At 31.8% G+C, this 72,089-nt stretch overlaps 3 protein-coding genes and 1 pseudogene across 4 annotated transcripts; 1 reads left to right on the top strand and 3 right to left on the bottom strand.

The window, feature by feature from the left end:
• Window positions 1–7,699: 7,699 nt before the first annotated feature.
• AUG7 (nuclear matrix protein) lies at window positions 7,700–17,315 on the bottom strand. The gene is made up of 10 exons (XM_047322105.2): window positions 16,904–17,315; window positions 16,414–16,628; window positions 15,839–15,924; window positions 15,207–15,268; window positions 12,966–13,057; window positions 12,734–12,859; window positions 11,338–11,428; window positions 9,954–10,061; window positions 9,338–9,436; window positions 7,700–8,135 (listed from the first exon to the last, which is right to left on the bottom strand). Exons 2-10 carry the CDS (start codon window positions 16,545–16,547, stop codon window positions 7,938–7,940), a joined length of 996 nt encoding a protein of 331 aa, XP_047178061.1. The 5' UTR covers window positions 16,548–16,628; window positions 16,904–17,315; the 3' UTR covers window positions 7,700–7,937.
• Window positions 17,316–18,942: 1,627 nt separating this feature from the next.
• Window positions 18,943–21,218, bottom strand: LOC148190834 (uncharacterized). Of its 2 annotated transcripts, XM_088102670.1 has the most exons (4): window positions 20,214–20,254; window positions 19,911–20,134; window positions 19,584–19,841; window positions 18,943–19,513 (listed from the first exon to the last, which is right to left on the bottom strand). In XM_088102670.1, the coding sequence occupies exons 1-4, from the start codon at window positions 20,229–20,231 to the stop codon at window positions 18,943–18,945; spliced, it is 1,071 nt and encodes a 356-aa protein (XP_087958796.1). In that variant the 5' UTR covers window positions 20,232–20,254. The 2 variants fall into 2 exon arrangements, with proteins under 2 accessions (XP_087958796.1, XP_087958795.1); XM_088102669.1 differs by having other exon boundaries at window positions 19,376–20,134; window positions 20,214–21,218.
• Window positions 21,219–37,450: 16,232 nt separating this feature from the next.
• On the bottom strand, window positions 37,451–40,294 carry LOC124831236 (ran-binding protein 1 homolog b-like). Its single transcript, XM_047305158.2, has 4 exons — window positions 40,031–40,294; window positions 39,809–39,960; window positions 38,651–38,776; window positions 37,451–38,001 (listed from the first exon to the last, which is right to left on the bottom strand). The coding sequence occupies exons 1-4, from the start codon at window positions 40,183–40,185 to the stop codon at window positions 37,745–37,747; spliced, it is 690 nt and encodes a 229-aa protein (XP_047161114.1). The 5' UTR covers window positions 40,186–40,294; the 3' UTR covers window positions 37,451–37,744.
• An 18,995-nt stretch (window positions 40,295–59,289) lies between these two features.
• Window positions 59,290–60,445, top strand: LOC124831238 (uncharacterized; annotated as a pseudogene).
• The last annotated feature ends 11,644 nt before the right edge of the window (window positions 60,446–72,089 follow it).

Genomic DNA, 72,089 nt, shown 5'->3' with positions numbered 1-72,089 from the left:
TAGAGCGAGACGCTCTGCTAAGGTTTCTCCCCTTCACCACCGGACACAACTAGAGCCACTGCACCAAAGCAAAGCAGAGACTGAAAAGAGAAAGCAACAGAAGACACTCAAGGTACTGAATAAACTTCTCTAATTTTTCATTAACAACAAACGTATGATTTGTAGTATTTTATATACAAAAACTGAACTAGTGTAACTGAAAATATACAATGTTTTGTTTATTCTAACATGCATGGTTTTCCTTTATCATTTAATTTCTTTTCTCTTGATAGTATAAAATTGATCCCTTTAGTAGGTGTAACTTTATTTATATAGGTTTGCTTCGATCTCTATTTTTTGTATTTTTTCTTTTATTTATTAATAAAATTTTGCATGTGATGAGATAATACTTGTACTTTAAAATAATCGAAAATGAAATGGTAAGTAGTTAAAATATCATCATAGTTAAGACGACAAAATACATAATAATATATAACATTAATTTATAAAATAAAAATTTAACATTATTTTTTATGATCAAGATATAAAATGACAAAATACATAATAATATATATAACGAATTTATAAAAAAAAAACTTAACATTATTTTTTATGATCAAGATATAAGGATTATTTTATTTGATAATAATTAACCATTACCTACCTATATCAATCAATCCATCCAAAATATTATAAATTGTTCAATTATAAACAATATCTTATTATGTTACTCATTACACAAGTGGATAAATAAAAAAATATTTTATAAAATTTAGAACACTTAAAAATCATACATAATAAAAAAAATATAAAGGACTACATCTCTGAGATTATATATATATATATATATATATATATATATATATTAAATATTATTTATTTAAGACATTTTAAATAATAAATGTTGATACTAATGTTATCAGTAGAAAAAAAATTCCAGCAATCCTCCCTATCATCATAATTAGAAAAGAAAAATATAATTAACCTATAAATAATAAGATAAAATAAAATAATTATAACCTTGATATTATCACTAATTATTTAACCTTTTAGAATGGTGGAAGAAACTTTTTCTAACTTATTTATATATTTTGTTCCAAGATAATAAATGAAAGTAACAATTCTCTAAAACGATAAATAAAAGATGACATACAATTTTAATCAACAAATAAATAATACATTTGTTCTTAAAATTTTATTATTTACTAAACATAATAAGACAAAAATTTCTTATGAAAAACATATATATTTTTCTAAAAAAACATTTATATTTTAAATAATACCGTTTTGTAAAGTGTCATCACGAGCCTACATAAATGTAACAGACAGCTTTAGCCAGTAGCCTGGATTGTGTTGCCCACCTGATACACAAAATCGGTGGAAAATGAGACAAAAGTTGGTGCTTACAAGATTTTGTGGACCCACGCGGTGGCTGCAAAAGAAAGCTGCGCAATAGGTCAACCAAAGAACCATTTGGCTTGGACTGGTCGGCACTGGCGACCAGCAACAACGTCTGAGTTCAAACCAGGGGCGAATAAAACAAAACAACATGAACTTTTTGTTACTTAGGTAGGTTGTCCACAGACATGAAAGAAAACCAGAAACAAAGTTGGTGGTAATGGAATTGAATTAATCGATTAATTAATGCTTGTTGCAGGTTTTTGATGAATGAGAGCGATAGTCAGAGAAGAATGCATGTAACGTGAGTGGAGCGTGCATCATGTTGTTGTTTGAAGATTAAGGTTCATCGCATTGTGTTGTCTGGTATGCGTGTGTTCCGCTCAAGAAGATTTGAAATTCCAACAGTTGTTCATGTGATTCATGCATATAGTTATGTTGAAAATAAAAATGTAATAAATTAAAATATAAATTTAAAACTAAATATAACTAAATCAACAATGCTAGTATCATGGAGAGATTCTTATTATGATGAATCTAACACAATCTAATTTTATAAATTTGATTATTTATCTATTTGGGTGATTCTTGGTGTATTTAATCTCATCTTCCACTGCCTACAATAGTTTCTGTTATTCAGCATATACAGTCTTCACTCCTCTAATAAAATTAAATAACCTTTAAAAAACAATTTAAACTTTAAACATATGGCAATCGAGTTTCTCTTAAGTTTTTTTCTTTTTACCTTTAAAATATACTACTTTAAAAAAATTGATATATTTTAAAATATCAAAATCAATATATTTTAAAGGTACAACAGATGATATTACATAAAAATTTAGTAGAAAAACTGAATTAGAAAGTAGTTCTTATAAATAACTTGTAAAATTACAGGGTTCACCGTCATGACTCATAACAATCTTTATGCAGTGTGTCTAATCGTATCAAATATCAATCCATTTGATTAGTGATTTACTTGGTGTTGAATTTATGATAGTTATAAAATCAAAATATAAATAAGAAGAAAAGGAAATTTCACTCACACAAAAAGTGATTAATTTCTCAACCTAGCATTTACCAAGGAATGACCTTTTAATGCTAAAAGAAAAAGGAAAAAGAAGGAATCAATTGTGTCATCTATGTAAATCATTATGCTTAGAAATAGAGTAGAAAATAAGTAATTGATTGTGTCATCCAACTAAATCATGATGATTGCAAATAGAGTATTGTATACCAATAAAAAAATAACACATAGACCTTGATTAATTAGAAGTTAGAATTTTTTTCAAGGAATAATACATATTTAAAAAAAAAAATCCACCAGAATCTGTGTGCACTTTATTTTCCAAGATAGACTCATCATGGTATGAGATGGGAATTTGGTCCGTTTAACTGGACCTGTGACACAAATAGGCTGAATTTCACGCCGTTTTGTAATTCTTTTTAGGGCTTTCTTTCTGCACCTCCAAAGTTTTCTAAACCCTGACCATATCTTTTTACGGTAAAAATCCAAAATCCTATTTTCTCTCTTATATTTACTTCCTCACCCCACTCTAAAAGAAGTGCCACACAGTACAAAATACACTCTTAATTTATTAGATAAAGATACTTACGACAACATTTTAACACTACTTACGTGTCATTTTGTGATGGTCCAGGTTGGTGTTTATAATTATTATTGATTGTGGAGTAATTTTAGATGATATTAAAATATTATAAAAAAAATATTATCAAAGTGTTATTATCCTAATTTCTTTCTTACTTTTCACTCTCTCTCCTCCTTCCGTCATCCCCACAACACATAGACACTCTTTTCCTCTTTCACTTTACTCATTTCTTTCATTCTCCCCTCTGTCTCACCAGCTCCAACCTCCTCTTGCCTTTTCCTTTTCACGCCAAACTCAATAATCAAATATGTATTTTTTATATATTATTTATTGTTTATTTAGGATAATATTATGAGAAATTTATGTGATATTTAAACTAAAAATCTATAACTGATTTAGGAAAAAAACCATATTTGAGCTTTAGGTACCGAATTTAGAAAAACATGTTAGATAAAGAATCGAATTTAAAAATTCGGTTAAGTAAAATACTAAATTTTGAAACGTGGTGTAGGGAATGTTTCGAATTTAAGGAAGGTAATAAATTTTGAAATTCAATTAAAAAATTATCAGATTTTGAAATTTAATTAAGAAATTTACCAGATTTCAAAATTAGATTTAGAAATTTGATTTAGAAAGTTATCGACGACGATTAAGTAGTATCAAATTTTAAAATTATATATATATATATATATATATATATATATATATATATATATATATTTCTTTAATTTATTTTTAATGACTTATGGTTTTGTTAGTTTTTTTTTAATTTTATTTATTTTGTATGTTATTGTTTTGTTTATTTATTTTCGTTCAATTTAGTTATTTCTTAGTTGTATTGGTTTTAGTGTTTGTTTGAATTTATTTGTTATAAAAATCACAAGAACATAAGGTGCTTCTACATACCAAGCTGAGAGTTTTGCATAAAGTAAAGCTAGGAGACCAACGACATCTGCTTGCAAAAGGGGTCGCAATGATGAAGATGGAGAAATTGCAACATTATTGTGTGACACGATAATGTTGTTTAATAAAAAGATTAAATGGTTGGATATCTTGGAGGACTACATGACATCTCTTTATTGATGAGTTATATTGATTATGTTGCAATTGCATTGTGGGGAGGTTGAGTTACTAATTATTTTTATGATGATAGATGACTTGTTTAAATTTTATATGCAATTGTTATGTGTAAGACCGAAGGGAGATAAAGTTTGTCTCCCATGTAAAAGATTAAACAATTTTTTAGAATGTCATCTCACTGTTCAGAATTATATATTGATCAATTATAGTTTAATGTCTCTATGTGACATTTCGTACGATTACACTGATAAGGTGTTGATCATGGATTTTGTTGAGATATGAGATACAAAGACAAGTGAAATAATCCTCTTAAACTTTTCATAGTGCAAGTCAAATTATTTTGTCATTCACTTAATAAGAATACTAAGACAATTGAGAAAGTCAACTCTATTGATGTGACTCCAACTATCTCAAGTAATAACAACCGATGTTTGTTTGTTTTGTAAGTTATATTCATCAATTAAATAATATTAAATGCATTCAACAACTTCACAGGATCAAGATGTGTATAAAAGAGATCACTTACCATCTCAGATTCGTCTACACATCTACTCCAATTCATGTATTTATCACATTCTAACATCATCATTAGTTGTTGTAATTCAGTTCTCAAACCTTTCAATGATCGTTTGTAAGTGTATCTTACATTACATACTTGCTTGATTGTTATTATATTACACTAATTATTTTCATTGAAAGTAAGGAAAATGTTTGTAGGCTTCACCTGGCTCTTAGTTATATCAACAAGCAATGATTGTTTAGTGAATTTTAACTATGATATCCATATATTACCCTTAATACCCACCCATCTTCATTATAAATTGGTTTGCCTCTTAATTTAAAAAGGCAACTATAGTTTTTTGTGTTGGATATACTAGGTTGAACATCATATTTTTATTTTATGTATTTTTCACCTTTTTTTCACATCCTAATAATACATACATCTTTTTCCCAAGTTGACCACTAGTTTTAACAAATCTTATAATAACAACAACCAAAAAAAGATAAGGACAAATCTGGTGAGTTCCTAAACCAGATTTCTAAATCTAGTAGTTCCATAACCAAATTTCAAAATGTGGTGACTTTCTAAACCAAATTTCAAAATCGGTTAAGTTTCTTAACTAAATTTTGAAATTCAATAAATTCCTTAAGTGAATTTCGAATCCGGTAAATTCCTGAATCGAATTTTAAAATTTGGTGCTATCCTAAATATGAGTTACTTAACCGAATTTCGAAATTAAGTTATTTTCAGAACCAAATTTTAAAAATCAGTGTTTTTCTCCACCAAATTTCGAATCCAGTAATTACTAAAACATTTTACTTTATTTTCAAAATCTAGTGAATACTTTTACAAATCGAATTTTGAAATCTAATACATTAAAGATATAATAAAAATAAATACTGAATCTGACATTCAAAAAACAATTGTATAAGCGAGAAGAATGAAATGAATACATATTCTTTATTTCAAACGAAGATGAAGAAAATTAAAGAAGTTTCAAACAAGAATGAAAACGAAGTAAAAAAAAAACTCACGAAAACGCCGTTGAAAGAAAAAGAAAATTGAAGTTGAAGAAGAGAGAAAATTAAAGTTGAAAGTAACTTGGGTTGCAAGATCAGTAAATGGGTGTTACTCCCTCCACCTCCACAGCCTTCTCCCTCCACCTCCCCAATTATCTTTAATTCCAATTATATCCTTAAAGTTAAAATTTTTTATTTTTATTATTTTATTATTTTAATATTTTAATATTTAAATATAAACTAATATAAATATACATTATTAAAATACATTAAAAAGATATTCAAAAATAATAAATCAAAATATTAAAATATCTAATAAAACAATAACAGAAACATAAAATTAAAACAAAGCTTAAACGGATGACATCCTTCAACGGATGTCAACATCCGTTTAAGGCGAAACGGATGTCAACATCCGTTTAAGGCGAAACGGATGTCGACATCCGTTTTGCCTTAAACGGATGTTGACATCCGTTGAAGGATGTCATCCGTTTAGGCTTCGTTTTCATTTTACGTTTTAGGGTTAAAGAATTATTGGAAAGATTATTGGAAGGATTATTGGAAGGGTTTAGGGTTTAGGGTTTAAGATTATTGGAAGGATTATGACTACGTACCTGGAGAGGAACCACGACAAACACATTACACCACAAACGCACTGCACCACGTACTGCACCGAAAGCAAGAGGAAGATTGCTTGATAATTCTTTTCACGATCACTGAGCTTTGCAGAAAAATATTTTACTCATACAAGGAACTACGTAGGTTATCAGTGAAATATGTTATAAATGAGTAAAATTAAAAAACAATAATTCTAAAAATAAAATTTTACTGAGGGGCAAAATAGTAAAGAGGAGGTGGAGGAAGAAGGCTGTGGTGATGGAGGGAGCAACACCCTCAGTAAATATATCACCTTCCTCAATTTGTTAAACAGTAATTACTACACCTACCTAATTAATTTAACAATTTATATATATTTAAAAGGGACATATTTGACATCAAGTAAAATGTGAGGGTGCAAGCAGGAGAACTAGAGGTGCAAGAAGAAAGCGCCCCGTTTTGCAGTTCTTGATCCCCTCTTTCTCTGTGTGGACGACTTCAAGGGCCACAAGGTTCCTTAAACCTCACCATGAAGCCTATTTTCCAAAAAACAAAAATGGAACCTTAGGAAAAGGATAATTGTAAAAAAAAAATAACCAAAAAACACTTTATTTTCTTTCTTCCTCTTATTTATTCTTTTGCTAATATCAGAACCAATAAAAGAAGAGAGCCTCCCAAATCTCCATGAAGACCTGGACAATGATCTTATGATAATGATGATACAAATTCAGAGATAGAAAACACTACAAGGGATTTTCTAAATTCGTTTGCAAAAACATTTGCTTCTCCATAATCATCTCTAGTATTAGAGTCCTGAAATCATTATAAGGGTTGCTCGAGTCATTCACCACCGCCAACATGTCCTTCACCTTCCCATGCAGCAACAAGACACCCATGTTGAAACTCCAACCACGACACCAAGAGTTGGAGTGAAATGGAATGAGGATGAGAGGGTGATTTATGAGAAGGTTAACTCTGCCATATGTCTACATTACTCTGCCACATGTTCTTGTCATTCCACTAAGTTATTATCCTCTAATGACATCAACATTAATTTAACAAACCATATTAATTTATTTTTTTAAACATTAAAATTACATTGAGTAAAAAAAAACTGAACTATTACTATAAATATTAAGACAAAAAATATTAAATCTGTTAAAAAACAAACTTCTTTAAACACAGAGATGTTTTCTTAAACAAGCTTTCTGAAACCTTACATAAACACCTATCTTTCCTTGTCAGATTGAACATTTCAGAAATATTACGAATTCAGCAATTCAAAAGAGAACACTGTTTCGTTATATAATCTCCACAAAAATTCAACATCAATAGCTTTTGCGGCAGCAACAAACAAGGGTATTTTAATCTTATTAGTACGACGATGTAGGAAGTAATCATTGGAGTGCAGAAAGCAAAATCCTACCAATCGCTGAGATATCTAATGAAGGATGGTGATCAATATTGTATTTAGTTTATTCGTATTTTACATTATTTAATATATATTACCTGAACACTGACTAAGTTTTTTTAATGATTTGTGTATTAAGTATTCTCTTCTTTGATTACAAGTCAAGTCTACGAGTCACACTTAAGACTTTCAACGTGTTTACACTAACCCTGTCTGAGAGCCTTGCTTACATGCAATTTCTAAATATGTCTGGAAAATGAAACAATTTCATGTTAACAATATGAACATTATGCACAAGTTCAGAAAATCAAAAGAATAAGGATTAGTAACTAGTTTTTCATGTTTCATCCAATGTTCATCTTCTCTCCCTGTTCACGAGCAATGGAAGCAGAGAGAATTCCGAGATCACGATTTAAGACTGTCAATGCAGATTCACATTCAGATATTATTCGTGTGACAGAGGAAGGCCCGTCAGATGTCTCAGAAGAACCAAAGGCAAGAGCTGCATGTGAATCTCTAAGATTCCGTAGGTTGCCCAAAAACTGTTTCAAATAATCACAAATATATTGTCGGTGAAGGCAATAATATTTTCAGAACATAGGTTCCTTTAACAGCTCAATTCTCTCACTTTACAAAAACATACCAACATTAAATTTTATGCAATGTTCAGTGTAAACCAATAGCACAACTCTAAATCAGATCTACTATAGTTTACAGAGCTTGTGTTTTGCCTATTCATGTACAGGTAGAAAAAGGAGTTGACCCGCCACCAAATTACAAACTCAGAACTTTAAGACTATTTTGAATCACGCCATTATACCACAAGAATCACTGTTCAATATACATATCGTTTAGTCATCAGATCAGCCAAAAAACCACGTTTCTTTTTATTATAACTATGAATTAGATCAACTTTTAAGCAACCAAAACTTCAACATGGGATTGTCATATACTGTCTCCCACTTGTTTATCCCTTTCACATCTGCAAGCACCTAAAGGCATGATACAGACATGCACACATTTTATATTGCGGACAGCATGCTTTGATGCCAAGTTTGGTCAATCACGAAATTAGTGGGAAATTCATGACGAAATAGGGCTAATAGCTTAAGACCAAACCCAAATAAAAAAGTGGATGAGAAAAAAGTTTAGCAAATGAGCAAAATTCAATCTAATTAGAAAATTTGGAGGGATTAAGAGAGGTAGACAATAAGAACTACATGTCTTAAAAAATGGGTTTTAAATCAAACTCAGCCTACAAAAATGATTTACAAGATAATGTTTGCATCAATTTATAAACTTTAATTTGGTCATATTTGAGTTGATATGGAATCTCCAACTCACCATCTCATCACATGGATTAGACATCTCAAACGTAAGAATATACATAAGAGTGCTTTGATAACAATCTGATATAGTGAATGGTCCAACAAATCTTGTTAGAATAGACTTTAATATCATTTTAAAAAGTAAATCTAATTATATAATGAAGTTTTTACCAACTTATATACAATAATTAAGTCATATCTCTAATCAATATATGATCTCCAATAATAAAACAAGGATGATCTACCAGAACACAAAAAGGAGTTCTGTATTTTATGAATAGGTATCTCTGTAACTAGCCACTAATAGATTAATTTAGAATCACGTTCAGCCTCACTTGATTTTAAATTTTTAATAACATAAACAGTAGTACCAAATGTTTTTGAAAAAACATTTATGCCAAGCATAAGAAGGTTACCTTCAAAAGCATTTTATAGGCCTCCAATAAACGATTGGCTGCTGGTCCAAAGCCATGAAGTTGTGGAACCTCCATCATGTGTGTCCATGGACGAATTTCCTACACAAGCAATTTTTTATAAGTTTTCCCCAGATGTAATTACTGTTTTAGAGAGCATTGTCATATCATGAAAATACGTAATAGTAATACCAAAAAATTAATACAAAATTTATACATTAAAGTACCTTCTAGTGATTGGAACTGTAAGTATACAGCACTATTTAATAATCAGTAAAATGTATCAAAATCACCTTTTAGCTATGGTTTTATTTCTGAGCTATACCTAGTCAATTACAGGTTTTCATAAATGTCAATTAAAATTACAAGTTTCAGAGGTAGCAGTACCGTGATCAGATCACCATAGATATCAGCTATTCTGGTCTAGATGCTCAAATTATGGGATATTTAGAAGTAAATAAACAAAAACCTGACTAGTTGCATATAAAAGCAAGGATAGTTCCGTCATTCATTATCATGCTCTCTTTTTTCACTTGTAGTACTACTAAATATTTATTTGACTGGATTCAAATAAATAGGACAGGGAATGCAAACATCTTAGAGAAACGCATGATTAAACCTTGGTGTAAATCAAATTGAATGTTCTAGCTGTTTCTAGGAAAGACTCCAAATGTGCTCTCAGCTGGGCTTCCACCTCTGTATACTCCTCATCTGGATGGTATGCATGCTACAAACAGGATAAGATAGCACCAATATCAAAATATATATGATAGTATTACACAGAAATGCTTTGAAATTAAAGTCTCATCCTGAAAAACAATAATAATAATTAGAAAATAAGATATTAAAAGACGAGGAAAAATAGCACACAATGTCAACAAAAATGGCAAGAGACAAAAAGTTGAGACTCACTAAAAGAAAAACTGACATTTACAGGCCAGTTTTGTTTGGGAGAACTTTCTGTTTTAATCTCCTATTTTCACAACTAATTACCAAAATGTCATCCTGTCTCCATTTTGTTTCCAATTTTAAAGATTTGTATGGGAAACAATGAAAACAAGACCCTTTAAAACATGAAACAGCGAAACAAGATAACATTGTCGTAATTATTTTTTGCAACAATATTATGAAAATATTACCTTATTTTCATTTTACTTCCATTCTTCAAAGATATTTGTACAGGAAATAGTGAGAACAAGAACATAGTGTTGTTATTATTTCCTATACAAGTCTTCGAGAATAAGTAAAAGCATGGCAGCATTTATGCAATTATTTGTGGAAATAGGAAATGAAAACAAAACCTTTTCTAAATCCAAAAACTATTTTGTTATTTTTCTTCATTACCAACCGATATCTTCACCAGTAATTATAAAAGTGTAATCTCGTGTTTTTTTATTCCCCATTTTCATAAATTTGCAAGGCAACTATCTTTGGACTCAACTAATTCAATTGCAAGGAAACTATTTTTAAAATCATGAGAAAATTAAATTATAGTAAACAAATGAAGTAAAGTTTTAGTAGCTCTTGGTGTAGATTAGTCTATAAGAACATCTGCCTAAATCTATAGCAAAATAATATTTAAAGAAATAGCAGCAGTCAACAAGAAATGCGTCACAATTAAAGGGAAGCTCAACTTGCAGAGGATTACCAGAGGAAAACCAAAACATAACGCAGTATCAATAACAAACTTGGTTCATGTCCTCTTTCAGTAAATCCTTGTAAAGAATTAAAAAAAAAACAAGAAGAAAAGCAGAGAAAGAGGATGAAGGAAGAAAATAAGTATCTGGAAACTATTTAGTAAGAAACATAAAACTCAGTGCTATCATAGGTTTAATTTGGTAAAAACAGAAATCATCAAACATGCAGTACACTAAATAGGTGAAACCATATGGCTTGAAAGAAAAAGACGGACAAAAAGTAATTCAATTTACTGATTAATTTCCAGCTACAGATATCATATCATATGACTATTAAAGACAAGTGGGTTGAGGAGTTCAATAAACCTTGGATGCCAAGTCATCAACTTTTTGTTGAAGATTCAACAATATTTTTGATTGTTCAGAAAACTTTGACTCCAGCTCAGAGACATCTGGCCTGAAAATATTTTGATTAAAAAACCAGAATGTTACAATCTCTCGTGGGAGACAATTTCTTTTACTAGCAAAAGATAAACCATTTCCATCAACTGAACTTCCAATTGAACATATATTATTTATATGAATTGAATCCAAAAGCTGAATCCAAAGTGTCAGCAGCATTTGAGTGCCCAACTTTAAAGAAACACAATAATCTTAAAAGCATACAAAAATCTTTAAAATGATGGATCCATTTTAAATATGTTTAATGGGTAAGTTTGTGAGTGTGCATACGAACCTTCACTACGTGTTACTTTTCAAAGCAATATTATTTTTACTTCATTTTAAAGAAAAGTAAGTTCAAATGGCAGAAGTGCAAATGTACAATTAAGGAGAGTTTAAAGTATCCTCCAAGACACAACAAGGTTCAAAACAGAGAAAACGAAAATATCAATAAAGCATGAAAAATGTGCAGTCCCTGCATGATAAAAATAGAAAGTCCCCAGAAAAAGACACTGGCAGAGTCTAGTGTGCATTATATAACATCGTTTATGGTTACTAAATTTTGGTTAGAGAATCATTTATACAGTGGTTATTATTGCCTATTTTTCAAATATTTATGACCTTATATTATTTATGAAGTGTGTACTTGTACTGTAAAGGCTCTGGTTCTGTACTGTTTTCTGTTAGTTTCTGTGAAGAAAGAGACTTTAAATCTAACTCAACCTTACAAAATCGGTTTGTAAGGTGAGAGATCTATAGTCGATGTGAAATCTCCAACACCCCCTCACGCCAAGATATATACATCTCGAGCGTGAGACTAAACATTAATGGGTGATCTTTTACAATTTAATGCAACAACTTTGCCACAATTAAAGCTCTAAAGAACAAATTAATGCAAAAACTTTGATGATATTCTAGCCTTCCTCCATCTTCCATTGAACAAAAGGTTGCCTCTATGGACACCAGACTGAAATTTTCACTGGCATTCGTCAGTTTATATTTTCACAATGTTAATATTTACAGAGGACAAACTGTTAAATACTGCTTTTCCTGTGCATAATCATGGAATATTTCAAATTTTTCACTCGGAATATTTCTCCCCTGACTTCTAAGTAACATTTGATGTTGCATCATAAACCAAGCCAATGCAATTCAAATATATGCCCTAATGTCTTACATATGTTAACCCTATATCAAATGTTAAATAATTTGGTGAGTTAATTTTACAAATGGGGGATCGTCGTTATGAAATAAAGATATTTACTCAAATAATCACAGAATGGGAAGGTAAATATCCATAAGAAAATGAAGAAACTTTTACAATGGATATATGGACTGAATCTGAACATCTGCAGGAAACAATTTGCATTCTTCAGAAAATATTTGAGCTTGTTTTTCTGCAATGGAATCTATCAATTGAATGTCCTTGGCTACCTGCTCGTCAACACTACAGAAATCAGAATAAAAAACAAATTTATGTCAATGCTTCTCTACAAACAAAAAATTTACAGGAAAAAAAAATTATCACTTAGAAATATTTGAGAGTGGACAACCTCCATTCCGGATTATCTGCACATATTGTTGCCTCCACAAGATCTACAATAAGACGAAGCATTTCAGTGCGGTCTTCATAGCTTCCATGCCCCTATCACATTTGAATAATACTTACCAGCCTTCTAGGTAAATCATTACAAGTACATATATGAATATTACTGTAATGCATTAAAGATTAGGACATAAAACATTAAATATTCACTCTTCTCCATATATTCAAAATATAATAGACCAATGGATACAACTTATAGGAGAAAAATAGACCACTGGCAAGCCTATCTGTAACCTCCTTTCTTTATTAATACACAAGAATTTTCTTAAACCATTAGTATTAGATAATATTTAGTGAAGTTTCAATGGATTAGCTATTAATGATTAATAGTACATGTTAGTTACAAAGAGAATTAGACAAAACCAGACCAATCAATTGCTATGCTTTAGCACATTAACAGGTAGTTCCCAGTTCAGCTAATTTCCTATAACCGTTTCTGCTTTAAGCCTTGACTCAAAATATATAGATATGGTCCCCAAAGATAACTAAAATCTGTTCATGAATGCATCAATGTAGTCACAAGAATTAAAATTATCATATACTACATCTGCTAATCTAGGCAACTCTTTTAAACAGTAGTGAACAGGCATCACTATCAGTACATATACATATAATTCAAAAACACTATCACCCTGACATTTGAGAATCTAGTCAGTTAAGTCTAATTTAGGTTTCCAATATTTTGTTACTTTTATTAATGATTATCCTAAATGTACTTGGTTTAAACAATTGCTTAAAGAGTTATAATTTTGAGATGTCACTCAAATGACATTTATACGTGACAATCAAGTTGCTCGTCATATCAGTTCTAGTCCTATCTTTCACAAGAGAACCAAACACATTGAGATTGACTGTCATTTTATTTGAGAGAAGATTGTATATGGAGACATTAAGACTGAGTTCGTAAACTCAAATAATCAGTTAGCAACATTTTCTAAAGTCTTTACGGGGACTGAGAATTAATTATATTTGTAACAAACTTTATACATACGATGTGTACGCACTAGCTTGAGGGGAAATGTTAGATATATTGCATTTTATGTTAATTGCGAAAACATGTCTCTATATTAATTATGTTATATTTACATATTCATTTGTATTTGGGCTTAGCCCAAATTCTCTTTATTATAAATACATTACCCTATGTGTATTTTGTACACAATGGAGATTAACCCTATACCTAGTTTTTTACTATATTCAATACAGACAAAGAACTAAAAGCAATAACCCAAAAATGGGACATCACCAAAACAATTCATAAGGTATGCACAAATGAAACAGAAGAATATAGCTTGAGAGATCAGAGAACAGCAAAGAAAAGATCAATAAGTACAATATTATGAGCAATAAGAGAAAGACCATATTACAAATTGTGTATATATGTGAAGGAATAAAACGTAAAAAGAGATATAGAAAAATTCTTATAATTTGAATTTGGATCTAACTTAACCCAAAAAAGTTTGCTTGTGAGGTAAGCATTGCCTCTTATTTAAATTATTTTAGCTGAATACCTAATTAGTATGGGATATCCATACACAATCCTCACACTGAGGGCTACACATTTCAACCATGAAGTTTATAGACTTAAAATGTTTATTAGTAGTTGGTAACATCCTGATAATGAGCGGCCATATGCCCAACAACAACTACTAGAATAAGATCCAATACCATCTTCGAATTTAAGTTTGAGCTTGACTCAATCCCGAAGGCTACCACACAAGATGAAGGTTTCTCCTTACTTAGATACATTATTTGATCATATCATATCACTAATCAATACTAGATCTCTAACAAAAATAGAATACCAAAACTATTCAAAAACTACAAAGGTTCATAAAACAGAAATATGGAATTTAAAATGTCCATAAACATACACCGAGCTGTCTGTCTTTTTATAAACTCGCTTAAAATTGCAGTCACCTTTAAACTATCTTAATTACATCCTCTTGTTAAAGTTATATGCCAGTCTCAAGAATGTCTACATTATGTAGTGTACAACCATCAGAAATTATTGATATCCCACATCAACTAAAAATATGGTCAATGTAGTCCTACCATATAAAACTTGAGCGATCTTCAACTTACAAGTTAATTTTGAGACTAAGTAAAGCCCAAATTTGAAGAGTCTTTTACACTTCTTATAGCTATAAACTCAGTAATAGTTAGCCAAGAAATCAAAATGACTAACCTGAATGGCTTCCGTATCTACAGTTGTTGTAATGCCCAAAAACTTAGCAATCTCTGCTAAATCTGCAAATTGCAATTCATGAGAAACAAAGTTACTACAAGAAAGAAAACACAATCAAAAAGTGCAAACAAATTCATTTCAAAAATAATCACCAACTAAAAAGAGATACATTCTGCATGATGAAGATGGACGACAAAATGGAAATTTACAGAGCAACTTGCACAAATAAATTGACACTCAAATGGTACTACCTCTAGATGTGAAAAAAAAAACTGATTATTTCCCCATAGTTTTATACAGAAACATAAAAGAACAAATTAAAAATATTTTACAAAATGTGGAACAACAAAGCTCCTATCAGCATAAAAAGGATGTGAAATTGTTCTTTTTTGCAGGACATACACAGAATAGAACTAGAAAACTAAACCATTAAGAGATGGATGACTTAGAGTGGCATGCTATAACAAACCAAACAGCACAACCTTGATAACACAACACAAACATCTTTTTTCTTCTATACATACAAATGCAGAAGTCTGCACAAATCACAAACTTAGTCACAAAGAAAGCTTGGATGCTAGGTTGTGAACTAGCCATTGGAAATTTAAAAACACGAAAATAAGAAGACTTACACTGAATTCGACCTGTCTCCTCATCACGATCAAGACTATCCCCTTGTAAGTTTTGTTGAGAAAAGGGTGACTTATCACCTAAAAGCCTGTTGTAAGCATAAGTACCAAATAATTTCTTCTTAACATTGACAAGAATACTTAAAACTGTAACTAGTAGTGCTGCACGTAGGCAAAAACCAGACAATGTTGGAATCGCTAGGGCTAAGTATTGCACGAAGAGGGTAGAAAATAGAAATAGTAGTATTGGACATACAGAAAGGTAAAGGTTTTGTTTTTTCACTTGGTTTGTGCAAGGCAGATGGTGTGAATGCATAGCTAATCAGAACACTTTCAAGCAATACATGTAGAGCCTGGAAAAAAAAACAAAGAGGGGAGTGGGAAAAGTACGCCTAGCTTTTGCGTCAATATGCAACAGGACGGGGTTCCAATATAGCATAAGTAAACCCATGTAAAGTCATAATAATGGTTGTATAACCCAGCAACTCCATTTTCTATCAACTTGTTTTCGAGAAGAAAAACTTCCTCAAATACAAAACAGAAAAATGAACTTTCAGAAGCAAAGAAAAATAAGATACCGAAAGAAGAGCCACTCCAGAAGGGCATAGCGCTCCATGCCAGCAAATAGGAGCGACTGTGCAGGCGCATTTGCTCTAGGATAATTAAGGTCCGCCAATTTCTTCCGAATCTCTTCCATTTGCCTCGACGCCATCTTCTGCAGTAACTTATTTCATCTTACTGTCACACTTCCTCTTTAGTACGGAGCAGGTCCTTGTGCTCCTCTCAGAATACACTAACATAAAGCGAGACAAAATTACGTCAATTAATATGACAAACTCAATCAGTTCATAGATCTGAAAATTAATAGAACCACAAAGCGAATTGCAGTTTAAAAACATTTCAAATGCCACCCTAGAAAAATAAAAAGCTCCACAACGATCCGAAAAAAAAATCAAATTCTATGACCGATTCAGACGCGAAAATTTGAAAATCGACTTCAGTCAATGCAAAAAACGGATCCAACGCGCACTCTAGATTACAAAGGCCGGCAACGGCATTGCTTCAAACCTGACGGCAACACGTGAAGTGGCGCAAGTTACGTGCGAATCAGCGAAGGATCTAGCCGTTTCCTGAGAATTGTCGGAGTTTTTCGTCTCCGGTTTCGCGCCGGCGCTGTGGACGACGGCGTGGGGAACAACGTAGAATCAGACGAAGAACAGCGTCAATGTTTGACAGAGAAAAACGAGTAGAGTTTGTATGCGGAGGACAAAGACATGGAGAATGATGAATAACGAACCACACCCTGTTTTCTGGTGGAAGGTGCTCTGGCTTCTGTTACTCCCCTCCTGTGCTGAAGATTTCAATTCAAGTTTTATTTGTATCCGATCCCCATTCTGCCCTCACACTTTCAACTTTTAATTTTGTTTCCCTCTTAGAACTTTTTGGAAAATCTAGGGTAGCTTCTAAGAAATTTTTCCATAAATAGTATTTTCTTTATTAGTTTCCCAACCAAATTTGAAGAACCGAATTCTCATCTCTATTTAAATGAATATTGGTGTAAATCACATTAGAATTTGGTGCTTGAAGTCTCGATTTTTGGAAAGTTTTGTATGTTTTTTTCTAAGCAGTTCGGTGGAAGAAAATGGAAAAAATTTAAAAGAAATCAAAATAAAATAAAATTATTTTAGTGATTGGAAAAGAAGGTTGGAAAAGAAAGAAAGAAACTTACGACATGTACATACTATTAAAATTCCTTTCTGAATTTTGTCTATCCTGAAAAATATTCATCAAACTTTGGTATTGTATGGATTGTCAAGTTAGGTGGAGTTCCATTTTATTTGATTCAAAGGGAGTTACCTCAGGTGTTCATTTTTATTAGGTTTAATACCTCTTTTAGTCCCTAGAAAGGGGGCCAAAGTTCAATGTGGTCCCACCTTTTTTTAGAAGTTCAATGTGATCCCATCTTTTGTAAAAAGTGTGCAATCAAGTCCTTTTTGCAAACGGCGTGAAGTTTTTAACGGAGCAGCTGACAGGGTGGACTGAGTATCATTACGTGGCTTTGTGTGGGTAAGACGTGGCAAAGAGAGGGTGATACGTGGCTGTGAGAGGGTAAATTTGGTAATATTAGTGAGGTTAGGAAATCAGAAGTTAGGGTTTCAGGACTTTTAGAGAAATTGGTAATTTGGGATACGAATGGCTTCTTCTGAAGGGTGTTCATCGTGTTCGAGAAGTTGGGGCAAAGGATCTTCTGGGTGGTCCCATGGTTGTGGTGTGAGAGGAGGTGGGATAATCCCTACTTGTTACTGTGGTGATGTTGCTGTAACCAAAGTGGCGAGAACTACGAAGAATGCTGGGAGAAATTTCTGGGGTTGTCCACGTTACAAGGTTTGAATTATACCCGTTTGAGTTAAAGTTTTTTTGAATTGATGATGCATTTGTTGATAGAATCCATAACTTGGTGAATAACAGGGTGGATCTGCAACTGGCAGCTCGTGTAACTTTTTCAAGTGGTGTGTTGAAGAGAAAGTTGATGAAAAAGATTGCACAATGGTGAGGAGGATAAGTCAGCTGGAAAAATCAGTGCAGGACTTGCAGAAAATGATGAAGATCTTAGTTGTAGCTTTGTGTGTGTATTGTGGTGTGCCTTGTTCAGGTTCTGTCTAGGTTCATTTAGTTAGATTGTAAGGTGTAAGATGAATTATGCAATTCAATGTATTACGTATTGACTATTTTAATGAGTAAATTTTAGTGATTAATGTTGAAATCAGTCCCCCTGATGTTTTAACAATGTTGAAATCAGTCCCCTGATGTTTTAAAAATGTTGAAATGAGTCCCCCATTTGCTTTAAAATTGTTCACCAAGGTCACCAAATAATGCATATGATGCTGAATATTGGCACATAAAACAAATACATAAAACAAATACATAAAACAAGTACATAAAACAAATACATAAAAGTAGTTTCATTCATTACGACACATAAAAGAAATACAGAAAATCAGTTCAGTAAGTACGTTAAGTATGTATTACACCACCATGTAAGAAATAGTACATATTACACCACCACAAAATTTAAATATCTAATAACAATTCTTCTGACTTTGCATCTAAGTACGTTTTCTTCTGACTTTGCATTTTGTTGGCCGGGATGATTGGGGACTTAATGGCTGTGATGGTTCAGGGGTTGGTGAACTTGGAGGTGGCTGTGATGGTTGTGTTGTTTCTGCTGGCTGGGGCTTTAAAGGGCAGTTACTCTTGTTGTGCCCCATGTTACGACAAAGACTACATTTTTTCTTATGGCCACCAACACGCATTTGAGTCTGATCTTTAGTTAGCTCCCATGCTTCCAACCTCCTTTTTTTCTTTGGCCTCCCAGGCATCTTCCTGATCAGTGGTGGTAGTACATCATTGAAATTTGTCTTTTCCCATAGTAGGTGGCCATTGAGTGGAAAAATGATGGACGCATAGACCTCTTCATAGGTGGATCTTGTGAACACATTGGGGACAAAAGTCTGTGGATCAACGTTGGAGAAGTTCATTGCTGCAATTGCATGACAGCATGGAATGGCACTAATCATCCACTTTCTGCAGCTACACTCCTTTGTGTCCAGGTCCAGTGTGAACTTGTTCCCAACTGAAGAAGTATGCCTAACCTCAAAAATCTTTCGTGCAGACCAGCTGAAACAAATGAAGCACATCAACAATGTAGATAAATAACTTGTATATAAAATAAATGGAGTTATATTACCTTGGCACCCAATATCTTGACAGATTACATTCCTTCTCAAGTCTCTTCTTTATCTTTGGGCATATTGTGAACTCCATAGATGCCACCTTGGTTCTATTGGTGGCCCACCTTTTCATGAGATAAACTCTGATATCCTCCATCATGGTTATAATAGGTTTTCCTCTTGAATGAATAAGAACACTGTTGAAAGCTTCACTGATGTTGTTATCTAGTGTATCAGTCATTGCTTGACCTGTGAAGCGAGATCTTGACCAAAACCTGTTGCACACTCAAATGGGTTACAATGCATCAGGGACAGTAAATTGTATGTAATGGCTAATGGGTTACCTCGGGGGAATGGCTATGAGGTATTTATATGCTTCAATATTGACTTCTTTAATTTTCAGCATCTCTCTCTCCCAAGCCTGTGGATATGTGCTTGTGGCAGCTGTCCACATCAGGTTTTTTAAAATTTGACCACCAAACCTTTTTCTAAAGTTTGCATACAGGTGCCTCATACAGAATCTTTGTTCTGCCCCAGGAAGAAGCTCTTGGATAGCTGGGACCAACCCCTGCACAAATAATTTTAGTCATAAAACAAGATCCTTTAACAAAGCATTAACTAAAATTGAATATAAGGTGTATATTTACCTTCTGCTGGTCTGACATCCACGTGCACCCCCCACATACTTCACTACCCCCGAGGTCTTCAATTAATAATTGCAAGAACCATGTCCAGCTGTCTTTGTTCTCCACTTCTACTACTGCATAGGCAAGTGGTAGCATTTGATCGTTTGGGTCCCTACCAACAGCAGTGAGAAGCTCTCCCTTGTAATAACCTTTCAAAAAACATCCGTCTAAACATATTATGGGCCTACAACTTTTGAAGCTGTCTTTACAAGCTTTCAGACAAACATACATTCTTTGGAAGATTGTATCACCATTATGCGAGTCAACTTTAATCTGCACTGTTGAACCTGGGTTACACCTCAACAACTCATGTCCATAGTCGTATATCCTTTTATACTGTTCTTTGAAATCTCCTTCAAGCTGTCTTGTGGCAATTAACTTTGCCCTTCGTGCCTTGGATATTGACACATTTGTATTCCATTTTCTTAATGCTTTAGTACGAATATCATTCACCTTTAAGTTAGGATTGTCAACTAAAGACCTATCTATTTCTTCACTCAACCACTGAGCATTCATTAGTTTGATGTTAAGTTGCCTACTACAACCGTGAGTATCAATTATCTTCCTTAATTGCCAAATTTTGCGTGATGGCAAGTACCCACAGTAAGCTACCCATGGGCACTTCCCTTGGCCACCCATGCAGCGCACCCTCACCCTACGCTTATCATTCTTCACAAATTTTAGATCCCTCCCAGCATGAACAGCATACCTTCTAATAGCATCCTTAAACTCTTCCTTCCCACTGAAAATGGTGCCCACTTCCCACTTGTAATCTGCCATGGACTTCTGTTTTGTATATTTTGAGAAACCACCCATACATAGTCTATCCTCGTTGTAATCCTCCTCACTTGAACTGTTTTCAGGAGTTACAAGCATATCAGACTCCCAATCATCATCTGACAAACCCCTGCATTGTTGTTGGGTTTCTTCATCATTGTCTGCATCCACATACTCATCACCACTGAGATCATCCATTCAAGGTTCATCATCACTGTCCCCTCCATCCTCAATGTTTTCTTCCAATTCTTGTTCACTATGAACCTCCCCTCCATCCTCAATGTCTGCTTCCAATTCTTGTGCAGTATGAACCTCCCCTCCATCCTCAATGTCAACTTCCACTTCTTGTTCAGTAGGAACCTCCCCTCCATCCTCAATGTCAACTTCCACCTCTTGTTCAGTACGAACCTCCCCTCCCTCCTCAATGTCCACTTCCAATTCTTCTTCACTTTCAACCTCCCTTCCATCCTCCCTTCCATCCTCAATGTCCACTTCCAATTCTTCTTCACTTTCAACCTCCCTTCCATCCTCCCTTCCATCCTCAATGTGCACTTCCACTAATCCCTCATTCTCAACCTCAACATCTTCTGCATCCTCCTTGTCTTCCTCCCAAACATTTTCATTCTCACCATCCTCCTTGTCACCCTCAAGATGTGCTTCTCCTCCAACGTCACTACCCTCACCACTGTCTGCTGGACCTTCACATAGGTACAATATCTCATTGTCATCATTTTCTACAATAGCTGGTTCGTCCACCCCATGCACAACATACAGGTTCACTTTCCCCAAATAATTAGCCACCTTCATCATGTTCATGGCTCCTTTATCATCATCAAGCTTATGTAAAACATGTTGGATATTGTAATATAATTCTTTTACTTCCATGTAACCCAGATCTTTAAGTGAACCTAATACTCCAAAATAACACCATTTATCGGGATCTACGTCCCAATAAACTATCTCCCCACCCATACACTTAAAGGGGACTTCTTTGATCAAGGTCCCACCGTGATGGACCACAACCTGAAACATGTCATCACCCATCCCTACCCCAACCCTGCAAATGCAAACGGGGACCACTAATTTAAGTTAAACTAATATCTATGGGACCACTATGAACCATCAAAACAAGACAACTTTTCACCCCTACTTAATCCCCCTATAAAGCGACAACAGTGATAACATATACAACAAATTCATATCATAAACCCTAACCTGATTTGCGGTTTCCAATTTCAGCTTCAGATTTGTGGTCTCCAATTCGCGCTTGAGATCCTCAATGTGCACTTCGTCCACGATGATCAATCCCAAATTAGCAATTTCTCTAAAACTCCTGAACCCTAATTTCTGATTTCCTAACCTCACTAATATTACCAAATTTACCCTCTCACAGCCACGTATCACCCTCTCTTTGCCACGTCTTACCCACACAAAGCCACGTAATGATACTCAGTCCACCCTGTCAGCTGCTCCGTTAAAAACTTCACGCCGTTTGCAAAAAGGACTTGATTGCACACTTTTTACAAAAGATGGGATCACATTGAACTTCTAAAAAAAGGTGGGACCACATTGAACTTTGGCCCCCTTTCTAGGGACCAAAAGAGGTATTAAACCTTTTTATTATGATAAAAAAAAGAAAATATATTTATATTAATATTTTAGGATAACTTGTACCTCTTGGAAAGATATATGATTATGTTGATATTTTGTACTACTACTTTAGTAAGGGAAGAGAAAAGTTATTTATCTCTATTACAGATTAACTATTATTTTCTTTTAAGTTGTTTACAAGTCTTCAACAACTTTTTATCATCATAAAAATTGGGGAGATCGTTAACAAAAGAAAAGGTGACATCTTATTTCAATAAAGATTTTTTATGATTATGACTCTTGAAGAACTATCAAAGACTTAAAAGAATATTTGGATTCAAGACTTAAGAATTAAGAATTAAGTTTGTTGATATGTGTATTTTATTTGAATTAGTAGGTTAAGAGTCAAAATTCTAAGCACCAAAGCATTCCACAAAGTTTTAAATGTTTAAAAAATGCTTTGGGATAATCAATTAAATATAGTGGTAATTGATTATCCAAATTAGTGTTGTCAAAACGGATCATCCAATCCGGTCCACCATGAGTTGGTCACTTAGTGAGCCAACTTAACCCGGCTCATCTATTAGCAAGCCGAAAAAATTCAAACTCAGCCCGACCCGCTACGGGTTGGTGGGTTAAATGGATTGACTCACTAACTCACTTAATTACAAGTTTTTGTTTTAAATAAAAAAAACATTACAATTTTTTTGTAATTTAAATTTAAATAATTTCACTCTAGAATGATATTAAATTCCAAAGACAATTCGAAATAAAAAAATTAACATACAACTCAAATGTAATAAAAAAGTAAACCCAAAAAAGTGAATAAATAAGTTTATAATGTTGATAATTTTGGTGTCACTTATCCATTTATAAGATTAAATTCTTGAATGGATAAATTTATAATATTTTGCTTTTGAAACATCTTTTTCTTTATTCTCATTTACAATATAATAAAAAAAATGTTAACTAATAATATTGAAACATAAAATAATAAATAGTTAAATTAAACTAGGTTGGTTGGTGAGCCAACCTGGCTTACCACATGTTCAACCCGAGTGAGCCGGGTTGAAAATTGTGTCGTATAAAAAAATTTCATTTTTTTTCAAATCCAACTCAGCTTGAACTCGTGATGAATCGGGTTGGCTCGCGAGTTTTAACACATTTTGACAGCACTAATCCATATTATTTCAGAAGTTTTAGAAAATTTCTATATGATAATTAATTATCACTTTTGGTAATCGACTATCACATAGAGAAAACAACATTTACAAAAGTCTTTGTGATAATCGATTATCACCTTCTAGTAATCGATTATCATATTAAGAAAAAGTTTTTTGAAAGTTTATATGATAATCGGTTATTACTTGAGATAATTGATTATCAGCGACAATTGCAACTTGACTCTTTAGTTTCTTGACTTAATTTTTAAAAGAGGAAGTCTATATATTTTAGCTAAACCTAGTTCCTAAAATAACTTTTCACTCAAAGGTTTATAATTATGATTGCTAAATAAACCCTCTCTGTTTGTGAAAATAGACTTTGAAAAACCTAGTGTGAGTAAAGCAATAACTTTCACCAAGTGAGTTCTTAGGTGATTAAGTGTTGTTGTTGTTTCTAGGAGAAGTTGTTGATCCTTTTTGTGATTAAAAGGAGGTGTTCATTATTAAGACTTTAGCAAGTGTACCTAATCATTCAAGTAATATAAAATGGTAAAATCAAGTATCATTTCCCAAGAGACTCGTGTGACACTAGTTAATGCATTATTAACAACTCATTTAGACTCTAGAACAACATATCAATTGACAAACAAGTGCAAAGAGATAAATTCACAAATAATTACCAGGTTGGACTTTGGTATTGAAGACACTTAGAAATTGAAAAGACTAGACATGGTATGAAATGACAATGTTAAGGTTAGTTTTCACTAATTCATTCTTGTGTATACCCAATTTCATCTCCTCTCCATCAATTTACTAAAGTCAATCCACAAAAACACTTTAGCCCTAATCCCTTAGGTGAAAGAGCTTAGATTTTCTTATTAAACTCCAATCTCTTAGAAAACCTAACAAGTAAAATTCTCATTAATGAGTTAAGATCTTAAGACAACATGTGAATCATCTTCCATTCCTAGAATCAATGGCCATAAGGACTCTTGTTTCAGTTCTAGGTTCCATCTTACGTCTCCATAATCCATGAAACCCCAAAATCAAGTCATGAACGTATCCATTACATGCAAGTTTTACGATTAGAAACAAGAATACTAACAATTGATAGCAAAGACACACACACACACACACACACACACACACACACACACACACACACACATATATATATATATATATATATATATATATTCAAATCATTCAACAATTACACAAGAATTCAAAGGCTACAACTAACCCCAACAATATGGGTATGGCTCTCCATTTCCATGGAGAGAATTTAAGCTTACAAAATGGTCATGGAAGAAGAAGAAGAACCCAAAGAGGAAGAAGGGAGTGTTCCCACAAATCCTAGTGTTAAGATCTCGGCAAGTGTACCGAATCGTATCAAGTAATAATAAATGGTAAGACCAAGTATCGTTTCACAAGAGACTCACGACACTAAACAATTGTGTAATTACTTAACTAATTAAGACTGAAAAGATATTTTATTGGTTTTTAAATGCAAATGCAACAAAAATAAACATGAATGCAATTTGATCAATTGAGACTTTAACACAAATGTGAATGGATGATGTTGATAATATGAGATCAATATGTTATTGGGGTTTAGATTTCACCTAATCACTCTCATGCATATAAGAATTCTTCTTCTTTATTAATTGTTAATGTCACTTTCTAAAGTACTTAGAACCCGATGTCTCGGTGGAAAAAGCCTATCCTTAATTACTAGTTTACAATGTCTTGTCTCCCTAATAGTTAATTTTGCATTACGAACGGAAGCTTAAGACAACCAAGCGTTTTATCCCTATGTCTAGGCAATAGTTTCCATGGGAGAAATTCCCCAGTTCTAGGTTTCTCCATATGTGTTCATATCAAAGAAAATCAATAATCATGGCATGAATGAGTTAAACATAACAAGCATAGAGCAAAGGAGAATAACCCTAACAATTAATGAAAGAAGCATAAATAAATTGGAATCAATTCAAATACATGAGAGTTTAGAGATTACATTTTCCCCAACAACAAATAAGGTTCAGTTCTCCATTATCATGGAGAAACTTGATGAACAATGGAATGAAAGAGATAGAAAAACCCTAGAAACTGAACATGAGAGCTCCCACATCCCCAAATCTGCCTCCAAGGAGCAAAAAGTGTATTTTTGTGCTCAAGCCATCAAGAGATATCAACCCTAGGTCGTGCAAGTCCTTAGATAGGTCTAAATTGGATCATGGGCCAACGTTGCTAGCGTTTAGCGCCCTAAGTGGGGGCAAGCAGGCGAAACTGCGAGAAAACTGGTACTCAACGCCCCTAAAAAGGCGCTCAAGCTTTGAGCGATACATGAAACTGGCGCTCAGCACCCCTTTTTGGCTCTCAGGGCCCCTTTCTGGCGCTCAGCTTCAGCTTGACTTTTCTACACTGCGTCTTTTTCTCTTTTTCTGCATTCCAACTCCTTGGTACTAACTCCTCTTTTAAATCATTCCAATAACCTACAAAATCAAGGGAATTTAGTGATAAAATCATCAAGTATACCTTCTACTCACTTATTCACAAAAATATACTAAAAACATGAGTTCAAGCAAGCTTCTAAGTCAAAAAGGGTTGATTTAATATCAAAATTAAATCACAAATAATGGTATTTTCAACCGCTATCACCTAGCAGCCCTCCAAGCTCTCCTCTAAGTGAAATTGCATCTCCAATCCACCAAAGACCCAAACCTCTTTGCATTTTAAGTTTAAATAATCTCAAACTGCCACATCAGCAAAACCGACGCTCAACGCCCCTAAAGGAGCGCCCAACGCGAGCTCTGTAGAACTAGATGGTGCTTAGCACCCTGGATGGGGCGCCCAGGCGAGTTTGCGTAGCAAATGGTGTTTAGCGCCCCTGAAGGGGCGCCTGGGCACGAAATATCCGCAGCAAATGACACTCAAGAGCGCTCGGGCGCACAATTTTGGCAATTTTAGTGGCAGCATTCCAGAACTCTCTTTTTGCTGTTTTTTTGCTTCTGTGGCTGGTTCGATTCTCTACATTGGTGGAGGTTCTTCCAAGCATAGTATTAGCTACAAAATAAGGGGATTAGTGATGAATTTGTATCAATGTAGCCCAAAATATAAATAACATTAAAACAAGATAAAAAAGGATTTAAGCAAGTAATAAGTTAAAGAGGAGCTGATTTTGTCTCTAAAATGAACCTCGGATAATGGTAAGAATTACCGTTATCATTCATCCCTTTTGGATTTCAAGGGAGGTGTCTTTCATCTCTCGTAGCTTTAGAAGAGGTGTTTTCTAAACCTAAACTTTATTCTCTGTGATTGTAAGTTATGGTTATTTTAGTGATTGGTTGGTCCCTTTTTAAAGAGGTTAACAACTAGACATAAGATCTTCTAATCCGAACTAGTATAAAATTACTTTTGCAAATCTTTCTTTCCCTATGCTCTTTATTTTTTGTTGCTATTATTTAAAAAGAATTAATTTTATTTGTAAATTCAGTTTATAAAAATGAAACATTTTTAAAAGGCACAATTTTATTAAAGAAACCAATTTAACCTGTCTTGGTTTATGTCTAAACATAATTATTTTGCTGATTCTAGGACAAATTAGCCAAACGGTTGAGAGGTAATAAAAAGAGTTATTCAAATAAAACAAAAATTAAGAATAAGAAAATAAATAAGATGAGTTTTTTTTATAATACCTAGTAAATGAAGGGTTTACGCTATTAAACACTTAAATTGAGAGATAAACATTCTCATGTGAAAAAATAAATAATAAATAAAAATATTACAATAGAGTAGAATTATTCAAATATGTCATAAAAAATATTTAATTTAGATACATTTTTTGAACATAATTCTACAAAAGTTACGATAAGAGAGAAAATATCTTTAAAACATGAATTTGTTTCATGATAAACCAAACCGTTATAAAAACAATGTGTAGCTAAACGAGAAAGAAATCTTATAAAACTAAATATTACAAATAATATATATATATATATATATATATATATATATATATATATATATATATATATATATATAAGGTTTAATAGCCAATTTAGTCCCCACTTTGGTTGAAAAATCTCAATTTAGTCCCTCGTTATAAAAGTGTTTTACATTAGTCCTAACTTTTAAAATAGTGGGTCAGATTGGTCCCTTTCGTTAAATATAAGTTAACGAAATTAATGGATGATGATGTGACACAGCTTAAAGCTGATGTGTTAGATTGGTCCCTCGTTAGCTTTAAGTTGTGTCACATCATCATCCATTAATTTTGTTAACTTATATTTAACAGAAAGGACCAATCTGACCCACTATTTTAAAAGTTAGGACTAATTCAAAACACTTTTATAACGAGGGACTAAATTGAGATTTTTCAACAAAAGTGAGGACTAAATTGGCTATTAAACCTATATATAATTACCTAATAAATTATGAGTATTTTAGTAATGTAAATAGGGACAAGGATGAGTATGGGACGAGACAAATATGTTCATATTCATCCTCAATTCCAATTGATAAAGTTGGGTATTACCCATATCCATACTCATACCTAGTCAATGCAAGGTTTCTCGCCAAATCGAGGACGAATTCATATAATATTAACGACGATGAGTTTATTTGTCATTTGTACTTCAATCATACCACCCATAAATATATATTTTCATGCTTAAGATGTTATATATTGACTTAAGATGGTTTATTGGAAATCATCATGTCAATTATAAATAAGATCAAATTTCAATATAAAAGTGAGAGTGCAATAGTCACTTTACAAATCAATTTTGTTAAATTAAATAATATATAAACTCGTTTACTAAGACAAAGAAAAACACAATTATTTTACTTCAACCTTTATTGTTTTTAGGTTTAATGTCTAAATAGGTCCCTATTTTCGTCCAAAATCTCAAATAGGACCCTTTCTTTTCTGGCTCTCAATTGGGTCCTTATTTTGTAAAATTGAATCAAATAGGGTCTTTCCGTCAAATTGATTATACGGCGTTAAGGAAGGTGATATGTGGCACGCTGACGGTATAGTTTTAATTGACGTGGCATTAAAAAGGTGTGTGAAGTGTATTTTTTTAATTTTTAAATTAAAAAATAAAGTGCACATTGGGAAAATAAAATTTAAGTAAGGGCATCAAAAACTCCAGCAATGGGAGTCTGGCGACGCACGCAGGAAAATTCTTCCTCTTCCTCTTCTCGATTCTTCGTACCATGGTTGCAGCCTTATGGGGAGAAGATCTGATTGTCGTTTTCGACAGTGGCGCGTTTCGCTTTAGAGCTTGTTCCTCCTTTCGACCTTGTTCGAACTCGCGGAGTAGGAAGAGTAGACGTCTTCCTTCCTTCTCTTCTTCTTGGTTCTGCTAGGGGTTTTGTAGGTACGGGATAAGCTTAATATGAGCAACTCAACCCGTTTACCCACCAACCCGTAGTGGGTCGGGCCGGGTTTGAATTTTTCTTACTCGCTAATAAATGAGTCGGGTTGAGTTGGTTCACTAAGTGACCAACCTGTGGTGGGCCGAATCGGGTGGCCCGTTTTGACAACTCTATCTCATATGATGCATTTGATTATTTCAATATATTAATTCATATTTTACTTTAAGTTTTTATAACACATTATCTTTTACATATTAAAAGAAGCTGACAAACATAAATGATCAAAGCATTTCTAGAAAATGAATAATTTGATTAACAAATATTTCGTATAGAATTAATATTGGTATTAAATGACAATGGTTATTTTATATCTTTATATCATAGTAATCTATGTACTCTATTCATGACCTAGATTACTAATCATCAACTGATTTTACTTTTAACTTACTAAATTTTGTTAAATTTTGTCAGTGATTCGTTGAGTGCTACGAGGGAGATGGAGGAAATGTTTGCACTATAGAAAGAATATGCAAGCTCGCGTTTCACATATCTTTTAAGAGAGTAATCGTTGTGGAGATAAATTAGTTGTGATGACATTAGTTAGTAAAAAACATTATACTTGCTTCCTTGTTTATGTTGAATATAGTGAAAAACTATATTTGGATTAATCTTCCTTGTGTTAAATACACACATAAGGTTCTCTATTTATAATAGAAGAAATATGGGCTAAGCCCATAATACAAATGAGAAATAATAACAAACTAACTAAAAGATAAAAGATATAATATATCTAACAACCACCACTTAGAAGTCTTGGCTTTTATCACAATAGGTATTGTCTACTTATGTTCATAATATTTTAGGTTCTATTTATGAGACAACTTCCTTCGTTTATTAACTTGGGCTCAATTTGGTCTATGGTTCTTGATTATGTAATTTTTCTTTTTCTTTCTCTCTTTTTCATGTCTTGAATAATGATAGATATGTTTTGGGATATTAACCTAACTAAAATTTCAAAGCATATAGTGATGTCGACCATAAAACCTTCAATTTTTTCATCAAAACATCTACACACAACGCATGCTTTATACTCATCAAACATCTAACACACCACCAAATGTTTCTCAATCCCAATGTTAGCACACACTTTCAGACCTTTCACATACCTAATATCAATTAGACTCTTTACACTGCAAATCCATTAAACGACTCCCTTTCATCAAACGATACATGCACAACCAAACATATCACATGCATTACAAGGTACTCTTTTTATGACCATTAGGCGTTTCACATCCATTAAATGCATCATAAGACGAAACACACACCCTAGCATCTCACTGGAAGTTTAGACAATTCACACTCTAACTCCCTCGGATGTTTCCTTTTCATTATAAAACATCACATGACCAACACACCACTAGACGTTTCTATTCACAATATCTTCAAACATAATCTCACCATTCACATCCTAATGTCAATTCCTACATGATGAAACAAAAACCATTAGGCGACTCCAATCAATCAAACACATTAGATGAGTCCTTTTTATTAAAGTGTAATGTTAATTCTAGAAGAGTATAGAAAATTCTAAGATAGAAGTATTAAAATAGAATAAAAATTCTAGAATTTTGTAAACGACAAAAGAAGAAAAAAAATCAAGAACATTGTACATAGCCAAAAATCTAGAACATCCCACATAAGTTATAACTAACATTTTCTAGAATAATCTATGGGTCTATACTCATGTGCTTTACCATTTGATGTAAGACAATCTAACACAACACACATAACTACAAAAAAAATATTACTTCCAACTACTACTTCCACATTCTACTATCTCCACAATTTTCTTTATCCTATTAATTTTCCTTTCACAACCTCAAAATACTAATAATGGTATCTGTTTGGTCATTTACTAGGTGTAGATAAATTTTTTCAACTACTTAAAAAAAATATAACTTCACTTTAGACTACTTCCAAAGTATTTTCTTAACCCATGGCTACTACTAATTAAACATCATTAATTCTAGTGCCTATTTTCACAGGAAAAAATTTATGATTTTTAGAGTGTCAAAATGGAGACATTCTTTCGCTCTCATGATTTATGGGACGTTATAGAAGAGAAATTCATTATTCTAGAAGACACCTGAACTCTTACAACAACTTAGAAGAAGAAGATAAAGGAAAACAAGTAGAAGGATTCAAGGGCTTTACTCTTCAACAAACAGTTGATGACACAAATTTTCCAAGAATAATAGGTGCCACAAGTGCAAAGCAAACTTGAAACACAATACAAGAGGAGTTTCAAGGAAGTGATGAGGTACACAATGTTAAACATTCTCTAAGATGAGAGTTTGAATTAATAAGAATGAAAGAATCTGAGACCATTAAAGACTACTATTCTAGAATAAAAGAAATAGTTAGCCTGATTAGAGCCTATGGGGAAAATATTCTTGATAAAAGAATCGTTGAGAAAATTTTAATTTCTATTTTCTAAAAATATGATGCAATCGCAACCGCGATTAAACAAACAAAAGATTTGGTTACATCGTCAATAACACAACCAATGGGCTCTCTTGAAGCTCATGAACAAAGATTGAAAAGGTATGAAAAAGACTTAGTAAAATAATGTCTTTTAATCAAAACTAAAATTACGGTCTCAAAATAAGGAATATGAAGGAAATAAAAGTAGAGGAGAACTTTCTAGAAATAAACAAAAGATTTGGCTACATCGTCAATAACACAACCAATGGGCTCTCTTGAAGCTTAGGAACAAAGATTGAAAAGGTATGAAAAAGACTTAGTAAAATAATGTCTTTTAATCAAAACTAAAATTACGGTCTCAAAATAAGGAATATGAAGGAAATAAAAGTAGAGGAGAACTTTCTAGAAATAAACAAAAATCTAGAAGGTTCTCTGTGACTCATCAAGGAAAATATTCTTCATGTAACATCTGTAAAAAGACAAGTCACTTGAAAAAAGATTGTTAGCATCATGGAAAACCTCCATGTCAGTACTGCAAGAAATTTGGTCATGTAGAGAAGTATTGTCATAATAAAAATAAGCATCAAGCAAACTTTGTGGAAGAACATAATCAGGAGCAACTCTTATTTTATGCCAATCAAGAATCTCCTAGCGGAGAAGGAAGTTAGTACTTGGATAGTGGATGCAATAATCACATGGCAAAAGATCAAAACATCTTCAAAGACATTGGTAAATATGTCAATGTCAAAGTTCAACTGGAAAAAAACATAACATTGGAGTCTCGAGGCAAACCAATTGTCATAGTGGAGATAAAGAAAGGTACGAAATTCATAAAGGATGTTTTACTAGTTCTCAATCTTAAAGAGAATCTTTTAAGTATTGGCCAAATGATGGATAATGGATATTCACTTCATTTTGAAAAAGATACATGTAAAATTTATGACAATAGAAGGATAAAAATTGGCCGAGTAAAAATGGAGAAGAGAAATAGAAGTTTTCCTATAAGCTTCAAACCTAGAACTAATGTTGCCATGAAGGAAGAAATTGATGACTCATGACTTTGGCATAGAAGATTTGGCTATTTAAAACACATGTCTTAAAGCTTTTATATCAGAAAAACATGATGAGAGATCTTCCATGCTTGAATGCAAATAATGAATCATGCAAAGGATGTCTCCTTAGAAAACAACATTGATTACCATTCTCGATAGACAAGGCATGAAGAGCAAAAGACTTCCTAGAGTTGATTCATACTGATGTTTATGGACTAATGAGGATGCCTTCATATCACAACAACATGTATTTCATCCTCTTCATTAATGACTTCTCTAAAATGATGAGTCTATTTCTTAAAGGCAAGGTCATATAAGTCTTTGGAATGTTTAAGAAATTCAAGGCCTTTGTCGAGAAACAAAGAAGAAAATAGATGAAGTATGCTCAACACTTTTTGGGCTGAAGTAGTTTACACTATAGTTTACATTCTAAATAGATGTCCAAGTAAGGCAGTCCAAGACAAGACTCCTATTGAAGCTTGGAGTGAAAGAAAGCCATCAACTAAACACCTATGAGTATTTAGATCTATTAGCTACATACATGTTCCTGATCCGAGGAGGCACAAGCTTGAAGATAAAACTATACGAAGAATATTTTGAATATAACACATTCAAAAGGTTATCGAGTCTACAACCTACAAACAGAAAAACTCATCATTAGTCGAGATGTAGAGGTTGATGAAAATGCTTGTTGGAATTAGGAAGAAGAAAAAGTTGTTAAAAGCAACATTTTAATTCCAGTGCAACAATCTCAAGAAGAAACTCAAGAAGAGATCAAAAAATTCAGGTACGCTTTCTCCATCTCCACAACAAAAACAACAAGATTCTTCACCTGAATCCACTCCAAGACGAGTAAGATCTTTGATAAACCTATACGAAACTTGCAATATGGCCATAATTGAGCCTAACTATTATGAAAAAGCATCAAATAAGGAAGTATGGGTCAAGGTTATGAAAAAAGAGATTAAAATGATTGAAAAGAATAACACTTGGGAGCTTGTAAATTGTTCTCTTAGAAAAGATATCATTGGAGTGAAATGAGTATATGAAACAAATCTCAATCCTAATTTTACTATATAAACGCACAAGGAAATATTGGTCACTAAAGGCTACTCACAACAACCAGGAATCAACTATAATGAGAAATTTGCTCTAGTTGTTTGCTTAGATATAATTAAAGTTTTAATAGCTCTTGCAACACAAAAAGGATGGAACATCTATCAGCTGGATGTCAAATCATCCTTTCTAAATGGAGTGCTTGAAGAAGAGATTTATGTTGAACAACCATAAGCCTTTGTAAAAAAAGGTAATACTAAGACTAAAAAAAGCCTTATACGACCTGAAGCAAGCTCATCGAGCAAAGTATAACAAGATTCAGAAGGAGCAAGAGTAAGCCCAAACTATATATTAAGACACAAGGTCAATATCATCTCATTGTGTCCTTATATATGCATGATCTTATCTATATAGGAAACAATATGGAGATGATGAAAGAATTTAAAGAAGACATGATAAAGAAATTTGAGATGACCAATCTTGGCTTGATGAACTATTTCCTTGCTATAGAGGTGAAACAACAAAAAGAAGGTATATTTATCTCTCAAAAGAAATATATTGAAGGTCTATTAAAAAAGTTCAAGATGAATGATTGTAAACTCGTCGTTACTCCATTGGTGGTAAACGTGAAGCTACAAAAAGATGTTGGAGCGCAAGAAACAGATGCATAACCCTATAAGAGTTTAATTGGAAGTTTCCTGTATCTCATAACCACACAACCATATATTATGTATGCTACAAGTCTTCTATCAAAATTCATGCAAAAGCCAAGTGAGATTCAACATGGAGTAGGAAAAATAATTTTAAGATATCTACAAGACACAATGGAGTTTGGTGTATGGTACAAAACCATGACTAAGTCAAGGATGTTGGCTACATAAATAGTGATTGGGCAAGATCAATGGATAACATGAAGAGTACATCAGGATACGATTTCTCACTAGGATATGGTATTTTATCTTGAGCATCAAAGAAGCAAGCAATCAGGGTGCAATCAACAATAGAATCAAAGTATGTAGCAGTTGCTGAAACCACAAGTCAAACAATATGACTATGAAGAATACTTGAAGAAATGAGTGAACCACAAGATAAGCTGACTATTATCTATTGCGACAACAAATCGACAATTGCAATAACAAAAAAATTAGTCCATCATTAAAGAATAAAACACGTAGCCATTAAATATCACTTCATTCAAGATGAAGAGACAACTAAACAAATTCAACTCGAGTACTGCACAACAAAAGACCAAATTGCAAATATTTTTATGAAGGCATTACCAAGACACAAGATTTAAACTACTAAAAGCTATGCTTGGAGTTACCGAATTTATATCAAGGAAGAGTATTAAAATATAATGTAAATTCTAGAAGAATATAGAAAATTCTAAGATAAAAGTATTAAAATGTAATACAAATTCTAGATTATTGTAGAAAAACTTAAGATAGGAAGAAAAAAAATCAAGAACATTCTACACTGATAAAAAAAATATAGAATATTCTACATAAATTGTGACTAATATTTTCTAAAAGGTTTAATCATTCACTAAGTCCCTATTTTCGCATGGAATCTTAATTTCGTCCCTTTCTTTCTGAAAATATCAATTGGGTCCCAATTTTATGAAAATTGCAACAAATAGATCCTTTCCGTTAAATGGTGTCAAACGGCGTTACCGTGTGTTTGACGTGGCACGCTGTTGTGGACGTGTTATTTGACGTGGTTGATTCAAGCAGGAGCAGTGGGGCACGTGGAAATTGAATATTTTATAAGTAAAAAGAAAAGAATTTTTCTTCTCCTCTTTCGCCATGGTTCGAGCTCGTAAAGCAGGGAAGCTTCATTCCCTTTTCTCTTTGTCTCACGCTGAACCAAGAACTCAAGCAATGGGAGTTGCGGCGTGCACGGGAAAGTTCTTTCCCTTACTCTTATGGGTTCAAGGCTCGAATCAAAATAGGGAACTTCCCTCTCTTCTTCTCTGATTCCAGCGATTTCTCTTTGGGAGTGGAGATCAGGTTTGGTGGCTCAGGCGCGGTGTTTCCGCGACGTGTGGGTTCGCCATCAACCACAACTAACTACCAACCTAAAAAGTCCAATCACAAACACCATTCACATTAACATTATAAAAGGCCCAAATAGATAGAACCCTAACACGTTAGACTATGTTTGAATTAAGTTTAAAAAGTACTTCTGCCAATTCGAATGCACCAAATGAAGAAGAAATTGATGGGCATCCAGCACAGTACTAATTTTGCCTCATTATCTCCACTTGGTGAAGCATGCTCAAGGAAGGACTTGACTGCCATACATGAAGTTCTGGAAAATATTGGCTATAAAGATGATGAAGGAGTGGCAAATGAGGTTCTCTTTCTAAATTGTATTTTACTGAGTTACTGCATATCTTTTAATTGTTGGGGTTATCTTTTTCCACAGACCATGAACCTAATAACAAATATATATACATACATTCCACGTGCCCACTGCTTGAATCAACCACGTCAGATAACACGTCCACAATAGCGTGCCACGTCAAACACACGGTAACGCCGTTTGACACTATTTAACGGAAAGGATCTATTTGTTGCAATTTTCATAAAATTGGGACCCAATTGATATTTTCAGAAAGAAAGGGACGAAATTGAGATTCCATGCGAAAATAGGGACTTAGTGAATGATTAAACCTTTCTAAAATAATTTATAAGTTTATAAATACCCATGTGTTCTACTATTTGATGTAAGACAACATCTAATACAACAAACATCTATAAAATATATTACTTCCTACTACTACTTCCACATTTTACTATCTTTACAATTTTCTTTATCCTATTAACTTTTCTTTCACAATCTCAAAATACTAACACTTTTCATGAAATGACCAACATTCTATCCGACGTTTCTCCTCGTAAGGTCTTAAAACAACATCTAACCATTCACATGCCCAACGCCATCACATGCTATGCTTCGACCTACAATTGCTTCATATGACTCAACCCCATCAAACGATACACTCAACACAACACGCCTCACATGTCCTATGTCTACACATCTTCTTAGTAGCTAACGTTCTCTCTCTAGGCGACTCAAATGCTCAAGCTTTCAGTCATCAAAAGCTATACAAATTCTCTCCTCCAAATCTCTTACTCCCTCCAGGACGAAACACAAACCATCAGGCGAGTCACATTTTTTCTTTCTTTTCAGTTAGGCGTGCCTCTATGCTACAACTATTCAGTTTTTTTTTTTGTATTTTTTGGAAACCTACTTCACGCGTTTCACATAGGTTTAGTTTATCACCCTATGTTGTTTGAATTTTTGTTTTTCTATTTGATTACCATATTTTTATGTGATGACGTGTTTAACATGAGTTTTATAATATATATATTATTAGTACATAAATTATTTACTCTTAAAAAAAATACTTTGATTCTAAACTCATTTGTAAGAGCACCAATAGTATAAACGAACTGACTAAATTTACCATCGTTGGAAGAAAAAAAACCTCATCCAGATTATCCTAAATTAAACTTCCGTGGAGTTAGACCAAAGTAAGCAAATATAGAAGATATGTAACAAAACAAAACAGCGACTCCTTAGTAATCATTTAAAAAAAATGAGAAGGCACAACAAAACCGACATATCCAAAACATTAAACACAAATCCCAGCCGTATAATTGCCCTAAAAAAAATAAGAAAAATCTTCTTTTGAAAGGAAATACTAAACTCAATTGAATAAAACATGAGAAAAATGAAAACCCACAGTCACAAAACCATCCAAGCATGCTTGCAAACCAGTACAAAAAGAGGACTCAAAACCGATAGAATCAAATCTTCATACCAACCAAAATTCCACATCCTGAGGTTCCAGTCTAGTTTACCAATCTTATAGGAAAAAAAAGCAACCTATAAGAGAACAAATCATTCATTCATCAGGCACATTAAATACTATGCTGGTGGAGCTGATTCATCTTCTGATCCTCAGGCTTGGCTTTTCTTATACTACACCCTGTTCATCTTTGTCGTGTGTGTTTGTGATCTCTTCTGGCTTTTTTTCCTCTGACTTATCCTCACCAACAGTAACCTTTTCCGTTTTGGTGACCTTTTCTGGCTCTTTCTCCTCCACTGATTTATCCTCACCAACAGTTAGTTTCTCAAGGATGGCGGCAGTATCTGAAGCATCTTTGTTTTCCTCTTCCTCCTCTCCTTGTGATTCAGCCACCTCTTGCATAGTTGTCATGAAGGTCTTACAGTCTGGATACGAAAGGAAAAGTTTCAAAATTAAATCACGTGACAACATTTTTTCAATCATTATGTAAAAGTTGTCAAATGAAGACAACATTTATTTCTTCCTTAGTTCACTTTACAGTATCAAAAAATGTAAATCCTTGTTATCATCATTACTCAACCTATGTCAGGGTTAAAAGTTAACCTGATTCATTTCTTGAAACCACCTAGGAGGATACAGAATGCAGAGACCATTGGGGGATAGTTCTTTATTAAAACCAACAGTTAAATCCTGTTTGAACTAATGTAATATATGTTACGTAGCTACTCTGGACTGACACGTTTATTTCTTTTTGGAGAGGTTACAAAAACACATCATTGAAAACAGAAAAAACCTCAACTTCTGAAGCCAAGAAAGAAGTTCATATAATGAAGCCTTTAGTTATGTCCTAGCATTGTGCTAAAGATAAACTCATGCTTGTTGAGTCAAAAAATGAGGCAATTATTTACCACCACCAGAAATCTGACATATTGATCAATGAATACTCTCCACACAGCATGTGTTTATCAGACCACAAGACCAATAACAAATCAAATTCGCAGTATCAGTTTATACAGAAATAGAAGAAGTGTAGAATAAAAAAAATGAAAAGAGAGAAGTGTCTTCAAGACTTACTCTCAACAGAGGGAAACCTAATACAGAAAAGCTCAGCCTTCAATTCTCCATCTGCAAAATCAGAAGCATGCCACACACACGATTTCTCATTCCCAGAATGCTCCTGTACTGTCAAACTGCCATGAACTGAAATCATATCCATCAGAAACACAACAACAATAATGATAACCATCATGTACTTTAATCAAATAACGAACTCAATATTGCATCATATCACTAATATTAGTTCCAAAATATTAAAAAAAGTTTTACAACATTAATTGTGAAATGTAAAGACCATTTGAATTAGTCCCTGTATCATAAGTGAATAATTTAATGGATAAAATGTAAATTTCGGTAACCAACCTCATATTTTTTATATTTCAAAAAGTAACATGACGAATACTAAGATTTCGGAAAGGATCACTGTAAGAGACACTTTCTTTCTGAATATTAAAGGAGATTTCACACTTATGACTCAAATTCAAAATCACAAGCAGAAACAACATGCACTCAGCAGCAGCATAACCAATACTATATATATACTAAATTAAATTGGCAATTCCCTATAAAAAAACTAAAAAGAAAAGTAGAAAAGATATTAAGAATCAAAGGCAAAGTGTAGCTGGCCACTCTATTAATCACTATTATTTAATTACAATTTCTCTAAAAGACAACCAAATAACCATTCCCTTTATTTAAGGGACCCAGCTAAAGTTGTTAGTTCAAGACAAAAGAAAAACCATAAACATAAAAAAGAATCTTAACGGTCTCTCACAAATAATCGATTCACAGTTAACAAACACAAAGCATAAAACATACCGTCCAAAAGACCCAAAAGTAACATAAAACATTCATTAAACGAGAGATGGAATCACAGAAACTTCCAGGTAATTTCTTCGAAGATATGAAATGAAATTTCTCATAAATTAAAATTAACTTGTACATAATTTAATTTGTAGAAAATTGTTCATACATTATTTTAAATATTATATTTAGCTCAAGATAGAGTAATTTCACTGTTTATCTTCTTTTTATGGTCAAGAAGAAATTTATCCAAATTATAATCTGCTATGCATTCTCTGAAAAAGGACTTCATTGATCAAAATGATGTTCTGTAATTGGAGTAGGATATATTTAGCTACAAATGAAAAGAAAATGCAAAGCAATGGATATTACCGAGATGATTTGCGCAGATCTTAAGCGTCTTGGATTGGCGCATGAGGAGCCTGACCTTTCCAGTAACCTTGTGTTTCAACAGCTTCACATTCCCACCGCCACGTTCCTTCCACTGATTCCCTTCCTTGTCGAACCGATACAGCTTCGCTTTCCTGCAACAACAATCTCAATTCAAATTCACAATCCAAGATTGTGTATGTGTGAGTGAGTGTGTTATCGTACAGATCGAGGATGGGATCTTCGTCCTCCTCGCCAGTGGTGACGGCCACCTCTTCGAGCTTCACAATCGGAGCGACCTGAGCTCCGGTGTCCTCATCCTCCGGCGGCGCGTTGTCATCGCCGTCACGGTGGAGCTCCGGCTCGGTGGTGCTCGCCATTGACGACGACGGTGGTGGTACTGAAATGGTGTGATGGGAAGGAGTGAGTGGGAGAGTTATAGTGACTGAGAGAGAAAAGGAGCGTACACTGTTGTATTGTGTTGTGTTGTTGGTTGCTGCAGTTTTATGTGCTGTGTAGGGTATCCATGTTTTCTGTCTTTTCTCTTTTTTTTTTTTTCAAAAAGTTAAATTGAGTGACACAGTCACCATTTTGTTTTCATGATCTGTAAATCAAAATCTGATGTTATTTTTTATATGATTTTTGTACAAGAAGGTTATTAGGCTTAATTATCTACTTAGTCCCATGTTAGGAGATAATTTTCTGTTTAGTATCCGGTTTTAAAAATGTAAGCATTTGGTACCTATGTTTTAAAATTTGTATCAATTCAATCCTATCCCGTTAACGGCGTTATAATTGATGCGAGAAATCAATTATAACGCCGTTAACTCGATAGGATTGAATTGATACAAATTTCAAAACATAGGTACCAAATGCCTACATTTTTAAAACCGGGTACTAAACAGAAAATTACCTCCTAACATGGGGACTAAATAGGTAATTAAGCCAAGGTTATTACTTCGACACGGTTGCAGAACCATTCGACAACCAACTAGATGGAACTACATCGGACCAAATCGAGTATGTGTTTCTCGGGGATTTAGGGATATCTTACTATTTTTTATAACTAAATTATTTCAACGTGAGTTCTTTTATACATGGTTAGCTAAAATAAAACTAATTTTTCAATTTTAATTAGGATGTTTTTCATGTCTTGCAAAGCATTAGTTTGACGTAAATATTATTAATTTTGTGCATAATTTCACCCACACTCTTAATAAATTTGATTGTTTGCTCATGTGAATTATCACGAGAATCTCATGCATTATAAGTTAATATTTTTGTTTATTTTGGATTTTTGGTTAGTATGGAAATAAAATGCCCTGAAATTACAATCAGCACTTCAAATGCCCTGAAAACCCTCCAAATGCTACCCTCAGCAAATTACAATCTTAACCTTTTCGATTCTACATGATAGCACCACTTTTTCATAAATACATTAATTCTAGATTATCATATTTATTTTTAAAATTCAAAAATCAAAATATTTGAAAGTTTGAAATAAAAATAAATTATAATTTTGTATTTATTTTAAAAATAATATTACACCTTTATTCATTTGTCCACATCTAATTCTGGTGATTCGAGGGCTTCATTCTTTCCCACAAACTCTTACTCAAAAACACACTTAAATCCATTGATTCCAAGTCCCTCCGCCTTCCTTCATCTCTCCATCTTCTTACCTCTCCTTTTTCGTCGTCTCCTCCGCCCTGCTGGAGCTTGGAGGAAGCTACCTCATCCTCTATTGTCAAAACCGCCACCACATCCACGATAAGAATGTAATTCGTATTTTAAAAAGTACGAGGTGAGGAAGAAAATATGGAGGTGCAATAAGTAATGGCCTGGTTTTAATGATATATATGAGCTTACATTCGGCTTAAATTTGGAATTTACCTTAAACTATAAATATTCAATCAAAATGGAATTTTGTTTGCTACACCTCCATAAATGCTTTCCGCACGTCCAAATTGTAGCTCAAGATAAAATTTATTTCAAAATTCTTACACTAAATACTATCTGAAATGTAATAAAAAGCTTTTGAATTACTTATTTTGAACACCTTATGAAATGAAAAATCATGAAAAATCGTGAGTGTAGGATAAAAAATATATTGGAGATCTTAAAACACATGACTAAAGTTATGATATATATATATATATATATATATATATATATATATATATATATATATATAAAGTTTATTTTAACACGATTTATTGAATTATTGTGTTACATTCTATCATATAGAAAGATTGTCCATAGATATGTTCAAAATATTCATTCTTCAATGTGATATTAGAGATGTTCATCAATGATATAATTAAAATCATATTTTATAAGTGTGGTATAAATTTTATTATTTTACGAAATTGAATTAAGTATAAAAACTCATATCACAACAAAATCTTAATTAATTTCTCAAATACACTATTTTCGAATTTTTCATTCTATGCCACCACATAATAAAATTGATCATCATGGATTGAACTTCTTATAAAAAATTACAATTTATTTTCCATAAATATTTTTCGATTGTATTCTTATTATTTTTTAAAAACAATATGAATTTAGTCCCTGTATTTAAATCTATAATTCATTTTTTTTCTATATTATTTTTTATTCAATTGATTCGGTAATTAATATAATTTCATTTGTTAATTGAATGGTTAATTACAGTCACAGAAAATCAAAAGTACCATGTGTCTTTACAGTAACAGTTCATTTATTATTTATTTATAGAGATATAAAAGATTTTGAAAACATTTTTCTATAAAAAACTCACATCAAGACCTTATTGATACTAATAATTTTATTACACCAAATATCACCAATTCATATATTTTGGATGATGATGACAATAGTTATATTTTTACTACTCCTCATACTACAATTACTCGTATCACCATTGCAACATATAGACAACCTCACATTAAAAATCAACCGTCTATTCTCCAATTCAATACGGTTATTAATCTCCTACATACCTAAGGGATTATTATTGTGATAATGTCATCGACTCTTTCATCACTATATATCCTAAACAACAATGTATTGACTATTAAACTTTTCCTCTAGTTATAAAACAATAATCCCATAAAAAAAAGTTATTTATGATGAATTGGTTGCTATGGAAGTGACGACACTACCAAAGGAATAATTCATTAGAAAGATACAACACTAATGAGACCTGAGTTTAACCTATATTTATATGGTGCTCAATTTTTTCATTTCTATCTAATGTGAGACTTAGACTTATATTTAGATTCTCAACAATTTTCTATTCAAGAGCGAACCTTTCGTTAGGAAGATGTTCATTATAGGAACCATAATGTACTTATACGAACCAATCACAAACACTAATCATTGATTATAATACAACTAATAGGTTTATTGAGGGGATAATTCATTAGTGAGATACAACACTATTGAGAATTGAGTCTAACCTACGTAAGGAATTGACACTACTTTCAAACCAAAATATTAAAACAATGGATATATGGAGTTTCCTTCTTGTGTGGTGATCAAATTTCTCATTTTTATCTATTATGGGACTTAAATTCACACTTGAATTTCTAATAAGATGTAATAACACTTGCGATGTGGTGCCTCAAAGAGAAAATACTTATGCAAATTCCTCAAGTATATAAACATGGTATAAGATGTACCACTCCTCTTTTTGTAAACTCAATAAATTCGCATATGCCTTAAACAATCTTCAAGGAGTTGGTTTACTAAATTTAGTATTACCTTACTTTCTCATAATTATAAGCAATCTAAGTTTGACTACTCCTTTTTTCATCAAAGCAGCACATTCCTCTTTTATTGCAATTTTGGTGTATGCGGGTGACATTATCATTCCTAGTACAAGCAATGATGAAATTTTACAAACCAAAAAAACTCTTCAAAAAGATATTTTTGGTTAAAATATCTTGGAAGTTTAAAATTATTTCTTGAATTAGAATTATCCAAGAAGGAATGCTAATGTGTTAAAGGCACTATACTATGTCTATCTTGAAAGATTGTGGAATGTTGGGATGCACACCTTCATCAATGAAATTCAATTTAAAGTTCACAATTAAATTTCACACAACATTATCTAATCCTATTGAAGGCTTATTTGAAGACTTCTATACTTAATTACATCCAAAATTCATCGTGCACAATTAAAGATGACAATAGATTGAGACGAGGTATAAGTAGTGCATATCCACTGCCCACCTCATTTAAAAAATTTGTCCCATTACCCACTCATTGGTATCCATGATAAACTCAAATAAAAAAAATTAATCTTAAAATGAAATCACACAATAAAATATTAATAAAAATAAATATGATTTTCCTAAAAGGAAATTTTGCATCAAAGTATACATTTTTAAAATTAATCTTTCTAAAATAAATTCTATTTCATACGTATAAATAAAAATGTACATAATCAAATTCTAAAAAATTCTTCACCAATTAATATTTCTCACTAAAATTTATTTTTATCACTTTTTTTAAAAAAAATTAAATAAAATTCACTAGCAATTAATGAGTATCAAGTGTTGTGGGTTGAATATCATAATACATGTACCTACCTCATCAATAAGTAGGTAATTAAAATACCCTACCCATTTTCCATGAATATTGATTAAGAATATTCATCTAGTATCTACTACAGATTTTACCAATAGATATCTATAACTGTTGATTTGTTGTTCCTATGACAAGCTTTGTAAATTTGTTTCTAATCCATATCTTGACCATATGCTACATTGCTTAGGTACCTCAAGTATAATGTTAAATAAGAAAAGAAGCACCAAAATGATACAACTTATTTTTTTCAAAATTATTGAATTGGTGTAATTTTTAAAAGAAAATTACAAAATTAGGCAAGTCAACTTCATTTAGAAAAAGATATGCGAGCTTGACATGACTTTAGCTTATCATAACTTTAGTATGTTGTAATTGTATTTTTAAATTTTAATTGAAGTCATACTAGCTTAGTACGCTTTCAGCGTATTGTGATATAAATGAAGTCTTGTCAACTTGGTACGATTTTAGTGTGTTTTAATTTTTATTTAAATTGTAAGTGAAGTCGTGCCAGCTTGACATGACTTCACTTTAATGGGTTAGTCGTTTTAAGTTGATACAAGTTCTTCACAATGAAGTCGTACCAAGTTGGCATAACTTACTCATTTTTTTTAATTTCTTTAAAACTTACACCATTTTAGTAATTTTGAAAAAAAAAATAATCGTATTAGTTTGATGCTTTTGCAATTGAACAAGACCTTCCTTTCAAATTTCATTCAAATACCCTATACATGCTTATGTTGACTAGGGATGACAATAGGTCGAGTTTGGCATGGGTAGTGCCCACCCGCAACCCGACCCGCATGACAAAATTGTACTCGTTACCTACCCTGGTACCGATAGGATACCCACATAAAAAAAATTCATAGATTTTTTTCAACTTGCGAATGCTGGTTGGATATTTGTTTTCAACCCAAGTATATTTAAAAAAAATATTTTATAAGTTTTTAAATGAAATCCAAACTAAATTGCAAAAAAAAAAATACAAATAATATTTAAAACATATATCTAAGTAAAATCAATGGATAAATAAAAAAAGTTAAAATATAAATTCAAATTAATAGTGAAACATACATTCAAATATTAATAATTTAAAAATAATTCTTCTAAAAATAGCACTTTAAGATTAATGTTTATTCTCCTACATCTTCATTTTGACAACTTAATTCGTGAAACAAATAACACCCAGATAAAGTCATCAATCAATGACATAATGACACTATTAATAAAATTTGATTAAAATATTATAAAGAAAACTACTAACATCATCATCAATTACCTTCTATAGTATATTATTAAGCTTAATGTTATCCACTTTCAATTCTGAAGAACCTAAAAAAGAAAAATAAATTCATTTGCCATACCTAATCATTTATGAATATGTAATTTGAAGTGTTCATTTAATTACCATATATGTCACTTTATAGCCAATCTTGAACACACATCAATGTCTCTAAAGTATCTAGGTGTAATCTACTGCGATGTGGAGTAAAAAATTGACTAGTAGTACTAAAAGAAGATTTAGAAGCAACTATTGAGATATGAATGATTATAAAATCTCTTGCAATCATTTGTAAGATTGGATATTTTAATCCATTAGTCTTTCACCAAACTAAAATGTCAAATTCTTCATCTGAATCTAGTAGAGTCGGTTCCTCAAATAATAATCAAGTTCTAACTTATAATTTGATGATTAATTTTTCTTTGCAATCTGTTGTTTTACAAAATCTCTCCTCTAAGCATCTTTTCTTCCATCAACAATTTGACCTACATTTAAGTTCAAATTTTGACATGAAAAAATTGACTTCTTACCTTTCATGTACAATGCTGAAAAAGATAAATTGAATCCTTGACAACAATAATTTCAATCTAGTTCTGAATTCCCCTTGCCGTGACACACTCGATCGATCCCCTAGCACATGTGAAGATGCATGAAGTTGTCCGCCACGTCGCTCTTTAAAATGTAGGTCCGAACAACGAGCTCTAAAAAATCTTTGCCCCACCTGATATGAATAACATATTTGCGCACCTTATCTGGAGCCCAACTATACCTAGGGACTTTTGGAAAGTTCTATTCATCCCCCTCGAAAGTTGTATCCACTTGGATTTCCCCACTCGTGTAGCCACTCCTTTCTCCTACAACCTTCTTTTTCGGACCTTGTTCCCCGATCAGACCTTGATCTATGATCAAACCTTTGTTTATAGCATGAATGAGTATTGTAACACTAATTACACACTCTAGACTTCTCTCGAATGACCCTGACCCCTCGATTATGACCCGAGCAACAAAGAAGACACAAAGATGTCATTGACGTACTCCTGACCTTCCCAACCAAAAAAGCCTTCAAAAGAAATCTCGATGGAAAACATTATTACCTTGAGCAAAAAGAATTTGATGTCGAACGATGCACAAGTGGAGCAAAAATGGTGAAAATGACGGGGACAACCTGGTCCCTATTTATGAAAATTCTAGAGGACATGTGATGCTCTCCCAACTGTTAATTTGACACCATCCAACAATAAAGGACAAGTGATGCTTCGCATTCAACATCAGAGCTAACAACATGCTTAACAAGGCAGCACAACCTTTCATCGCTAATGATCATATCTTTGACCTAATAGTTATATTTCCAAAGACGCGCTGAGCGGATGTAACGATTGATGAGACATTAGTGTGATTCATGGAGCCGCACAATCTCCCATCACCAATAGTCGTATATTAAGAAACCTTTTTCGCTGGTGGTTTTACTTCAAGTTCAAAGCTTGGGGATCTGTGTACGGTATATCATCCAAGCTTAGAGGAAACTGATTGGTGATATCCAAAACTAACTAATCATCCAGCTAAGCTAAACATGCCAATTTTGAGGTTTAACGAAATTAGATCGTAATTGCCATCCCTAATAATAGATCATGAACTTATAAATACAGATCAAATGCATGATTGTTAGAACTTTTACGATGCATTTATTACAACATTAATTACCTAACTGATCTAATCCGAATTCACTTAAACATCAAAGTATTTTTAACCAATATACCGAATAAGTTGAAATATAAAAAAAAAAACTAAATAATAAAAAAATTATTTTAAACGTACACTCGCACACAAAAAATTTATATCAAAACTTACAGACTTTAACATTCTAAGATAATGATAAATTACTTGATAGATTATATTAATTTTGAAAGAAATTTATTGCAAGATGTCAAATCAAACAAGATTATATTTACTATCCATCATTATAATTCATGTTTATCGTTTCATTTTCCGTCAACCAAATAAAAAGTTGCCAACTGAAAGAGAGTGTCATTTGTTGTTTCCTTCCATATCCGGTTTCCACATGCAAGAATTAGATTTAGCTAGATAAAGCAATTGTCTCAATTTACTGCATTAAATCAAACATGAAAAGGATAAATGTTATGGTTACGCAACTTTCAGGATTGGCATGCCACCATCTTCATTTTTCCAATATAATTACGCAACTTCAATACACCTTCAATGTCAAATATCAATCTTGAAAATTCTTCTGTTAATAACAGAACATGAAAAACAATATACTCAAATCAAATTTAGTCCACACAAGATTATGATAATGATGACTAATACTCCATCTTATTTCATTTTATGTGCAGTTTAAGTTTTTTCTTTTATAATTTTTCAAATTAACTGTATTTATGTCTTTCTAGAAACTAGGTATAATTTTATTTTAATGTAAAAATTGTCACACTAATTTAAATTATTCGATTATTAAACAAAAAAAACTTAAACATTATTTAACAACAATTCGTGCATGACAAAAGTTAATATTATGAATGAAAGCAACTTTAGATTGTCTTTTGATTATTTGGAAAAATGTGTCAGATAAAAGATGTGTCAAAGTAAATAAAATTGAGAGGAAGAGGAGAGACATAAAGAGGAAGACATTCGAGACAAAAAGATGAAGTTAAATCGAGAAAAACAATTGTATACAATAATTTGTATAGAACATATAATCAATTAGAACATACAATACCGTGTTGGCAGTTTAAGACAATTATTTTAATTTAAAAGTAATTGTAAAGGAGATTATAAATAGATAATTTAAATATAAAAAATATTATTATTGGAGATAAATGTATGAATTCTTGATTGAACATATTAAACTAGTGACTTAAAGAATTTTTTGACTTTAATTCATAACATAAATGAATTACTTGTCAAATTCACTCTAGATTCAAAAACTGATAAGTTTGCTATCTTACTACTAATGAATCTGCTTCAAGTAGATTGGATTTATCGAATAACATTAAAAAAAAACATCAAATCTAAATCCTCAAAAACAATATATTTTTTTACATATTTTACTATCTAATATATCTTTTAATTTGATGTAAAATATTATATTTTACTTTATTCTTTTCTAAATAATTTTTGTAAACTATTCTTTTACATTCTTCATTTTCTATTCTCTTTCTTTTATAACTTGTTTTTTTAACATTCATTCATTATCTATGATATTTTTAAATTTCTAAATATAGAATTAATGTATTTAAATAATATTAAATTATTAAAAAATAAAATAGAACTGAGTGAATTATTTATATATATAAATTTAAAACTAATATATAAAATAATAATAATTATTATAATAATTAAATTTCAATTCGGTAAAATAATTACAATACAGTAAAATTTGAATTTAGTAAACAATAAGTAAGAAGTGAAACACTTTCAAATTTCGACAGTAAGAAGTGAAACACTTTCAAATTTGAATTTAGTAAACAATACAGTAAGAATACATACCGTATTCATAGTTTTCTTATTCAGATTAGATCTACGAATTTCCACTCTTCAATATGAAAATATCTAATCTAGCAACATTTTAGTGGTGAAATGGGGGAGGTGAAGGATTGATGATTTTTGTTTTTCAATTACACGTATACTATGGATAATTTTATGAGTCAAATTAGTATTGTATAGGTGACAAAAAATTCTAACACTAGTACAAAATTAGGATACTGACACGACTAATATACCTCGGTTTGTAAAAACCGAAGCATATAAAAATGCGGTGGCATTTTTGCAATTTTAGCGAATTTATAGGTCTCGGTTCATGAGAAACCGAGACATAACAACTCTATTACCTCGGTTAAATAACCGCTCGAGACGTAAAACTGAGTTACTGCCCCGGTTGCCAGGAAAACCGAGGCATATAGCGTATAGTAGTGTGTTTATGTTTCGGTTTTATTTTACCCGATGCCTATAGTGTTTTCTAGGTTAAAATTGAAATCCCGTAATCACTATTCTTCTTCCCAAGCTACGCGAAACTTCTCTGCCTCACCATTCACCACTATTCTCTGCCTCTCCATTCACCACCGCTCTTTGCCTCACCGTTCACCACTGCTCTTTGCCTCACCGTCGTCGTCGTCTCAGTTCCCACCGCCGTCGTCGTTTCAGTTCCTACTGCCAGGTGCCCCACTACTGTCGTCGTCCCTGCTGGCTCAACCTCTGGTGCCGTCGCTGCTGTCTCGCGCGAGAGGGATCTTTCTTTCTCACTGCTTTCTCACTTCTTCCCCCTTTCTCACTACTTTCTCACTGTGACCCTAGGCACCTGTCTTCTTCCCCGTGGCACAAAATTACTTCTTTCTTCTTCCTTTCTTGCAGACAAACTGGGAGGACGCGACACCGTGAGGGTTGTAGCGGCGCTGCCTCCACAAGGGTTCCATCTCCGTCGCAGCGTCTTCCTGTCCGGGTCCTAAAATTAGGGTTCTGTAGATGGGGGAAAGGGGAAAAACATTGTGTCTTCTTACTCCTGCGCTATTGTGGAGAGGATGGAGGCGCGACCATGGATGACAGCTTATGGAGTTCGCGATTGAAGCTCATGGTTGTGCTTGCGAGGAAGACGAACTAGCGAATCGCAGCGGCGCCGTTCTTGGTTCTTTTATGGTGGTCCGGTTGCGGGGCGGTAAGGGAAAGCATTCTGGGTTCCATGAAATTAGGTTTCTGAAATTGGGAAATCTTGGGTGTCTGTTTTGAGCTTGGGTTGAGATTTTATCCTATTGTTTTGATTTTGGGTTGGGGTTTTTGTCGGACACAGATTTTGGAAACACTTTTGAGTTTGAGACACTGGACATCAATGCAGAGGAAAATGCAATAAGAGGATATGGACTTAGGGGATGAGAAAGATATGAGAATTTTGATGTTGGATATGAGCCTGATGATTTCACCGAAGAGGATGAAGATATAATGGATAAGCTTGGAAAGTTGGAAGAAGAATGCAGGCTAGAAAAGTCTTCAGGAAAAACTTTTGAAGATAACAATATCAATTCCAAGCTTCAGCAATCAATGAAGCCCCATTCACAAACTGATTACAACATGGTAACACCACAAACGAGCTTCCAAAATTGAACAGGACGAATGCAGACCGTAGCCTAAAATATGAAACTAAAATATGAAAAAAAAACATACGCTACTGCCTCGGTTATCTTAAAAACCGAGGCATAATCCTACCCACTTTTGTTTCGATCCGTAACCAAGTCAAAAAACTTATTCATTTCTACCTCGCTTGTATATGCCTCGGTTTCATAACCGCGGTCTATAACCAAAAGGAACCAGTGCCGTTTCTGTTTATTGTACTAGTGTAAATATTTGGTGTAATTACTAGTTGCGTAGCTAAGATTCCATATAAATATAACTCCATATTAATTAATTCATTCAGTTAAGTTATAATTAAAGGTGAGGCCTAATAAAAATATGTCTTACATATTTCTATTAAAACTTTTGTCCAAATTCTTATAAGTGCTAATGTTTAATGACATTGTGTTGCAGAGCTAGTGATAATCAAGCATAATTTAAATAGAACTATAAACTCCTTATTCTTTTAATTTAGAGTAATTGTTTTAGAATAAAAAAATTGTCTTGGAAAATACTTATTTTGGAATAAAAATGAAATTATTTATGTTTTTGCAAGATCCAAATCATCATGTGAAGTTCCTTTAAACTCCTTCTATCAAAGATTTTTTACTCTTCAATTGAAATATTTCAGGATTTGGATGTAGCCTTAGACTAAGAGGGATATGCTTTCAAACTACCATAGACTCAGATGTATCAAGCTAACATAGGCTATGATTATCAAACAAACATAGGTTGAGATGTACTAGACCAACATAGGCTAAGATGTATCAAGCTAACATATGCTGAGATATAATAGGCTAACATGGACTGAGTTGTATCAAGCCACCATAGGCTAAGATGTATCATAACAAAATAAGCTGAGATATACCAAGCTAACATAGGTTGTGATGCATTAGGCCAACATAGGCTTAGATGTACCAGACCACCATAGGCTAAGATGTATCAGACAATTTTAGGTTGAGATGTATCAAGCCAACATAGATTGAGATGTACCAGGCCAACATAGACTGAGATGTACTAGGCCAATATAGGCTGAAGAGATGTATAGATCGAGACAATTTCATATACATATAGTACAATTTAAAATTTTTACGAGGTAAAGAAAGTAATTTAGTCCAAAAAATAGATTATTATTTTGAGAAAGACTTTTTTTCATATCCTAGTTATTCTAATAAAATTAAAGTTTAAGAAATGTAAGGGTTTATCTATGAGACTCATTTAATAAAAGAATTAGGTTATCCTGTTAAAAAAATAATTATTTAAATTGCTGAGTGAAAACTCATTTTAAGAACATTTTTAGTAAAATTTCATTTACTTTCTATGAAACCAAAATGAAATGAAAACAAAAATTATTCTTCAATTATATATATATATATATATATTTATGTTTTTCTTTTAAAGTTGGGGTAAATTTGTCTTCTATTCTTTAAACCGAAAAAATCTATCTTTTCTAATGCTTATAATTTTACATAGGTTTGTTTTAATCTCTCTATCCCAATGTCATTTTTTTTAAAACATCGTAATTCCTCTCATCTAAGGAGGCCTTTATACTTTTGGGGTTAAATTAATTTTGATCGGAAATTCATCTTTTTTTTGTCAATTTTTTTTATAAAGTAATGATCTCAAAAACTATCTTTATACATGTGTTAAACATTCAACACAACATTAAAAATAACCACAACTATATCTATGAGTGACTTTGAAGTTTTCAAATCCGTGAAAGAATATAAAATAATTTAATGAAAATAGTAAATATTAGTATTGAGAATGTGCAGAAGTGTTTATTTATGTGATGCACAAGTTCAACTTATAAATTTATAGGTCTTATCATATAACTTATAATTTATCATCTTATAACCTCTCAATTAATAGGACCTAATATATATATATATATATATATATATATATATATATATATATATATATATATATATATATATATATATATATATATATATATATATATATATATATATATATATATATATATATATTAGAATAATGTTAGAAATAGTATTAGAGATAATCAAATTGTTAAGTTTTATTTCTTGATTTTTATTTAACTCACTTTGTTAATAATAATAACAATAATACTTATCTATGAGTTATAAGATAAATTTTGTATATCTTATATATAAGTGCTTAATATATAAGTAGTAGTTAAATAGTTTTTAAAATTTGTAGTTGTTAGTGTGATGTGGTTCTAAAAGGGGATAAATATAGTCTATATACAATTTCAAAAACATTTCATACAGACAAACTACCAAAGTATAAGAGTAGAGAAAGAAAAGCATAGGAATGATTTATACTAGTTCACTCTATCATTGAGGTTACGTTCAGTCTCTTAAGAACATCGTTAAGATATTTCACTAATCAATTCCCTTGACTAGCATGAGTATATCACCCTTTATAAGTTACAAAACCCCACTAGGCTACACTGAGTACAAACCTCTCCAAGCTACATCGAGTATAAACCTCTCCAAGTTACACCGAGTCTCTGGGCATCACCTTTTAACAACCACCTGTTGGGAATCCAAGTGTGAGTCTAAGTCCCACATTGGATAGAAATGAGAAAGTAGAGCAATATATAAAGGTGAAAGATCCATTAACTCATTGCCTTAAGGTTTTGGGTAAAGAGTGGTGTCGATCCCTTATATAGTTGGCTCAGATGTTATTGGTGTTTATGTAACCCACATGGAACCTCCTCCTCGATAGACCCAACAGTGGTATCAGAGCCGATGGTTTTTGGAAAGGGCTACTCGTGGTTGTGGTTCGTAAGCTTCAGCACTTTGATATTCTCGTGTGTTGTTATATGTATCAAAGAGTCTTCTCACACAACTTTGCATCCTATATATAGGTGTTGAGTTGCTAGCCGATAAGAATTTGAATTGCATTACTTTATCATAATTTTCATGATTTCTCTTATTAAGGAATGACTTGATCGATTCTCCAATTTGATTCTTTAGTATAATTCTTCAATGTCATTCTTCCATACTTCAATTCTCATTCATTAATGCTCCTTTTAATATCTTCTTTCCATTGTTGTATTTCCAGGAGCTTAATTTGAATTTGTTCTTTCTTCAACATTTAACATTTTTCCTCTTAAGGAAATCTATGAAATATGATTATGTAATTGTATTGTTAGAGCAATAATATTTTCCAATTGTAATCAATCAATAATTTGGTCTTCAATCAGATATATTGTTTCCATATATTAATGTTTTGACCATTCGACTCAAAATTGTTATTCTTCTTTTAAAGCGTAACTATCAAAAGATAATTCTTTTAACGTTGTGGCTCATTTCAATTCATCTTGATTTTAGTTAATTAGATAAAATATTAGTTCAAATAATCAGTCAAAGATTAAAGGAAAGAAATGACTTAGCCAAATGACATAAATCATTCTAACTTGTCCAGTGGATGTAGTATTCTGGTACTTTGCTTTAACTTGATTGGTCGACCCAATATATTAAAGTAGACAACCGCCGACAACAAATAAGACTTTGATGATTAAAAACACTCTACTAGACGAGTAGGTCTCTAGTTAAAAGTGAAGTTGTGCATATAGCAAGGTGGAATACTTGATCAACGTGGTGTAAATATCAAAATATGTGATCATGACTTTCGCTTGTGTATGCTTTATTGTTAATAGCCAAATACTATGTATGGTAAAATAAGTTGGAAATCTAGTATATGCAAATACTAAGTCTTAAGCATTAAACAAGTCCAAACAATAGATGAGTCAATATGTTAGACGAGTACAAAATGCGTGTTCACCATATTTAAAGAATTAGATGATCTAAGTCTCTAAACCACCTAAGTCATTGTGTCAAATGACCCAAGGTAATTTAAGCCATTACACGGCCAAGGTGTTAGGCAACCTAAATAATTAAAATAGTTATAATGTACTTTGATGGTCTGATATATATTTTGATCTCTGATTTATCATGTGAACTGATATATTGATCTAACTGTTTAAAACATAGATTAAATCAGATGAATCACAACATCCAAGAAAATTATCTTTTGATAATTAAATTTAGGAAGAAGAAAGTTTTTTTGGATCAAATGTTCAAATGATCTATATTTAGGAAATAATTGATGAGTGAATTATTTGATTAAATGTAAGATATTGATGTTCTAACGATTCAAATGTAGAATCAAGTTGCACAAAGTTTCCTTAACATGATAATGATGAACATTGTAGAGAGCACAGTCCAAATAAGTATGAACTCAATAATAAAAGAAAAGAAGATATCCTAAAGAAGAATGATGTTGAATATTCAAACTGAAAATCAAATTGAAGAAATTGATCAAGTCATTCCATATCAAGTAGATTGCAAATGAAGAGTTGCAATTCAAATTCTCAATGACTTTCAAATGCAACAACTATATGAGAGATGCAAAGCTTTAAGAGAAGGATAAGAAAAAAAATAATAGAAATTGTCATATCATTAGTGTTTATAGAAATTGGGTTGATAGCTTGAATATTATAATATGCTTCACTGAGTGAAGTTGTAACCTGTGAGTTGTATTGTACATTCCTATTGTGAGAGTGTTATTTGATTATTCATTATAATTGAGAGTTCTTGATCTTAGGGGGAACTTTAGAAGGACACCTCGAGAGGTTGATACTCGGTGTAGCCTAGAAAGGTTTGCACTCGTGTACTTGGAGAGGTTGAAACTCGTATAACCTGGAGAGGGTGATATTGGTTACCGCTCAAATGTATTGATTAGTGAAATTTCTTAAGTCAGTTGCTTAATAGACTAGACACAACTTTAGGTGGAGGTGAACCAGTACAAATTGTGTGCATTTTCTATATCCCTACACTTTTAATTTAATTAGTTAATTCTTGTACATTTTTATATTTGTGCGCATAAATTTTAAAATCATTTTCAAACATTATTCATCCCCTATTCTAGTGACACATCACACCAACATAATCATCTACTATGTTCATGGGACTCTACACTATTTAAGTCGCCTAATACATTGGACATCTAGTGGCTTGGATCGTCTAATGACTTGAGTCGTCTAGTGACTGGGGTTGTCCAGTCACTAAGGTCATCTAATGTACTCATTTGATAATCCTCTCTAGTTCTAATCGTTTAATGCCTAGACTCATATCCTTCTTAGACTCATCCAATACCAAGACTCGTGTAAGACATGTGCTAGACTTCCATCTTTTGTAAATTCTTATGAAACTTAAATATTAGGGATTAAGCATTTCTAAACTTGTGTCTAGACTATGTATCTTGATCTACAAAACATATTTCTTAGGCACTTCAAGTATATGAATCAATTAGATATTCTCGTTTACTCGAATACTATTATTTTTCTTCTAACTAGAGACTTCCTTTATCTGGTAGTATATGTGTTTTGTTAGTGGCAAATCTCTTTTAACTTGATGGGCTTGTCTACTTCCAAGAGTAGTATGAGTAGAATGTAATTAATTTTGAGTTGGTTGAATATTTATTTGAATCAATATTTTAATGACGATGAAAGAGTTGTAAATGTTTTTTTATAAATGTTTTATTTATATTGATGTAACTCAACATGGTGTTCGAGCTAAGAATAACATAACTTTGATGTTAGTTTGGATTTCTAAGATAAAATTTGAACATTTTAAATGTTTATTGGTATATAAATCCTGAAATATGAGTTAAATAGTTTTAAAGGAAAATTCATTGGTTCATATTTTTTATTAAGTGTTGTTAAACAATAAAGTATACAACACAATTATATTTCATATGTAAGATGAAATGATTTCATTTACTACAAATTATATAAGATGAAAATGTTTTATTTGACGGATGTTATAAGACATTGCAATCTTCTTTTTGTTTTATAAGGTATGCTTTGCCCATATGATAAGCACAAATAGTAAAATTCACATTGTACTTTTTGAAAACACTCTTTATGGTTAGTTTATATTGCAAGGAAAATTTCCTTCCTTTATTGACTTGGGTGGTCAAAATCATATTCTACTTGACCCAAAATACAAGGTCCAAATAAATCTTAAACTACTAGATCCATAATACAATACCCAAAATTAATTACTTACTTTAAAAGATTCATGATGACCCAAAATGACTTAAGAGATAGAGTCTAGATCTATCTTTCATAAATGACTTTAACTTTCTTAAAAGTATTTGGCCATGGCTAGAGGGTATCTTATCACTAGTTCATCGTAAATAAACCTATCTCAAATAGCTTTGATTCATTGAAATTAATCTTGGCAAGCATCTTATCCAAATCCTCAAGAAAAAATAACATAATTACTTATGCCTTTGAATATAGCTTAGTGATATCGCATGATATACAACATAGTTAGTTGTTTATGTTTTTAATATACCTTAGTACTATTGTACGATTCATAGGGTAGCTTAAGCTTTTAAATAATATTAATGTTATGTCTCGATATTTGAACTGTACTAAAGCTCAATATTTGCACTTGTAAAACATGACTACAATAGCTTGTTAACAAAGAAAGAATTGCTTGAGGCATGTGACTAAAAACAAAATGCGAAATCAAGTTATAAATGCTTAAAACAAGTTGTGGAAAAAGCAGAACTCTACCATTGTGTACTCCTTCATGGTATAATAGTAGTTAACCAAATATCCACTCTTGGAAAAGAAGCATAGGAAAACATCTTCACCAATGGTGCTTATCCATGTACTCCATTGTGAGCTTTGATGACAGTGTCCATGGTGGCTTTCACCATAGTTTGAATATTAACATAAATTAATTGGTAAGAGTGTTGATGGTAATCTCAAAATTTAAAGTTAAATACACAGGAATTGGAAATTTTTTTCGCACTGGAAATTCACCTGTTATTAAAATTAAATTTTATTAATAACTTGTAGCGTTGTTTGTTTTCTTTATAACCAATGCACCTTTTTTTTCTGTTGAATGCAATATATTTATAATTTATTAACTTTATTTCAATATTTTTTTAATCATTGTGACGTTGATTATATTTATAAAAATTTGACGTTTTTTGAATTTTCTGGTGCGAGAGTCAAGGCTTTGCAGAAGTAATTGATGAATTGAAAGCTTTCGAAGTGAAGCATTCACTATAAATACTTTTATAAATTTGAGTAAAAGAGTGTTGACGTTAGATAATACTTTATTGTTTGAGTTCATTTTGCACGTTAATATATAGAATAATAATTGTGATCCCTGACACTGTAAGTTTGATTCATTTTCTAACACTGTTCTTTTGATTCCTCCAACGACGTTGCCCTAGAAAAGTTACTTTTGTTCTGCTGCCACATCCTTTTTAAGAATGTTTAGTTTCAATTATTTTTAGTGTATAATCCTTTTTATTCAACGTTGAGTAAAAGAATATAATTATTCCCTTAGAATAATTGAGCTAAACTTAACAAAGCAATTATATGGACTCCGTTTTCGGATTTATATTTTTAATTTAAAAGTATTGATTTGACCATTACCCATATAATATTCTTTCTAGATTTAGTTTAAAAGTTACTTTTGGATGGTTTATACCTTGTTTAATCAATTTATATGTTAGTTTTTATCACACTACATATATTTGGTATATGCTAGTTCATTTAGAATCCTTATAAGTCAAACAAACTTGTTAAAATTATCACAATCATAATGATAATTGCATTAGTGCAGTCAAGGGAAACGAAATCGTTTATTTTTGCCTATAGACAACGGTTTCCGAACCGAAGCATATCCAGGCGAGGCAAAAAATCTCGGGTGCGAACCTAGGCATAAAAGAGGAAGATTTGGCCTCGGTTCAGCCTTAACGAAGCAGTAGATGTTTTGGTTTTTTTATTTTTTTTTCGTAGGACTTTATGCCTCGGTTCCTTCTAAACCGAGGCAGTATGTCCCCCTCTATTGCCTCGGTTGAAACCCTAACCGAGGCAGTAGAGCCCATTTTTGTTTTTGTTTTTTTTCATCCGCCAACCTTTGTGCATCGGGTGTGACCTTAACCGAGGTCATAAGCACTAGTAAAAAAAAGCTTTTTTAAGGCGTTATATACACCTCGGTTTTATTGAAACCGAAGCGTATAAAAGCGCGATGGCATTTCCGTAAATATTGAGTGGTTATATGCCTCGGTTATATATGAACCGATGCCTATAAATGTTACTGTCTCTGGTAGAAGGTCAACCGATGCATAAAAGTCGCGTCACTTCATCAGCCCCAACTGCAAAATCAGGTTTTTTTTTTCTGACAACGAGATACTACCTTGGTTTTGCTCAGAACCGAGGCATAATAGCCTGCCAAATGACATCTCTACAGCTCCCAAATCCAATCGATATTGCCCCGCCTACCCGAAGTAGTAGGGCCTTTCTGCTTCGGTATGTCTATAACCCGAGGAATATAATATGAACTTTAAATTGTTTAGGCACTGGTTAATCAGATAACCGAGTCAGTATCTTGATATTTTCTTATTCTTCTTCTCGCGCAAGCGTCTTCCTCTCCCATCTTCCATTTCCCTTTTCCTTCTCTTGTTTCTGTCTCTTCTCTACGCTCCAACCTTAATGCCCGCCGCAGCCACAACACAGCAACCACCATCAGGACTCTCGCTCTTGGAATCCGAGATCCCTTCGCCTTCCTCCTTGTTCGCCGAAACCCTATCGGACTCCGTCACCGACGTCGTCCTCACTTATCACGAGAACCCCGGGCTGCTACCGGGAGCCCCCACTGCCCTCCCAAGCGGTGGCCTCACTCCTTGCGCTACTTGCTCCAAGCCCTGCCACGCAGCCACCGGGAGCCACCAACACCTCGTCGTGTTCGATGGCTGCGAGCGCGACTTCCACCTCGCTTGCGACTGCGTCGCCTCTAGAGGGAAGAGCAAGCGGTGGCCGTTGGGAGTGAAGCAGCTTCTCGATAACATCTCCTAGGGTTCTAATCCAGATCCCCATCCCCAATTTTAGTGCTGCATGGTGAACAATCTCATATCTACATTGCTTCAGCTGTTATCCCCTTTCTCTAATTTTTTTTTGTTTTGATTTTTCTTTTTATTTTGAGCGGTCCGGTCAGGATTACAGTTTGGTGGTTTGTGTTTTGGTAGATTAAGCCGCCGTCATATCCCCCACCACCATCTAACAACTATGGGAAAACCAACCCCTTTTAAGTGGGATGATGCACAAAAGTGGCTTGTGGGATTGTCAAAAGGAGGAGAGAAAAGTCACTCCAAAAATAGACCAAGAAACTCAAACGCAGATGATTTGAGACTGATAGCTCCTGTGCCACAGAAGGAGCATGATTACTCAAGTAGTGAGAAGGAAGAGGAAGAGGATCAACAAGCCCCTGCAAGAGGATTGAAGATCAAGCTAGAAAGTTGAGTCCTCTAGAAAGTCGAGTAATGGCTTGTGATGAGGCAGAACGTGCCAAATACATGGCCAGGTAATTACTTAACTATTGAGCTTGTTCTTTGATCAACTGAATGTATTGAAGGAAAATGGTTTTTCCTTCGATAATTACAGAGTTCGGTGAGTTTAGGGATGAGTTTAGGTACAAGGATTTAGTGTGATTGTTGACTGTTAACAAAGTTTGTTTGTTAAACCTTTATTTAGGTTCAAGCGTGAAGAGGTGAAGATTCAAGCCTGGGAAAATCACCAGATTAGAAAAGCTAAAATGGAGATGAAGAAAATGGAGGTACAATCCTTACTGGGTTTATGGTTGTTCTTATAATCTAGCATATTATTAGTAAGATATTCTAAAATTGGCACTTCCAAAAGTAGATCTTCCCACAGCTCATAAGTGATAAAGATGATAGCTCATATTTTGATGCCCTGTTAACAACTCCAAAGCACATCTCAGTAAAGTTGAAAGGTCTGTGAAATAGATTGACAAAGAGAATTATTCCTCAAAAGAAACATGGCATGGCAGGGACCTTGATCTTTCGTAATTTCTTCCTGGATTCATTCCACATGAAGAGAATAGAAAATGTATATATTATGAAACTCCCTTGAGTTGTCATTGATCCACTGAAATAGCCTTTTCTAAAACCATTTTAGAAACATTTTTAGGAGAAGAAAATGTAATTATTTTTTTATGCATACTAATTTATTGGAGCCTTTTCAATGCTGCATCATTTTCTACGGCAGGAAAAAACCGTCGCAATCCCGGTTGCGACAGGAAGTAAAAACCAGTGAAAGTTCTAAATGGGTGAATAAATTTTTTAAACCAGTGAAAACTAAATGTTTGGTGAATGTTGAGAGTGAGAGTTCTAAATGGGTGAATAAATTTGTTGTATCCAAAAGAAAGAGTCCATTGGAAAGGAGATTGACATGTCAACAATACAGACAGTCTAAAGTAATGAGTGATTGCTTTCTCAATTTGTGAAGTTTATTTATGTTGTTATGAATGTTACTTTATGAAACTAATTTGCTTCCTTATTCATTGAAAATGAATGAAAAATGTCTTTTGCTTCTTTGGCATATGAAACTACTTATTTGTACTTTTCATTTGCATTTATTTGATTTCAAAATTTCTAACATTCATTGTAATCACACAAAAAAGGTGTCATGGAGGGCTAAGGATAGGAAAGAGTTCTAAAAAATTTTCACTCCAAAGCATCTCATAGATGTTTAAAGAGGTACAAAGAAAAGGTAAAAAGCCTCATTGGATAGGAGAGGTAGTATGGTTTGCTAGAGAAATGGAACATGCCAATGTATCTAGAAAAGTGTGATACACCTAAAAGAAACCATGGATCAGAAAAGGGACGGAGTTTGCATACTTGGGGATCCATTACCATGCATGACAACGTTATTCATTTGGTATGATTTCTTTATATAATATCAATTCCTTCTTAAACAATTCATACCCTTGTTTATTTTACATATTTCTTTGTTTCCAGTCATAGGAGCTCAGTCGATCAGTCCATGTTGATAAAATATTTCAAAAAACACATATTTGTCAAGCAATAAGGGATTTTGTAGATGATATATCTAGGCAGACACATGTTAGTTTCTACCAACTCTATTGCATTTGACACGTCAATTATTTACTATATTAATGCAAACATTTATTATTTGAACAAGAAGAATTTCAAAGTAGATTTTCTCAAACAATACTTGAGACTACATCCATTGGTGTATTAGAATGCAGTCCCCTAGATCCTGTTGAGGGGGAAAGACTAATGCAGTCCCCTAGATCCTAGCAAGTGGAAGGTACAAGGGATAGGTTTATGGGATTGGACATGTGAATTTTCATGATGATTGTGTCAATAGTTACTTACAATAGACACAAGGTTCTTCTACTCAGCAAGTAAAGTGGAGGAGTTTACTCAACTACAAATGAGACTAGCACAGAATGAGTTGCGACTAGCAAATAGTAAGTCACGACTAGCCAATAGTGAGGAACAAATTCGATAGATCACTTCCCAATTTCAAACCAGATTTGACACGTTATAAAATTTTATTGGTGCAATCATCAAGTATCTTCCACCTTCGGTAGGAACGGTTGCACAAAATATCTTTCCAACGCCAAATACTGACCAACAAAATCAATCATAGGACAACAATCAAGACCAGTAACAAGATGAACCTCAAGATCCAGAAAATCCTTATAAGAATTATTAGTATTAGGACCTTTAGACACCATGTTTAAGTTGTTATCCTATATACACTTTATTAAGACTTAGACATTTGTAACTAATGTATGAAGACTATTATTATTCAATGAATTCAATATGTAATGTTTACATAATGAGTATTTACATGTGTTGTCTGAATTATTATACACTATTGAATTGTTTTTACAGGTATTTTCGCTCTATAACAAATTTGTTTATGTAAACTTCCAACTCAATTACATACAAATTTATCCATATATAACATTACCTATAATTATTTTATATATGAATTTTTTGTCCGTAAGTAATTTGTAGTCAGTGTACTTTTACATACAAATTTTTAATATTACATACATGGCAATAAGAAATAAACTTTTTTCTTGTATTGATTATGTTTTATATTTTAAGATTTGGTAAGCGAAGATGTGTTTATAACTTCAATGTTCATTATTTAAAGAAAAGTCAGAACGGATTTAGTGGAGAAGAATATATATTTGATAGTCGTTATTTAAATTAGTGTAACTATTTACTATTATTGATTCAAAAGGTTGGAAATCAATTTAAACTTTAATTCACAAAAAGAAATTACAATTTTTCATTAACAATACATACTAATTTATATATCTAATATTTTTTAGTTTATAAAATTGTATTTAATTTAGTCAATATAATAACTAACTTTTTTTTTGTTTCTAAATTTAGTTGCCATTTAATATTTTCTTATAGTGATTTCCCTCGTAAACTTCTATTAAATTTACCAAACAAAATCACTTTTACCTAAATAACATAAGAACATTTCCACCTGCTAAAACTTAACCATTGTTGTAAAATAGTAAACAAAATCTAAAGAACTCTTTTGCTTGAAGATATTATTTCATAGAAAGTAAATTGTAAATCATGTGAAGCATATATTGCATGTAACTTGTCCCCGCAAATGAAGAATAATTCTCCAATGTTCCTGCGAAATACTTTTTTCCTTTTTCTTTTTCTTATTTTATACCAAATTTTGTATTGCTATCATTCTAGAGAATGTGATTCCTCACTCCACTACTAACAATTTTGTTGCATGTTCTTCCTTTTCCTTGATTGCACACAAAAAAAAAAAACATCACTTCCATAAGAACTTTCCCAAGCTTAATTTGCAAGAATTAATGGTCACAGAAATTTTTAAAAAGCATACCACTCAATGTATCAGATTCTGTAATATGGCCCTTTTATAAAGGAATGATAACTTTTATATAAGAATGTTGTTGCTTTAAATATATGGAGAATATGAATTTGGAAATGTATGGTAGAAGTTATAAAAAGACATTTCTACATTATTTATTTTGGGAATTTACATCACATGGTTTATGTTTGTTTTCTTATTTGTGGTTAAAAAGAGTGAGATTTTTTTTATTGGAATAAAATTTAATTTTTAATAAAACTTTTCAATTTCCTTCTATTTTATCTTTTTTTTCAAATGAAACAAAAACTTAATTATATTATTTTATTTTTTAAATTTATAGTGAATTACATTTCAATGTTACAAATTTAAATATATATATATATATATATATATATATATATATATATATTACTCTCGTAGTGAATAATAATTTAGCTTTAGTCCCTTAAATTTATTATTTAATAAAACTAAATAGTTTTGAAAAATAAAACATTTTTTAAACGAATTAAAGAACATTTAAAAAAAAATAGAAGATAAACAAGGTGTTCATTCTATATTTCAAATAAATTTATAACTTTTTTTTTTACCAAACACCTTTAAAGAGAACTAATCTTTCCCATGCATAGTACTTAGAAGAATATTATTCTAAAATATTGTAACTTTTCCAATGAAAGAAATGCTGAAAATCTTTGGTAAGAAAATTATAACTTGAATATTTTTTACTTTTATAATGTTTTATCACATGTGCCATTACCACTATATGCAAATTCCATCGCAACAAATACACGGGGATAATTGAAACATCAAATCACAATTTAAGAAGGTTATCTCTTTAGTAGTTTATGCATAGTTATTTTTCATGAAATAAAGAAACATAATTTAATTTGTCACATTTTTTGATGGTGGTCCCTTTTATGTTAAAAAATTAGTGAAAGACAGGAACCATGTTCAATAATTCAATTAAAATCTATAATGAAAGCTACATCTATGCAATGTGAAGATGAAGAGTTGTATGAAAAAGATTGCATGAATATAATAATGAAGATGTGTCTTTAATACTTTATAGCAAAGCTACTTGTTTATATTTAGTTGTAGTTGGTAAGCTGTCTCTTATATATGCAAAATAATGTCTCTATCACTAACCAAAACTCACATGTATAAGAGGAATTCCGTATTGGAACATCACTAAACAGATAAGGAATGTGTCACTGAAAATTATTTAAAAAAAAAATAGATTAAATTTGATTATTTTAACTTCTATTTTATTTAAAATTTATATTTCGTTTGACTGAATTATACTTTTCCTTTTATTTTACGTATTAGATTCAATTTAGTTCTTTATTTTAAAAAAAAAAATCCGGTCTATTTTACCTTTTAAAATTTATGTCGATTTGGTTCTCTCTATTTTCAATTTTGATACATGACCTATAACCTTCTTTTTTTTTTATTGATTTATGGCATGGAATTATTTGTTGCATAAGATTCACTTGCATGAAAATTATAGAATTCAGTTGATCTTAAACTAAAAAAAATGGTTTTTTATTCTTATTTGAACAACATTTGATTGGATATATGAGTGTCGTTAGCAACAAAAGATGATACTCCAATTTTCAATTTTCTGATTACGTGTGATTATCACCATGTTGATTACTTTTTGTTTGAACTTAAATTGGGCTTTACAGCTTAATCAAGAGATAAATGACTCACGTCATAAATCAATCATAATTAAATATCATCAGGATTTCTTGACCCAAATTTTAAAGATAAATTATTGAAATAAATTTTAAAACAAATAAAGGATTAAAATAAATCTTAATATATAATAAGAAGAAGGGTGATTTATCTTTTTTATTTTTTAAATAAAAAATGTGTGAATATTTCCAATAATTATTTAATATTATCGTGTTTGTCAATGATTTGCTTACGTGGATCTACATCATAGACAATTGTGCATGGCATAGACCCTATCAGTATTTCAGAAAAGCACAAAACAAGGTCAGCATATCTTGTTCCTGTTGCAAGACAGAACAAAAGATTCAGATATTTGTGCACCCTCATGCTAATCATGACTTGTAATATTAATTGCAATTAATTAATTAATTAATTAATTAACCTTATCAATTGTTTTACAGTATAGGCTATCTGAAAGTAATCACTCCATATGAGATGAAATAATCCAAACCCTAAAACCCTAATTAGAAAAGGAGTTTTATTTTCCTAGTGTTAAAGTTTGCAAAAATAAAAAATAAAAATTAGACCTTAATTAGAAAAGTAGTTTTATTTTCCTAGTGCTAAAGTTTGCAAAAAGAATTAGTTTAGACATATTTGGTTTTTGTAAGTGTTTTTATAACTAAAAATCATTAAAACTTTTTGTTTAAAAGTTTATTACACTTTTGTTTATATAAAAGTTATGATTTCTGATGTAATTATTATGAAATTAAAATAATAAATTTATTGAATGTGATTGATTCAACATATAAATTTTACACGGCACTCATGAATTATATACATAGAAAAATGGTTGATAGTTGTGTCAAAGCTAAAGTTTGAGCAAAATATTATCCGAAAATTAATTTACCTTATTTGAGACTTAAAAGTACACCCACGTTGATAAAAGATAACGTGGGTTTGCTATCGTGGTGGGACCAAGTGATACATGCTTTTTATAGGCGTCTCTCATGAATGTCACATTTTTCAATTTTTTACAATAACTAGTGGAAGTCATCCAATTCTGTCTAATGAGTAGGGTGCTTGACTAATTTGGGGGTAATTCTACAAATTATTTATCATAAAATGACCTTTTCGTACGGGTTATTACTTTGAATTCGTAATGGCTTCTTTTGAGTGATTTTAAAAATTTATTAAATATTATATTTTGCCAATATATGTTTTTTTATCACTAGATTATGATCAGTCACAAAATGATTGATAATAGTTTCTGGAGTTCTTTTTATTATTTATAAATAATAGTACCGGATTATATCAAGACATGTATTTATGTTGAGATATCCAATAGAAAACCTAAAAGAAGTAACGATCGGAGGAGGGAAGGTCATCTAAATTGATAGATGTATGTAGAATGACATACAAGAAGCCATAATTGCTTGTTTGAAGAGGAATGTAGGGCTTTCGCTTGGTCCTATAAAGATATAAAGGGTATAAATCCCAACATTAAATGTCATCGCCTAGCGATCAGTCCATCGGTCAAAGCAGTCGTACAATAACGTAGGAAATTAGGCGAAAACAAACGAAAGGCCATTACAAGAAATATCCAAACTAATGGAGATGACCATATCAATGAATTCTAGTATCACTAATGGTTTGCCAATGTGGTGCTGGTTAAAAATAGTAATGGAAAATGGAGGATGTGTGTTGATTATACGAAATTGAACAAAGCATGAAAAATATTAGTATTAATTGGTTGATGAAGAGTTTGGGTGTGCCCTGCTGAGTTTTATGGATGTGTATTTTGGCTAAAACTAGATCAAAATGCACTAAGTCAACGAAGAAAAAATAGATTTTATGACTGAAGAAAAAAATTATTGCTTTAAGGTTATGTTATTCAGGTTAAAAAATGTTAGAGCAACGTACTTAAAGTTGATTGATTACTAGAGTCCTTCTAAGCAACCTTAACCACAATTATTTTCTAATGAAAAATTATATAAATTGATCATAACAACATCACTTTAGTGGAGCCCAAACTTCCTTGGCCATCTTCATAAGGAGAAGGTACTCAACAATATACTTAAAAGTAGGAGGAGTTTTCTACCAATAAAAAAGGAAAATGGGACAAAGTTCTCGTAGAAAAGATAAAAATATATTTGTCTTTAAACAAATAACCGTACACGAGTATGGAATTGTTTGTTAGGAATTCAAGTTTGAGTCTAAGTCTCATATTGGATAGAAATGAGAAAGTAGAGTAGTATATAAAGATGAAAGACTCATTAACTCATTACCTTAAGGTTTTGGGCAAATAATGGTGTTGATCCCTTATATAGTTGGCTTAGATGTTATTGGTGTTTGTGTAACCCACAGGGAACCTCCTCCTCGATAGACCCAACAGTGGTATCAGAGCCGATGGTTTGTCTTGGTGACCGACTCAAACGAGTATAATGATCCCTATACCGAAGTAGAGCAGTATATAAAGATGAAAGACCCATTGCCTTAAGATTTTGGGTAAAGAGTGGTGTTGATCCCTTATATAGTTGGCTAAGATGTTATTGGTATTTGTGTAACCCATAGGGAACCTCCTCCTTGATAGACCCAACATTGTTACCATTGACTACTCCATCTTAAGACTTCTCAAGATTAAGCTAAAAGCTACATTGCCCGTCAATTATCTTGTTACAAGCATATTTCAATTCTTGTCCAACTGTCTATCCATATAGTGTGCATTTTAATCATGGTAAACCATTTTCTACTCGTTGAGTAGCTTTTAACTCATATAATTCTTCTTCTTTGTTATCGTTTGTCAAGCTTTGATGTTGATAAGCAATGAATGTGCTTCATGCAACATTAAATTCTCTTTTATTCTTTATACAACTTCTCTAATAGTTGACAATACTTATCTCCCTAAGTTACACAACCTTTTACCTCTTCGAGTGATAAAAACAAACGCACATTGTATTAGGTATTTGATTAGTGCTTTAAACTTAGGGGCATAAATCTCTTTACAACAGATGATGAAGACTAAAACTCATTTATCTACCAAATTGGTCCACATGTACCTCATTTAAATTAATTTTAAGCTTTAGGGACTTATGAACCTACCTTACAATGAGATATTCAGAGTTATATTTAAAATAGAATATATTTAACAAATCGTTGTATGTTGTCCAAATAACTTGGATATATATATATATATATATATATATATATATATATATATATATATATATATATATATATTTGTTATAACTGAATGATGATATCTTTTGCAGGTAGTCAATAACTGAATATATCTCACTTTTTTATTATATGTTTAGCCTTTATTCAAGGGCCTAAAAGCCTATAAATATTTATTCACCTCATAAAAAACACTCATTCAATTCTCTCATTCACCATTATACCCATATACTCTACAATTTCTTTAAAGTTCTTACTAACTTTAGCATCAAATGATATTTTACAAGTAGATCTCTTCTTGACTTGTGTCTTGGGTCTTGATCACCCAACAATCCCTAGATGAAGCTCAATTGCATGTCCACTCGTACTTTCTCATGCAACTTCGTAATGAAGTTCACTTTAAAAACTCATTGTTATGGGTAAGAAAATTGTATATGATAGTGGAAGTAAATGAAAAGATGTGAGAAGTTTAAAATTGTAAAAAACCTCAATGGGAGAAAGGTTCTTTTTACTACTCAATTATAAGGAATTCAGTATGAATTTATTCTAAGACTTATTGTTGCCTTTAAAAATGATTGTCAATAAAGTAGATAAGGATATGGTTACTACCTTAATTTAACCATTAGTTTGAAGATGAAATGTGGTAGAAACATAAGTTTAGTTCAGAATTTTTGCCAAAAAGCTTTCTAATATGAACTTTACATCCTATTAGAAATTATAATTTTGGGTACACCATGTAACCTAAAAACTTCTTTGAAGAAAAGTCTTAAGATGTAGCTAACATCAACTTTACGGCATAATATAAAGTGAGTCATTTTACTGAAATAATCTACTACCACAAAGATGGAGTCATAGCCCCTTTAGGTTCATGGGAGACCAAGCACAATAATCCATACTAACTCTGACCTAAGGGGTGCTAACATCTTTTATTAAACCTTTGAACATCTACTCTCATAAAGAGAGAAACAATTTGATAGTTAGAGTTAAATTAAATTTAGATTGCTTTAAAATTGATTAGGATATTTTCACAGAGTTATAAATTAAAAATATTTCTATTGTAGAAGTTTAACATTGAATCTTGAGTCTTTTAAAATAAAATAAACTATAAGATATTAAAAGAATTTGAGTATGATAAAAACTTTGTATTGAAGTAAAAATTAGGCCTTAAATAAGACGTTGAATTTTAAGACTCAAATTATTTTGTAACTTAAATATATATATATATATATATATATATATTTCCAGTAAGTAAATAAAACATTAAAAGAATATGAATATGATAAAACATGAAGTAAAAATTTCAAAAAAATAAAAATAAAACCAAAATGATATGACGCAATAAAATTCAAAAAAATGAAATTAAAATTTTATAGGATAACTTTTACCATGGAGATACTCTAATATATGAATTTTATAAGATATTTGATTAAAGGATACTTATGTGGTATGAAATTTAAGATTTCAAATCTTAAAAAAAAAAATTGGATTATAAGAAAAAATTATTTTTAAATTATAAATAAAAATGGTCAAAGCTTGAATATTATCAGATAATTAGAGTAAAAAAAGTGTTACAAATGATATAATATAATCTTACTCACATAAAGTAAAATAAAAATTTGAAATGAATTAGTATAACTTAAATGAATGATTTGATTTTTGCGAAATCGAGGTTACTAGCTCCAAATAATTTATTGTCATTCTAGATCGACATTGTTTGACATAGTAGGATTCCATGTACATCAAAGTTTTCTATGAAGTAAATTAAAAGATTCTAATTGTAAAAGAATATAATAAATATTTGTCACTTTTGTCGCTTAAAGTCAAATTATGAAATATGTATTTGACATTAACCTTTGAAAAATTTGGTGCTCGAGACTTCTACATGTTATGTAGTAAGATATTTATTACATAAAATATCTTAGATATTTTAAACATTTAAGTAACTAACCACATTTTTAGGTAAGGTGGTTATTTTTTATTTTGCTTATAAATACAGTAACCGGGGAAAGGTCCAGGTACGTTCTCTTTATGTTCTAGAGTCCCTGAATAATATTTCAGAGCACTATCATAACCACTCTCTTGAGAGCTGAGGCTCCATAACTCACATCTGACTTAATTGGAGAAGAGCAAGCGTCCCAGACAGCCAGGAACAACAAAGACACACCGGACAACATTTACACCGAAACATTTTGGCAATGGGAGATGGTGTAGCTTTTGCAAAGAATATTCTTTGTATTGTAAATTTGCACTCTATTTTCTCTTTTCCAGCGACCTTATTTCACATTTATTCTTCTCTTTCAAACAAATAGCAATTACAACTCCTGTATATTAGATTATTCTCCTTTTCAACACATGCTATTAGAGTTCATTTTGCTCAACTACAGCTTTTCTTTCCTCTTTTTTTTATTTCCTTCCTCTCACCCATTATTTAAAAATTCCATAAATAATCTTAAACAAACACTTAAACTAAACTCAAAAAATTTACAAATTTGTTTACACTCTAATCTTTATTTATCTTAGTAACAAAATAAATCATTCAAATACAAGTTAGATCATTACGAATTAAGTTAAAAATAAGTCAATTCAATCTAATTTGCTGTCTATGACTTACTTAAAAATATTTTGTTCTCATAATTTATATAATATATTTATTACAGCACACAATCAAAGTGGATTAACAGAGTTCATCTATTTATAGTAGTACAATTAGAATGTTCATCAATTTCACCAATTTATAATAAAGGTAATAAGACAAAAATAAGGTGTCAATCTACATAATTGGATAAATAAATAATTAAACATCTAAACTATTTAAATATTACCAAATAACATTCTAATATTTAAAAATATCAACCTGTAATAAATAATTATAAAAAAAATATGATAAAATGGTAAACAAATAATAAAAAATTGTTGTTGATGGGTTAAAGATCAACTCAACTTCAACCCATTCGAACTCGTTTAACCTGTGAGTTGAGTAAGTTAAACTAAGTTTGGCCCATATTTTAGAGAAACTATTTTCTTTTTCAATCCAATCCACTTCAAATCTATGAATTGAATTAATTTATAAGTTAGAATCTATTTCTATATTGTATGAGCTATGTGCCTTCATTAATTAAAATACCAAAAAAAAAATAACAAAATAATATATTGTTATCAGAAATCCACATATATATATATATATATATATATATATATATATATATATATATTAATTAAGGATGATCTAATTGTGTATATATTATCAACAATATTTTTAATTTGACGAGAACTAAATTAGAAATATTAAAATTCTAAATGTAACTTATAAAAGTTACATAAAAGAATTATGATCCTCATTTAAAGACAAAATATATTATTTTCAATCTTTTCATTTCATTTCTATCCAAACAAAAATTCAAGAAAAAATATAATGTGTTCTATATTTAAAAGATCACATACTCGTTCTATTTTCATCATGAATTGGAGAATGATTCATATAAATTAATATTTGATTATACTCTAATTTTACTTTTATAAAACATATTCTAACATACCTTGTCCCCGTCTCCAATCCCCTTTTCCTTTCTTCTAAAAAAGTAATTCTTAAAAAGTGATTCACATAAACATGGACGAACATTACGAGGATCATGTATCCCATCTTTGCACGTAAATATGAAAGTGCACAAAAGTGAATCTAATAATGACTTGGTGCACGTTAAAACAAAAACTCAACAACAATCGATAAACATTAATTCCATATATGA

This window comes from Vigna umbellata, chromosome 11 (genome assembly GCF_029865625.1).
Source record: "Vigna umbellata cultivar VRB3 chromosome 11, Vumbellata_1.0, whole genome shotgun sequence".
Classification (NCBI taxonomy): domain Eukaryota; kingdom Viridiplantae; phylum Streptophyta; class Magnoliopsida; order Fabales; family Fabaceae; genus Vigna; species Vigna umbellata.
Note: the sequence above shows the minus strand (reverse complement) of the source record. Positions and strands in the feature narration are given on the sequence as shown.

Coding starts and splice junctions, on each gene's coding strand:
- AUG7 (XM_047322105.2), bottom strand. CDS start 16,547: ATGGCGTCGAGGCAAATGGAAGAGATTCGGAAGAAATTGGCGGACCTT. Junction 13,058..15,206: donor TAGATACGGAAGCCATTCAG/GTTAGTCATTTT, acceptor CAAATGTGATAG/GGGCATGGAAGCTATGAAGA. Junction 8,136..9,337: donor CCTATAAAATGCTTTTGAAG/GTAACCTTCTTA, acceptor TATTTGAAACAG/TTTTTGGGCAACCTACGGAA.
- LOC148190834 (XM_088102669.1), bottom strand. CDS start 21,128: ATGCTTGTAACTCCTGAAAACAGTTCAAGTGAGGAGGATTACAACGAG. Junction 20,135..20,213: donor GGATGTCAGACCAGCAGAAG/GTAAATATACAC, acceptor TTATTTGTGCAG/GGGTTGGTCCCAGCTATCCA.
- LOC124831236 (XM_047305158.2), bottom strand. CDS start 40,185: ATGGCGAGCACCACCGAGCCGGAGCTCCACCGTGACGGCGATGACAAC. Junction 39,961..40,030: donor GAAGATCCCATCCTCGATCT/GTACGATAACAC, acceptor TTGTTGTTGCAG/GAAAGCGAAGCTGTATCGGT. Junction 38,777..39,808: donor GATCTGCGCAAATCATCTCG/GTAATATCCATT, acceptor ATATGATTTCAG/TTCATGGCAGTTTGACAGTA.